This window comes from Cryptomeria japonica, chromosome 11, assembly GCF_030272615.1.
Source record: "Cryptomeria japonica chromosome 11, Sugi_1.0, whole genome shotgun sequence".
NCBI classification, from domain to species: Eukaryota; Viridiplantae; Streptophyta; class Pinopsida; order Cupressales; family Cupressaceae; genus Cryptomeria; species Cryptomeria japonica.
The window spans coordinates 728,868,267-728,940,355 of NC_081415.1; positions in this window are offsets into that span (position 1 = coordinate 728,868,267).

Here is a 72,089-nt window from a genome sequence, read left to right on the forward strand (position 1 = left end):
GAGATTTCAAAATAATACTGATAATGAATATTTTATTACTCAAATAGCTCTGTGCAACAATCTCATAAAACTCTCCACACCAAATGAGAGAATGAGAGGGGTTTATATAGAGTTTTGAAAGATAAATAAATGGTCGAGATCGATTTAAGATCAACGATCAAGATTTAAACAACACAACCCTAATTAGAGTTTCCCAAAATAATATCAAAGATCAATTACAAAGGAGACAAGTGGCATGAGATGCTATTTTTTAGGATTGCACCCCTTTCTTCTGATATTCGATGAATCTGGACACAATTTGGTCAATCTTATCCATGGAGACATGTGGCAATAGGTTGACTTTGAATTCTAATCCTTCCAAGTCATCGGTGCACAAAGCAAAGGTGATTTCCCAATCTACTTGTTGCTTCTGAAAGGAATCTTTGATGGAAAGAAGATTTGATATTTTGGCCAGGTGGTTTTTCAAGACCGGTCTTGAGATGGCAAAGCAGATGTCCTGTATTTTGATCTTCAAATTCTCTAACTGCATATCCCTCTCTTGGATTGTTTCTTTCTCAAGTACTTCTGCAACTATAAGACAAGTCTTATCCCGAATGGCTCTTATCTGCTTCTCTATTTTATCAGCATCAACTTTCACTTTTTCCAAGACCTCATTTTGTGCAATCAGTGTCCATAGCCAACTGTGGAAATCATAAGCAGCCCCTGCTTCAATTATCCTTTGATTGACCAACTCTTGAGATGAGATTCCTCTCAGCTCTCTAAGGGATGGAATGATTCTATCTTGGACATCTTGAAAATCAACCCATATTTCTGCCAAAGTCTCAATCCTGGAAAGCAAAGAAGAAGTTTGATCATATGCTGATGTGATCCCTTCTATGAATTTGGCTCTCTTCTTTTACGCTTTCCATCCAATCTTTAGTTTCTCTGACTGTTACTGCATCTTCCTCAGAACCTTTTATCACTTGTTGTGAATCTAGAAGTAGGAGTGTCTCTGGATTTGCTTGATTGAGTGGCTTGGTAGTCAAGTGTCGAATATAATCTCTTAGATGTTCCACCTCTTTCTTGTATTGTTGCTTATTTTTTGTTTCTTCATCCAGCTGTGCCTTCATGGATGCGACTGAATTGTCTAGATCTTCCTTTGCTTGGGCCTTTGTAGTTGGTTCCAAGTCAAAAGTGGTGATCTCAAACTCATGTGGACCAATGTCCCCTCTTGCCTTATCTACTTTAGGTACTGCTATTTGCACTGTGCGATTGCTTGCTTCATCTCTCTAGATGGTAGAATATCTCTTAGCCGGCTTCTTCACAACAGTTTGCTCTAACCTGGCTAAGAATTCAGCCATGTCATCCTCTTCTGGCTCTTCCACATCAACATGCCCTAGATCTGTGTCCGTGATATTCTTCCATTTTGACTTGATTTTAGATTCTTGCTACACTCCCTTGCTGGCGAACTTCATTGCTATCTGCAAAACACATGAAACTTAACATTATTTCCAGAACTTAATTCTGATTTTTTAATTTTCTTTCCTAAAATTTCACTTTCAGCCTTAAAAAAAGGGTTAAAATTTTGAAAAGCTGATTGAAAGTGAAGGGTTTGGCCAAGAAATTGATAAAATTAAGACAAAAGGGTGTGGAAATTCAGTCAAATTGAGGTTTTGAATCCTCTTTATGACTGAAATTTACCTTTGATTTTGAAAATCTGTCCTAAAATTTGAGAGAAAGTTCTTGATTTCTTGACCTCTAATACTTAGAAATTTCCACTTCTTCAGAATTCATGAAATTTGAGAGAAGAGCTCCCCAAAATTCTCAACTTGAATAATGAATTATGGAGTGAATAGGCTGAGAATTTATAGAATTTTGGATTCCTAAACTTAGAAGTTTTATTTTTATTTTTTTAATTTTTTTTCTATTGTTTTTTTTTTTTTAGCTTGAATCTTTCCAAAATGGGAAGTTTTATTTCCTCTCTCAAATCTTCTAGAATTTTCTAGAAATTTCGAATTTTGAAAAGTTTTTTAAGTGTTAAAAAAAAAAATAATTTTAAAAATTCTGGAAAATAAAATTATCTTCCAACTTGCTGGTCTGATTTCATGTGAATTGTGATCAGAATCTTATCCTCTTGGCATGGCAAGTTTGTCCTCCAATTTCAGGTCTCTGGCTAGGTATCTTCACATATTCTATTAATGCCTGGATAATTGGAATGGATTTGAACTTGTGTTTGACAATTTCTTTATGCCTTAGGGTTTGAAAAGTTCGGATAATTACATGTCTTCTTGTCTTTTGATCTTGTTTTCTTGGAAGAATTTTAAGCGTTCCTTTGATCATGGACAATGTTTCATGTTGGTGGAAAGTTTGGATAGTCACATGTCTTTTGTCTTGGATTATTTTCCTTATACTTAGTGAATTTTGGGAGTTGTTGTGTTTACTGTCCATGGTAAATTTCAGGATGAATCAGACAATTTGTCTTCCTGTCACATCCTTTTGGCAAAGTTTATTCCTTCTTTATGTGATGTTTTATTTGTCCAATCCTTGGCAAACTTGGATGGTGTCAAATTTTTATGGAAAAGCTCTCATGCTTGTATGTCTTCCTCTTCAATTTATTGGACAACCTTTGTGCTCGGTTTCTTTGGACAAAATCTTTGGACATGTTTTATTCCTTAGCATATTTTGGAAGGATTTCTTCCTTGGATAAAATCATTGGACATGTTTCAATTCACGCTTTATTTCAAACTTGGAAGATTATCATATGTATATCAGATTCGAACAATCTTTCTCTTCCAAGGAGGGTTTAGAGATGATTAAAACTTCTTGGCTGATCATTATAGTAGCAGCTGGACGATGTGAATTTAAATTACTTTCTTTTTGACATGGCAAGATTTTATTCTTCCCTGGGCAAGTCCACTTTCAATTTGCTGTCTTGGATGATCTTGAATGAATTTTTTTTTTTTTTTTTGGGCAGATTTGAAAGATTTCTGAGGAGTCTATGTGCAGATTTGAATTCTTTTCCCAAGGTAGATTCAAGGATGAACTCATAACTTAATCAGAAAACCCTCAGTCTGCTGTAAATGGCAAATTTGAAGAGGATATCAAAATTATTTCCTTCAAACCCTTGAATCTATACCTTCAAATTGTTATCCAAAGTTGAATCTTACTAACCCTGCTGCAAATTTGATAACTTAATCAATCTCTGGAGCTGCTCCCTTTGGAAAATTTTAGGAAGAATTCAATCTTTGTTTTGAAGAAAGAAGAATTAATGAGATGAAACTTCCTTTTATAGCTTCTTTGATGGCTTCTAGAAGCTTTATTTTATCCTCTAGAAGCTTGAATTTTTCTTTTGCTAGGCAAATAATGAAATCTTTAATGAAATAAAACCTTGTCTTATAGTTGTCTTGGAGACTTCTACAAGCTTTATCTAAACCTTTTGCTTGTCACACAAGGAAGTAAATTTAGAAAGTTTTAATGCTTTATTCTTCCTTCTAGAAGGGATTTGTGATTTTAGAAAGTTTTATTTGTTTTAAATCTCCTTCTAGAAATTCGAATTTGAGGAAGGCATGCCCAAAAAATAAATTTTTTTAATTTTTTTTAATTGCTTAAATGCCAAGTCATCATACTTGCCTTCTTTAATTCTCTTGGAATGCCATGTCATCTTTTATCACCAAGTCATCTTTTATCGCCAAGTCATCTTTTATTGCCAACTAGGAAATTTATATCATTTTTATTCTATGCCATCTTCAATTTTGCCTAAGTGGGCCCTACATTCTTTCTCAAGCTTTGGTGAATTTTGCACATCTTCCTTATGCCATGTTTTGAAACTGGACTTGGAAAGAATTTCTTGCTTGTACCATGTTTTTAAAGTTGACTTGGAAAGAATTTCTTCCTTGTACAAGAGGTCTACTTTGAAAATTGTTAGACATTTTTGGTGCATGAATAAGTTTAACCTTAGGTAGGGGTTAAGTAACCCTTGCCATGAGTTAGTTAACTCTTGGTAGGAGTTTAACACTTGTTGGACAATTTTTAAATTGATCCTGCTCAAACTTCTTCCACACTTTAACTGATCGTCTGCCATTATACCCTTGAACCTTGTTGAACTTGTCTGCCATTTTTATTTCTTCAACTTGGACAAAATTTTCGATGTGCCATTCCACTTGCCTTATTTTGACTTGGTCAACAATGTTCATGCCATGTTCATACCTTGCCGGTTCATCTAGACAAAAACCCTAATCTGGATTTCCATTTTGCTTTTTGCATTTGGAGACCTCATTTTTGAAATTTGAGAACATGGGTAGGAATAATTTGGCATGAGGATCAAAACCCTAATCTCAGAAAAAAGCAAAATTTTCAAACCCTTGCTTTTTACACTTAGAAGCAAAAATTTTCGAATTTGAAGACATGGGTAGGATCAGAATGACCTAAAGAACAAAACCCTAATCTCAAAAAAAAAGCAAAATTTTTGAAGCCCTGCTTTTTAAATCTAGAGGCGTGATTTTCAAATTCCGACAAAATGGGTAGAAATAAAATAGCTCAAAGAACAAAACCCAGATGCTAGTTTCAAAAAAGTAGAAAAAGCAAAAATTTCTAAAAATAGCAGGTTGTCAGAAATGACTCAAAGCAATTGTGATCTTCGTCCTTCAGACCTTCTAAACACTTTGATAGCGTTCAAATTCAATTCTGAGCATAAATTCTCAATCTAGCTCGGATGACCTCAAAACTCTAACTCTAAACTCTCTCAAAATGAAGATTTATGAAAATGCAAAGCTAAGACAAAACTTGAAAAAAACGAAAACAAGGGGGTCCCCATCTGTGATGGGGCGATGTGTGAATTAGGTCACAGCACGTCCCAACTCACAGCTTCACGCCCAACACTCACCAAGACAACGTTTTTGTAGTTAACTGGTAGAGGCTTCTTTTTCAACCTTTGTCTGCTTCCAACACACTCCCAACACACTTAAAGGTCAACCAAGGTGATTACAACCTTCCAGTATGTGTCTGCTCCTGCACTGTGAACTTTTACAACAACGGCTAAATACTCTTGTATGTTTGAAGGAATTCTAATGCAAGTAATGGGGGGTCAAACCCTTTATCAAATCGGCCAGCCTGTAACTATCCTTTCTTCACTGATTCGATACTTGCTTCTGCTGTAACTAACTAACCACGGTGTGTGTTATGCAACTAGTTCTCTAAATGTTGCGACTTGTTATCAGTTGACCCTATGGCTGCTATTTGCCCAGAAGCTGCCATTCATACACTTCACTCCACAAGGCCATTAGAGTTTGTTCAAGACTTGACCCACTTTACTTCATTCAAATTGCTAAATTATTTATAAAAAATGAAGTTACCTGCCTAGACACTGTGAATCCACCGAGCTGTGCTTACAACGAACTGCAACTACACTTCTCCTCAATGCCAAGTTTGTCTTAAGAGAGATCTCCCCAACTCGGTCTTTCACAGGCAAGAGAAATGTCACACTCGGGAGACTTCGTTCCCAAATGCTTGAAAATTTCCAGATTTCAATCCAGAAAGCCCAATTCCAAGATGTCCAAATCTTCATTAAATGCTCATATTTATTTCTTCATTTTGGCACACATCCCAGGGCACCATCAATGTGGGATAAATGGAAGATAGAATAAAATATTATTATCCCCTTATGTCTCCACAAAGAAGGGGTACTTTTAATTTTTCCCTTTTTAACATTAGGTTTAGCATTAAATAACCCCTTAAGTTAAATATATAAATTTAACTTCAGAAACTTTTGATTTTTGCCTAAATAATTAATGCCCCCATTTACTTGGCAATCTAGGAGAATAATTAAATGCACCAAAATGAAGCCAACCTAAATTGCTCCAAAATTTACAAACTAACTTACTATAAATAGTAAGTTTCTGGAAAACATGTCAAATCACCTCTGATTGGCCTGCAACTGAAACTACTTAGGCCAAAACCATCAACAATCCCTGTAAGGTCCTGGTTAGCCCTCGAGACCATGGCAAAAAGGGCTAACGACAAATCGCTAGATGATTGCTAAAAAGGGGACATTACAATAGTATAGATGAGCTAAGTGATCAAGAAGTCACAGTTGAAGGTAACCTTGTATGCAAGGAAATTGAAGAAATAGTGGAAGATGTTCAAGTCAGCAAGATGGTGGCATGAGAGGATTGTCAAGAGATTAATAAAGAGAATGTAGCAGAAGGCCTAGTTGACTGGAAAGATTATCACATGCTTGATGCTTCACCATTCCAAGAACAAGGAAGTGAACAATTGCCACCTATTCAAGAGGAGGACATCCTTAATGGACACTGATCCTTGCTGCAAGAAGAATTTCAAGTCGTCCTAAAGAAAGAACTTTCAAGCTTCCTTGAAGATGAACAATTAGAACCAGAGAACAAAGAGGTGGTGCTATCTTCAATGTCAACATTTAAGCAACCACTAGAAGAAATTTTCGAAGATCAATCACTCAAAGAGGCTCTCATTTTCAAAAATATGCTCAAGGAATTTCATAAGGATGCATGGTTTATGCAAGATGTCATTAAGAAAGAAAAAAAAGTTGAGCTATTTGAAGGGGCGCTAAGTTTATCTCAAGAAGAACTTGCAAGTGATAATCAACATGTCATGGATGCTCGTGGAATGGTACATCACCAATGGCGACCTTCGAAGGGGGTTGATGACCCTTCTTATGATGCAGAGGAGAGCATGCAAGAGTTTCTATTGGAACCCGAAACATGTCAGGTTGTCTCCTTCCGTACTCTTAATTTTGATTGCTATGAATTTGATTGTGGGGGTTATGGGAAAACAACTTGCATTTGGATAGATCATGGTCCTAATGAGTTGCCTCAATTGCTTATCTTGCATGAGGGGTTGATTGAATATGAGAGTTGCTTTGTGAGAGCTTTCTTTTCTGTGTTTAAGGATGAATTTGCCCGATTGCGAACTATCACTTTTGCCATGCTCATGTTGCATACCTTGAGAAATCATGTAAGGTCTTGTTCATACATTGCTTCTTTGAGTTGTGTCAAGTCTAGGGGTCTTGCATATAGCTTTAGAGTAGGTTTTCTTTTCGTGTGTTTTGGTTAGTTTGCTTTTGTTGAGCCTTGTTAATTTGCCTTGAGTCATTTGACTCATGATTTTGAGTGGCTCAAGTAGTTTAGTTGTTTGCTTTTTTAGTTTAGTTTGCTTTAAGTTTTAGTTTTCTTTAGAGTCGGTCATTTTGATTAGTTTAGGTGTCCTAAGTGGGAGCCTTCATTTGTGAGAAAGGCGTTTTGTGTTGTTTTCTCACATACTGGCACATTTTGGAATTTATGTTTGGTCCATTTCTTAGATATCTATTTATGAAGTTTTTTTGAATCCGAGGTTATTCCTCTCTAACTTCATTATTTGGTTAGGACTTGTACTTAACTCGGAAGGGAATCACTTTCCGTGTCTTGATACCGACATCTTTCGATTGCTATATTTTACACTTAATCAAATTGCTTTGAGTCATTGTGGTTTCTAGGTGAAGTCGTGGCTAGTTAAATGGAAGTCATCGTGCATGATTTATTGTGAAACTCTTATGTTCATACCATTTACAATTTGATGATTATAAGTTGTAGTGTATGGTTAGTCCGAACTCTCAAAATAAGCTAAACTTCATTTGCTTCTCCCTCATTGATATGCATACCTTTTATGGTATCAATGATTGTTAGTAGTAATTTGAATATTACTAGCTCCTCCTAGAAGATCGTACCAACTCTGCTTAGTTGTTCATGGCAAAACAAAGCATGGTTGGGCTTCAATATATTGTACATTGTCTCTTGCATTTTAGGATTAGATTAGGATTCCTCTCAAACCCTATCCTTTTTCACTTTTTTTCATAAAATCATTAGTAGTAAGCAAAGCACGTCATTAAAAATCATTCAAAATCAGACTCATAGGGCATTCCATTGCTTTTGAGTGATCATCTCCTAGAACCATTACGTAAGCCCCCTTGGTTTAACAACAATCACATCAACCATTGAGACTATCCACACATCAAGACCTGATAGTATAAACCTTGGAATCATCTCAAGTGATCATTCAACTCAGCATTTGGGAGGATTTTGTTCAAGAGAGGATAGAGTATTAAATACTTTATTCTATGTTTGAAGTGTCACAAAACACACATTAATAGTTCCTAGTATCCTCAAAACTATCATGGAGAAGATACATACTTGCAGCAAACAATAGTGTCATTGGATAGTTGATTTGTTGAGCAATGTCAAAGATAATGTGGTGTACAAGTGATTGTTGAGAATCCTATTGGATATTTGTCATGGCCTCTAGAAACTTGACGCAAGGGGCTTAGTTCATCTCCTTTGCTAATTCCTAGTTTTGAGACACCCAAGCTTGGAGGTCGGGTTTGCCTATCTCTTGCTCTATGTATGTAGTGAAGTTCTCCAACATTTTTTCTCCCCCAATCTATGCCCTACAAGAGATGTTATTTTTCCTTCCCAATTGTGTCTCCCAGCATCACCATCTTGCGTTTGCGTTGCTCAAACATAGACTCCATTTTCGCCACAAAAACTCATGACAAAACCATTGAAAAGAGATGCAAGGATGGAGAATAACTGTGAAAACTTTAATAGTTTCCACTGATGCATACAAAACCATGTCAAGCCAACTGTTATCAAGTAGCTGAATGATTATTCTTCATGCCTCTCAAAACTTACATTAACACTCATTTTGATATATGTTGTGAGGATCAATAAGGAGTGTCCTTGGCAAATAACGTCGAACTTGTTGACATTACTGTTGGAAAATTTTTTCATTGATGTCAAAGGACTGCTGAACAAAGGATTGCTGAAGCAACTCGGACTGCTGTAGAGAATCAGAGTTGAAATTGTTTTTTAAATAAATAAATTTCTGTTTATTAGTGCTGGCTGACCTCCATTTTTGGCGCCTTAGACAAGGTTTAATTTAATTTTTTCGTTCCTGGCAGACCTTAGGCTTTTGGCGCCTACTTTGGGCAATGTAATAAAAAACAATAAAAATATTTTACATACCATATCCCTTGGCCGACCTCCTGTTGTGACGTATTCACACATCGCCCCATTGCAAATGGGGACCCCTACTTTTTTGCTTTCTGGGGTTTACTTTCTAGGTGTTTAGGGTTTGTCTGTTAGCCTTTGCATTTTGAGTGTCGCCAGGGGATCAATTGGATGGTAGGCTTTGCTTGAGCCAAGGGAGTCAGCAGGTGCTCCAGGTTAGGGTTTCTTTGAGAGTCTTCCTTAGGGCCTGGTTTTGCTCTTGTTGCTAATTGTGTCTTGCTTTGTGAGTGGGTATCATTCTTGAAGGTCCGAGCTAGGTCAAGTTGGTAAGTGATGAAGTCTGGAATGTCCTGATCTTGAAATTTGGCTAAGTCTGGAATGTCCTGATCCTGAAATTTGGCTAAGTCTGTGTTGTGCGTTGCACACGCTCCCTGTCGCCGACAGGGTCCCCCTTTCCAGTTTTGAGTTTTTTGATCGTCATCCCGAGAATCGAAGCAGAGTTTCTCGTGTCTCCTCGAGCGAGTTCGTGATCAGTTCGTAAGCTGATCGACGTTGGAATAATGAACCAATGAGTCCTCTTGACTGATCTGGCTTTCGGGCGTAAATACCGAAAGTTTGTCCCAAATTTCAAAGCTTAACGTAATGCAAACATTTTTTCGGACTCTAGGTCCGAACTTGGCGAAAGTCAAGTTGAGGTAAAAAGGGAAACGTTATGCGCTCCCCCTTTTGGATTTAAGCGTCCGAAGGTGAAAATTCAAAATTTTGAAAGCATAAGGTGGCAATCGCATTTCGGACCCTAGGTCCGAAATTTCCAAAAGGTTAAAGTTTTAAAACATAACACTGCCCAGCCATTTCGGACCTTAGGTCCGAACTTCAGTGAAAGTTAAGTTTTAAAGCATATAGGCGAATAGCCATTTCGGACCTTAGGTCCGAATTTCAACCAAGGCTAAATAAAGTTAAAACACAACGCATACTTCGGACCCCCGCGTCCGAATAACACAAAGTGTTAAGCTTTTAAAACAAAACAACGTTTTCGGACCCCAGCGTCCGAATAACACAAAGTGTTAAGTTTTAAAAAGCAACATCGAAACACGCACTTCGGACCCCAAGCTCCGAATGAAAAGGGCGAAGTAAGGTTTTAAAAGCAACATCGAAATGCATACTTCGGACCCCCGCGTCCGAATGAAAAGGGCGTGTTAAGGTTTTAAAACATATCAAAACAACGTTTTCGGACCCCAGCGTCCGAATAACACAAAGTGTTAAGTTTTAAAAAGCAACATCGAAACACGCACTTCGGACCCCAAGCTCCGAATGAAAAGGGCGTGTTAAGGTTTTAAAACATATCAAAACGCACTTCGGACCCTAAGCTCCGAAAAAGACCAAGTATTAGGTTTTAAAAGCGACATTAAGATGCGTACTTCGGACCCTAAGCTCCGAACGACACGCAGTGTTGAGATTCAACGCAGTGCGAAGATTTAATGCAGTGCAAACACAACGCATTTCGGACCCCTGTGTTCGAACTTCAACAAGGTCGGGCAAACAACGTTTTCGGACCCTAAGCGTCCGAAATTCCAAGGCGAAAGTTTAAAAACGAAGTCCAAAAAGCAAGCAAAACATTAACGCAGAAGGCACGGTGTGTAACGCGGAGGTCAGGACGAGCAAACCCGCGAAGGTTAGATTCGAAAACCTCCAATTCAAAATTCGAAAGGAACTCTTAAATCCGAAAACAAGGAGGTAAGACACTGCATCATCCTCCCATCAACCATTTAAAATTCAGGTTGCTAGGCACAGAACCATGTGAAATTGATAAATCCTCTTTCATCCTCCAAACCGCGAAAATTTGAACAGGAAGGATAACCGTTGGGATTCAAATTTTGCAGGGTCATCCGCTCGCCCCGCGCAACAAGGTCGGGCAATCACCCATCATTCGCTCCAATCAGGTAAGTACGCCTTATCGCGTACGGTCATTTAAAATGTGTGAATCAAATAAGCAAATACGCAAAATTTGAAATGCTTAGAGTCTGCATCTCCGTTATTCGAACATCCAAAATTTAGGACTCATTCCCGAGGTTTGGCCGGAAACTGCATCTCTTTTCAAAATTCTCATGTTTTGCCTTTGTTAAAATTAATCCAAAAAATTCGAGAGTAAGAATGCTTAGTCATAAATCTTCAGGAATATGATGCTGTAGAAGTTAATCAGATTGTTAGCCCAGAGTGATATTTAAACTAATCTCGGTCTGTTGAAACACTTCTGTTATTATCTAACCCGCATCGTCATTCTCGTGTCACCTTGTAATCCGTGTCTGGCTGTGCAGGATAAATGCCTAAATCAGCGGCAGAATCATCAAAAACACCCGCTGCAGCAGAAACCTCACGAGCATCCAAATCAGACATCCCACGGAAAGTTGAAAGAATGAAGTATCAGTATCAGAGGGGAGGGTTAAGAGAGTCAAAGGTCCAGAGTATCTGGGACAACATTGGTGACACCGACCTTGGCCACATTGATATTCAGGATTTCAGGGATCGGGTCTTCTCACCCAATGCATATGGCAGGCCTAGGCAAATGCTGGAAAGTGGCATCGCCCAAGCAGCAGGTTTTCCTCCAGCAATCCAGAACTATGAATTAGTAGTGGAAGCTGCTCGGCATTACGAGCCAAAGTCCAGATTAGTGCTTCTGGAAGATATCACTATTGCCGACTTCTCCCCTGAGGCTATCGGCGATGCATTTGATATCCCCTTTCCAAATAATCCCATAGCTACAACAATGGACGAGGCACAGGGGGCGTATGATATGAACCCAGCTCGATGCAGGGCACTAATTAACGAAGAATGGTTCAAAGAAAAAAGGCCTTCAAGCACCAGGATTGTGAAAAAGACCCCCAGAAGTGACCTTCATAATGAACATGGCGATATGGTCACCTTACTTAGCCGAGTCATGGGACTCCCTAAGTCCAACTACTTTGAAGAATGGATGTTCTATTTTACAGAACAGGGCTTTGCCGGAAAGTCTAAGTTTGACTGGGCCCAGATCATAAGTGATAACATCCACGCTCAGCTGATTGAGCTTGAGACAAAGAAGTATTTCACCATGACCTCCTATTTGGTCTATATGTTCGCAAAGAACCAGCCACTGCCAGGATAAATAATGAAAGGTGAGATCGGGAATGGGCCTGGTCAGGTAAAGGTTTATGATTGCTACCCGCAGCTGCACTACCAGGATATAGCTCAAAGGGAAAAGAGCAGCCCGGCTTACGCGGTTGGACAGTACGAACGTGTCAACGACGCCTTCACAATGCGCCTAGTCAGGCTAATGCAGGGAGGGTTACACATAAGGCTCTCGGAGCAAGCTACCATTTTAGTGCAGAGGTATGGGGCCTGGTTTATTCAGTTCCCAAGATTCTCCTACATCCGAATTGCTGGCTTTGAAGGTGCCCCCCTTCGACTTCCGCGGTACCCAACCGATGAAGTAGTCCTCATGGAGGTGGCAAGACAATCACGCCCTGCCGGCATATTATTACGAGAAAGCAAGTAGGCTGGATTCGCATTTCCAATGATCATAGGCAACCATGATGTCCAATTGAGAACTCCCACCCTAGCAGAAGAGTCCCTTGCAGAGCTAGCCTCTTATGGCCTACAGGAACATTTCCCAAGAAAATGTTTTGATCATGACAATTTGGCAAAGAGAGCTTACGGTAGGCGCTACAGAGCAAAGGAGTCAATTGAAGATTACTGGAAAAATTGCTCCGATGACTACGAAGTCAGGCGACGGGAATATTCTAGATTGAGTGTGCAGCAAATGCGACTCTTTGAGTACCGTCGGGTCCCGGATCAGCTCACAGACTCGGGGAACTGTCTCCAAGTCCGGGAATTCGAAGCAGTAAGGCATCTCTTGCCAGGCGTTGATTGGTCTCAAGACCCAATCACGGATTTCGAAGCAGTCATGGCAGCCCCGGCAAGATACACAGATCAATGGTTACAACACCAGATCGAGAGGCTAGTCCATGAAGGGGTCCAGTTTACTTACCATCTGATGGGCAATTTCGACTCTCAGTCTTCCGAAGATGAAAGGACATCAGCTGAAAAACCAGAGAAAAGGAAGAAAACTAAGGCTTGCAGAGGGACTCGGACGTCCAAAAGAACAAGAAGGGAGAAGATTCCCATAAGAAGGCCAGAGACCACTTCATCTTCAAAGGACCCCAGTTCATCCGACGACGCCATAGATTTGGATTGCATACCTGCTCCGCCTTCCCAGAGCGACATAGAGGCATTCCAAGCCAATGATCCTCCTGCTCCAGATATGCCGGACACCGAGCAAAAGGGCCCCAATCCGACTAAGCCGGGTGACCAGATAGAGGAAGGAGAAATCCCATCCACCCAGGGGATCGAAGTGCATGAACCTACCCAGCAGAGCCGCCATGAATTACTACTCCTCCATGCAGCCAAGGACGACTCAACTGTCGAAGGGGAACAAAGAACAGACGAGATCCATGAGCTCGAGGGAACCAAGGAGCCACCATCACAGGAAGATGTCAGACAATTATTCAGTGAGATAGGGGAGAACTCAGATGCAAACAAAGAGCTTCCTCCTTCTTCCACCCCTCCGATGGCGGGACAGCTGTTAATTTGTGATCAGCCAGTTGGAAGTATGGGAGCACAAGGTGCTAACTTAACCCTATCCTCAACCCAGACGGTGCCTCAAGAGTGGCTGATCGCCAGAGCTCAGCGCAGGGCCGCCACCAAGGCGCCCATCGACCTTGAAGACATCTTCTCACGAATGGATCAAACAAAAGCAAAAGGGAAGAAGAAACCGAGAACATACTCTAAGATAACCAAGGATGGGCAAAGGAACCGCACTCTTCATATTGCTACCCCGCCCGTAAACAAGCTAGCAGATCAAATAACCCTGGCAGATTATAGCATTACGACTGTCCCCATCGGACGAGCTACAAAAGAGCAAGAAAAGGAGGAATTTAAGGACTCGGTGCAAAACATACTCAGACAGCTCGAGGAAATCACGGCTGAAAAGGACATGTATCGGGCCCGTGCTGAACAAGCCGAGGGATACATCGATAAGCTCCTACGGCCACTACACAACCCCTCTGAATCCCATATTCCCCCAATGGCATTGGCGCAGAGGACCACAACTGAATTTGAAGGAATCCGGGATACCGCAAAGGCCGTTAAGGAATGGGTGCAAGACATCAAGAAAAAGGGAGAACAGATCCTCAAAGAAGTAAAGGAAATGGCTCTCCATCGAGAGCTCACTCTCGTCAGGCTGTTGGAAGTAAAGAGAGAATCCCTTCACATGCATGAAGTAGCGGCCTCTACCCTTCCCCTCCTAAGAGCTCTTTTCTGGACACATACACAAATTCCCACACTGCCTGACATCTTGAATCCCCATAGCATCAGTGTTCTCAAGGAATGGTATTGGACCGTCACCATGAAGAACGACGCCCAGGAAATTATTGACAAAGAAAATGACGCGTGTGAGGCGATTCTGGGGAACATGCAAGAACTAGGCAAGACCATCCTCCGATCAATGGTTTCGGGGTGGATAAATGACCTGTCCGACAGTGTAATCCGGCCGGATTGGGAGGGAAGATTGGGAGCAGATAAGGCTTCTTATTCCATTGAAGACTTGAGTTTTGCTGGTCAGTTCCATTCAGACATATTATGCTTCGAGCGTAATCGCTCCAGCTGGAAGGACGGTTTAAGGCACGTGGACCAGTATCTCGAAGGCATGCAATACAAAATTCGCCACCCTCCCATGCCACCTTTTAATCCCCTCTTCCAATTATGCATCAAGTTTCAGGAATATGTCCGCGAGGAACGAGCAGCAGGTCGTGATTTATGGCGAGAATACCTGCATGACGAAGACCAGTTTCTGCAAAAGGAATGTGAAACCAGGATAGAGAAAGTAGTTTCTCAAAAATGCTTTTTTCCCTCCAAGTCTTAAAAAGTGCACTTTTGTCCCAAAAGGGTGACAGTTGACTTTTGGTCAACATATTGTAAAGTTTTTTGTGCACCTCCCCTTTTTGGATTATTTCAAAGTTGTGATTATCCTTTGGTAGTTATTGCTCCTTTTGGGGTAGTTGTAGATATTTATCTCCCTATTTATGAGTGTGGGTCCCTCTTTTTGTAAGGATGAATCTGGGCCACTTGTTTAGATTAGATCTTGGCCATTCATCCATTTTTGGAAACCTATTTAAGGGGACTGGTTTTCCCTCATTTGGAAGGAAGTTCTTGAATTGTTGCGAAAGCTCTGAAGAAATTTTGCAGGAATTAATACAATGGCTTAAAATTACCTTCAAATTTCCTTGTGAGTGCATGGTCTCCTTCTTCATTTAAATTAGAAAGCTTTTAAATTATGTCTGTTCATTTTACACAGCAGTTCTTACCAAGCATCTGATAGAATCTTCACAGTCCATACCATTAGAGGGTAGCTGATTGCTTTTTTCCTTTCTGCATGGTTAATCTGGGCTATTTTATGATTCAGTTCGATTATCAAAAGTACACATATCATGAATGTAGAAGTTCTAATATTGTATTTGGTAATATGAAAATCTGGTTTCTCCTTTGAAGATTGCACTAAGTTTATGCAAACATTGTGTCTGAATGACTGATGATGCTTAACCTGGTTTCCTGGAGGTGTCTGTCTGCTTGGGTAAATCTGTTGTCCTAGTTAACATTTACTGTTCTCTCTCTCCCTACCCTTCCTTTCTTTCCTCCCAATTTTATCCCCCTTTTTTAGAAATCCACAGTCTTGCTAAATCAGCTTCAAATTAATCAACATCACCTGAAAGAAAACCAAAAGAGGTCCCTGGGAATTCGTATATGAAATTACTAATCAAACGTAAGCCCCCTTGTGTTTCCAGCATAAACACATAAAGCCACTGAGAGATCCCGCAGTCAAGACCTGACAAAAGAAACCTTGAGGTAGTCTCCTTTGATCAAACTTAGAAAACAGCATTAGAGACTTCCTTATCTCAAGAGAGTAGGATAATCAGTCGGCTATTCTATTCTGCGTTGGCCGTATGAAGTTTGCAGCGATGCGATTTCAGACACGTCAACAGTCTGGAATGTCCTGATCTTGAAATTTGACTAAGTTTGGAAAACTGAAGAATCCTCCAAAAACTAGATTTTGCAATATAACTCCTGGAGGTCCGAAACCACTCTCAAACATCCTGGAAGTATATATGGAATATAACTTAAAGTATAACTTTCTTCTTTCTTATACTTAAATGTTATATTCCATAAAATGATCCTGACGGAGAGACCAAAATGTCAAATTTCGCTCCTGACCCTTCCAAAGGGTCCAGAGCGAAATTCTCCATAAGACATTCTACTTTGACCAAAACCTAGAACTAACGCATTCCTAGGCTTGAATGAAGGTAAAAACGCTTGTTTGAATGAAGAAATGTGAAAATGAAGTCAGGATCTTGGCCGAGAAAAGGGATTTGCTCCTGACCCTTCCAAAGGGTCCAGAGCGAAAATCCTTGAAGACCTCAAATTCTCACTTATCAAGGCCAAATTTCTAGTTCCTAAGGCATGTTTCAAGGTATTTTTGAATGTTCTAGCCTTGTCAAGATTGAAAGATGAAGGATTTTAGTCAAGAAGATGAATTTCGCTCCTGACCCTTCTAGAGGGTCCAGAGCGACATTCTTGAAAACAGTCATTTTTCCTTTAGCAAGAGTCAAGACCAAGGTGGAGATGCATGAGGAAGGATCTATGTTTGCCTCCCAAAGAGGATGAAAATAGGAAAAGTCAAGGATCCAACCCAAAACATGATTTTCGCTCCTGACCCTTCCAAAGGGTCCAGAGTGAAAATCTTTGTAGCTCTCATTTCCTTTCAAATTTTGACTAAGTGTTGGTTTCTAGGGCATGTTGGGGGATGAATTGGTATGTTCTTGCCTTGAGATGGAGTTGATTGATTTTGAAGAACAAGATTTTGGCCAAATGGTGAATTTCGCTCTTGACCCTTCCAAAGGGTCCAGAGCGAAATTCATCATAAACTTCATTTGCTACCTTGGTTGACCTTGAAACCTTCTTCCTCAGGTGGAAAATGATCTAAGTTTTCTTATTGAAGTGGTTTGAAGTTTGAAAAGTGAGTAATCTAGCCTAGAATGAGATTTTCGCTCCTGACCCTTCCAAAGGGTCCAGAGCGAAAATCTTCCTAAAGCTCATTTCCTCCCTAGTTTGACCAAATTTTGATTTGCAGAGCATCTTGAAAGGAAGGATGGACATGTTTGGACTTTGGAAATATGTGAGAGCTTTGAAAAAATGAAGGATTCTAGCCAAGAAGGTGAATTTCGCTCCTGACCCTTCCAAAGGGTCCAGAGCGAAATTCCTTGCAAGCCTATTCTTTTGACCTTGTTTTGGCTTAAGACCTTATCCCTTGGGTGAAGAATGATGTCTAGTTGTCTTCTAGAGTGGATTGGAGTTGAAGAAATGGAGAATCAAGCCAAGAATGAGATTTTCGCTCCTGACCCTTCCAAAGGGTCCAGAGCGAAAATCCTCCAAGACCTCATTTCCTTCCCTATTTGACCAAATTGTGATGTCCAAAGCATGTTGAAAGGGAAAATGGACATGATCTTGCCTTTGAGAGTGTTGGATAGCATTGAGGAATGAGGGTTTTAGCCAAGAAAGGAATTTTCGCTCTTGACCCTTCCAAAGGGTCCAGGGTGAAATTCCTTACAAGCCTACTTTTTGACCTTTCTTAGGCTTAAAACCTTGTTCCTAAGGCGAAGAGAGATGAGATTTTACCTTGCAATGAAGTTTCAAGTTGAAAGAATGATGATTTTTGGTCAAGAATGAGATTTTCGCTCCTGACCCTTCCAAAGGGTCCAGAGCGAATTTTCTCAAAACCTATCTTTTCCCTCAATTTTGTGACAAGCCAAGTGCTGACTAGGGCGAGTTTTGATGGGAGAGGTCCTCAGGAATGACTTTGACTTAGCAATGATTATCAAACTTGAAGGAATTGAGCCAAAAAGTGATTTTCGCTCTTGACCCTTCCAAAGGGTCCAGAGCGAAAATCTTAAAACCACCTATTTTCCTTGCAAGTCTAGTCAAACGTTAGGTTTTCATGGCTTGGATGGCTGCGAGGAGACATGTTCTTGCCTTTTGAAGTTAATTGGTGTTGAAAAATGATGGAAATTAGCCCAAACCAAGGATTTCGCTCCTGACCCTTCCAAAGGGTCTAGAGCGAAAATCTTAGGATCACCTACTTTCTTTGCAAGACAAGTCAAAATTTTGATTTTTATGGCCTAGTTAGGAGTGAGGCAATGTGTCCTTAGCCTTGGAGGTGAATTCAAGTTGAAATGATGGAGGAATGAGCCTAAAACAAGATTTTCGCTCCTAACCCTTCCAAAGGGTCCAGAGCGAAAATCCTAAAACCCATCATTTTCTCCAAAATTTGTGCCAAGCCAAGCCTAGACCTAGGTAAGATAAGCCCTTAATATTGCCCTCGAATGGATTTTGGCCACCAAAAATGTAGATTTTGAGCTAAGACAAGGATTTCGCTCCTGACCCTTCCAAAGGGTCCAGAGCGAAATCCTAGAGAGGTCCTGTCCCTGGCCATGATTTTGGGCGAATTTTCCCTTTTAGGCCTTTCGGGTATCAAGCAAATGTTGTCAAGTTGAGAGATAGATCCAATTGAGGGATTCAAGGGGAGACAAAGTGAGAAGAAAGGAATTGAGTGAGGGAAGACAAGCTAAGAATGAATTTCGCTCCTGACCCTTCCAAAGGGTCCATAGAGAAATTCTTCAAATCAACTATTTTTTCCCTTGTATGAGGCCAAGACTTTGATTCTTAGGGCGTGGTTGAGGATGGAAGGATGTTATTTAGCCTTGCAAGATAGATTGGAGTGAAGAAGATGAAGGATCAAGCTTAAAACTTGAATTTCGCTCCTAACCCTTCCAAAGGGTCCAGGGCGAAATTGATAAAATGTCCTTTTCCTTCAAGATTGAGCTAAGCCAAGACGGTGATCAAGGCAAATTGGACCTAAAGATGGCCATAGGCATGTGTTTCAATAGGTTTTGAGTCCAAGAGGTAAGGCTTTTGAGCTAAAGAGTGGATTTCGCTCTTGACCCTTCCAAAGGGTCCAGAGCGAAATTCCCAAAATCACCTAGTTTTCCCATGAGGAAGGTCAAGGCGTGGATCCCTGGGCTCTGGAGGAAGGAAAACTAGTGTATGCTTGCCTTGGAAGGCATTTTGGAGTAGAGACATGGTGGAATTTGTCCAAATTGCAAAATTCGCTCCTGACCCTTCCAGAGGGTCCAGGGCGAAATTCTTATAGGGCCTGTCCTTGGAAAGAGTCTTGAACTAACTTCATTTTAATATCTTTTGTTGATGATTTAAGGTATAGAATGCTATGTTAGAATAAATATATTATGTGTCCTTAATCATTTTATGGTTTGTCTTGTAGGTGAAAGAAGACCAGGCCAGGGCAAGGACGGCCTCCTCCAATCCAACATCATCAAGGACGACCTCCTCCAGTCCAGCATCATCAAGGACGACCTCTTCCAGTCCAGAATTTGAAGGAAAGGTACACCATCCATCCTGCACATCAAAGACAAAGGAGGTTAAAGCAAGGGTCCATTGGAGAAGCAGATAGTCTCGGGAGAGTTAATTAAAGTTAGCTTCTCAGCATCATCAAATTGAACATCAACCAAGTTGCAAGTGTCAAACAAGGTGGCGTCGCAGTCAGCACTCCTCCAGTCGGATTGGTCCACCTCAGCGTGTCCAGATTCAATTTCCCCGACTCATCAAAGATGGTACTAACTTTGATGTACCTACCCCGGTTATCCATTGGTCGAATATTCCAGAGAAGACATGTGTCCAAATAATGCAATTATTTCATTGGCCAGAATTGAGTTGGTTGTAACAAACCCTAATTAGGGTTTTCATTGTAAAATCTCGGCCATTGATCTCAAGTTGATCTGAGCCATTGAATTGTATTGAGGGCACTATATAAGCCCTGGCTCCTCATTTGTAAAGAATAATAGTTAGTCAATAGTCAGTAGTTAGAAGGTGAATAGTTAGAAATAGTGAATAGTCAGTTGATAGAATAGCAATTAAAGTAGAATAGAAAGAGAAGGCAAAGATTGTTGCCAAGATGTTGTTGTAAAAGACTTTGTAAAACTTCATTGAAGAAATGGTGAAATCTATGGGTCGATTCAACAATTTGCATGGTCTCTATACTTCTTAGATTTGATTTCATGTTATTAGATGAGTGGAAGAAATGTGTTTGATTGATGGTGAAATTTGTATATCCATACTACTAGCAGTTTGTTGATTGCAGACTTGCCTTGTGTAGTCAACTGGAATCATTCAGCTTAAGCTTAACTTCAATTGTCGCTTCTTCACTGATATGCATCAACCTGATGGTGTCTATGCTTATAGCGATGATCTGAACATCATAAAGCTTTCCTCTGAAGATCGCACTAACCTTGTGGAGATGGTCCTGGGATGTCAAAACAAGACTTAGTTAGAATTTCACCAAAGGTTATTCATTGCTCCTACATTCTTAGTGTCAGAATTAGATCCTTTTCTCACCCTCATCCTTTTTCTTTTTTTTTCAAAATCTAGGCCAGTGAAATCTTGTGATTCCAGCAAATCAGTCGTTCAGGTCATTGAGTGTAAGTCCCCTTGTGATTCCAGCAAAATCACATCATACCACAAAGAGCTTATCCACGAGTAGAGATCCTACATAATAGGAACCTTGAAGCTTCTCCGATTGATCCTTCTGCGATATCTTCAGCATTCGGGAGCTTTATTCAAGAGAGGATAAGGTACCTTTAGGTATTTTATTCTGTGTTTGGTCGTGTACAAAATACACATCAATACCTCCCTAGGTTTGGGTGCCCTTTTTCTTGGGTATGCAAAGTCTGAATTAAAATTCATTTCAAATGCTGTCGGCTGACTTGTTGTGAAGCAATGCAACCGTTTGTGAAGGGACATTTTGATGGATATAAATGAGAATTCATTTGGAGGTTTTTACTCAAGCAATTCATTGAATATCATTCCATCAATAGCAGATTTGGAGCAGACCTTAGAAGCAGATCTAAGGTGATTTTAAGAACAGTCTTGAGGGCAAATTTGTGCAGACCTAAAGTGCGAATTGTAGTAGACCTAAGAGAAGACTTTGAAGTGAATTTGTGCAGTCCCAAGGGGCGACTTATTGCATATCTAAGTGCAGATGTTCAAGGGTGATTTTATTGGAGTCTTCAAGGGCGAGTTGTTGCAGATTTAAAGGCTATTTATTGCAGATTTGAAGGACATTTTATGCAGATCTTAAGGGCGAATACTTGCATACCTATAAGCAAAGATTCTTGAGCAAAATTGTGAAGGATTTCAGATCTGATTGGAGAAGAAGATCAAATATTCATCATTTCATTCTGTTGGAGGTTGTTGTCTCTTGCTGAGTTGGTGCTGAGTTGTGAGGATTGGTGTCTGTAGTGGGTTGGAGCCCACAAAATTTGTAAGAAGTTTTCAATACAAAAACAATATTTGCCATGGTTTTCTCCCACAGGATTTCCATGTAAATCACGTGTTCTTATTTGCTAGTTGTAACAAACATTTTACTTAAGCGAGAAAACAGAAAACTAATATAACTTTTTAATGAAAGATTTGCAACTAACATTCAATTTCAGCTGAAGAGAAACAGTTAATTAACTAACTTAACTACCAACTAACTAACTAATCTCATTAGAAAAGAAACCAACTGTCAAAGAAATATTATTTTATTTCAATTGAAAGGAAGAGAAGAGTTAAGAGATTACATTATAACGAACTTCCTACTGATAACGAATGCATATCTCGACATAACATGGGAGAGGGACAGCATCATCAAAGGATTTTCCACCCAACCATAGACTTAAAGTCTCCTATGCCTCTTCTTACTGGAAGGGCTTGACCCTTCACGAGTCTAGTTGACTAAGGATAGGACAATACCATCAAGCTATCTAAGTCTGGTGTTTAGAGGCCACATAGTCTGGCCAATCATACAGTATAGGCACCCCCTAACTAGTATGACTCGCTGGCTAGAAGTGTATCTAAAAGCTTCACCATGCGTATCAAACAAAGACTCATTGATGTATTAAGACATACAAACAAAAACATAAAGGTAAGGCTTGTGCTTGCTAATCTTCTGTTCACGTCTTTTGTGCAAGAAATGACAATCTCAACCCTATCGGATCTCCAATGATAGTCTCAGGTGAATTCCGTTGGAAAATCAAAAGTGTTCGCCCTCCCTCTACTGCAATCAATATTCAATGATTAAGGCAAATTTGCTCCCCGAAAGCGTAAGCTTTTGCCCTCCCTTTCTTTCTTTCTTCCCCAAAAATTGTTGTTCTTCCTCCATCTCGTTAACCCCTTAATTAGCCAAGGCATAAGCTATATGTGATAATCGCATCATGAAAGACACCGCTCCAAGAAAACCAAATTTCGTGATAGCTTTGCAAGAGTGGGGTGGTGGAGGACGTTACAAGCACAAAGCCACGTACATCGTGGCTTACTTCGAAAACATTCTCTCCGACATTCTAGTCGGTATTTCATTGAGTAAGATAGATATGCAAGAAAATCATCCTCCAAAATAATTACATCACTATAATGCCCCCTTCTCAGTAGGAAGTAACCAGTGGTCCATTGGCCTATTCCGGAAACTTGTAGGCTGACTGGAATGAGGAATTAGGGTTTCCTATTTTTGTGGAGTTCTGCGAGAGAAATTGATGATGATCTGGCAGGGATTCTTGAATTCTAATTGTGGATTCCTTTTGGGTTTTTTGAGAACTTCACAGAGGTATAACATGCATCTTGTTCTGAAGTGGTTTTTGAACTTACTATTTTTAGTAAGTTGGTGGCAGCTGACTGGATTTTGAGGTTTTTCTGGGTTTTTCGAGCTCATTCTCAGGGTTTGACGAGCATGTTTTTCGGAGTTGTTTTCATGACTTACTATTTTTAGTAAGTTTCAGTTTAGGCAGTGCTATTTTTGGTAGTCTTGAGTAGAGCTCCAATCCAGTTCAAATTAGTGTTCTCAGCACTTCAGTTCACATGGTTGATTTGGCAGCGATCAGTGGTTGATTTATAATTGCTTAATTAAATATTATTACTTTATCCTAAAGTTTGATATTTAATTATTTTACTGATCAATTTTTGGAGGAACGACTTAGGAAGGAAAAATAATATCATTTATCCTAAGTCAGGTGGGCGCCCCCCCAAAAATGAAGTCATTTCATATTTTATAATGTTTTCCATGATTCGAACTTGTGTACCTTGGCTAAGTTCGACTAGGAGCCCTGGAGGATGGACGCCAAGTATGGAAGGGGTCATCAAATGAAATGAAATGAATTGCAAGGGAATTTGGCACCATTTGCATTTGAATTTCAGATTCAAAAGTCTATAAATACAAGGTTAGGCGCCTCATTTTGGTTATCTTGAAGAAACTATGACGTTATGTTGTCGAAATGGTGATTGAGTTTTGAGCTTCGGAGTTTTGGCTTCCTAGCTTGCACAGTTGCGTACTTGAAATACAGTACCTAGCTGATCAATGTGTTTATTGGAGAAGTTTTGTGAGTGTGTTTCCAGTTTTTCAGTGTGTGTGTTTTAGAATTTTAGAGTGTGGAGTGTTTTCCTGTGTTGCTGGTTTGGTGTGGCTGAAGTGAAGAATTGTTCATATGTCCCTGTGTGCTTGGCGTGTGGTTTTGGGTATCGGCTCCATCTCTTCCTATACCTTGGACGATAAAGTTCACCATTTTGCGGATCTTGAAAAGCTGATTTGGATTTTTTGTAGCAAGTCGAACTTCCTAGCAAGGCCATCCCCTTTCCTTGGCTGCCTCGGGTTGCGTGCGGATTGTTTGTGGTGTTCGCGGTGCAGGTTTGAGGTTCAATTTGTGTTGTCAATGCTATATCTCTCATTTGCTTCTGTTTTTGTGCGATTCGGAGTTGATTTGGAGAAGTTATGAGCATTTTGGGGTGACCATAGCTTGCTGGTCTGTGTGTTTTCTGTGTGTGTTCTGTGTGTGTTATTGATTTTCAGAATTTCATAGTTGTGTGTTAGAGGAGCATTTTGGTGTGAGTAGTCTAAGTTGGTTAGGGAGTGATTATCTATCATTGTAACAACTGTTGGACTTGTTATCAACACTTGGTTCTTCATTCTATATGATTTGTAATGCTGGTTAGTAGTACTAACAACAAAGTTTTGATATTTCTTAGTCCCACTGCATAAGTGGAAGAGGCTAGCTATGCCGCCTATCTTTGGGGTAGTAATATTTCATGTATTGATAATCCATAATGTGCATTGTAAAGCTAGTTAGTAGTACTAACAACTATCTTCTGGATTATTGCTTGTAGCCCCACTGCAGAAGTGGAAGAGGCTAGCTTAGCCGCCTATTTTGAATATTGTAATATTGTCCTCCCGCTGCACAAGCGGTTGAGTTGATTGTAATGTTGTCCTCTCGCTGAATAAGCGTTGATTGTTCTTCATTTTCTTGTATCATCCTTGGCTGGTTTACCGTCAAGTGATCTTCAATATTCTTCATATCCCGTTGAAAAGTGGAAGGGGCTGGCTTGCCACCCAAATATTGTAAGCAATTTTCAGTTTGCATCTAACGATCCCCTATGTACTGTATGCTCTCACCTTCCCAGATTGGGCTCTCGGTGATCAAAAGGTGTTGGGGTTACTTTCCGCAAGATTTGAGATTTTAGTTCCAACCCTAACGAGTGTTTGTATTGTTTGCAAATCTGAAAAAATAATTGAAAAAATTAAGGGGAATATTACAATCACACAAGATATAAACATTCAAATCATAACATTACCCGCCAATGCTCGGTGAAAGAAATGTAAGAAGGCTTCCGCCTACTGACCATGTTCTCAGAATTATTAACAAGCAACATATATATGAATACGTATATAGATTAGGAAGCATTAAAAATAGTTAAACAATCATTGAAAGGGAGTTCATTAATATATATATATATATATATATATATATATATATCACAATTAATTAATTCATGAATAGAGATTCAGAACCAAGATACGCTAACCACTCAAAACAACAAGATAACACCAACCAATAATAGACAAAATGATGTGATGAACATCCGTCAAACAAGGTGATGACACAATAAGAACACAACCTATTTCCTTGAATTAGGGTTCAATGGCAATTGTTCTTTTCCAAAGTCTACAATCCTCTCCTTGATGATAATCTCCCTCCCTCCTGAGGGTGCTGTGCTTTGGCATCCACTTGGTTACATGAAAAACTAGTTAGTCACATCTTAACCATATTAATGGTTTTCATAAAATATCAATAACAAAATAACTTCATCGTTCAATTTCCAACCATTAAGAATTTCCATTCATAGCGAAAGCAAAACAATATCATTGATTAACTAATCACAAAAAACATTACAAGTATTTTTCCAAAGTCAAGAAAGAGGGATGTAACACTAGATCTTGCATGTGTGGTTGATTAAGCTTTTTGAAGTATTGCTATTGCATCTAATCAAGTTGGAAAAGTAAAAGACTGTTGATATTCTGATTCACTGTCCACCCCCCCCCCCCACCCCCCCCTCCATGTGCTCTTCAATTGGTTTTGGAGTGGGCTCCTTCAAAGCTTGCCTAACTACTTGAAGGAAGATCCATAAAGAGTACTTATGGGCAGGCAAGGAGGACACAAATTCTCATCAAATAAGACACCATTTTTTGATGGGACAAATTATGCATTTTGGAGCATAAGGATGGAGATCTACTTGAATGTTGTAGGATATGATGTTTGGCAATTGGTGGTAAATGGCTACACCCTTGTCAACTCTCCCAACATATTAGGCTGGAAAGAAGGAAAGTGAGAACAATGCAAAAGCCAAGAATGCGATATTGTTGGTCTCTGCTAATCTGGGTTCATGAAAGTTATGCATTGCAAATCTACTAAGGACATGTGGGATAGCTGAAGAACATCTATGGAGGATATGCTAAGGTGAAGAAGGCAAAGCTTTAAACTCATCGAAAACAATTCGAAAGCTTGAAGATGAAAGAAGAAGAGAACATAGCTTCCTATTTGCTATGTGTTGATGAGATCATGAATACAATCAAAGGGCTCAATGAAGATGTTGATGAGATTTGTTCAAAAGGTACTAAGATCTTTGCCCTTAAGATTTGATTCCAAAGTTTCAGCAATTGAAGAAATGAAAGATCTCGATACATTGACAAAGGACAAGTTGCATGGGATCCTTGCTGCCTATGAAATGAGGATTGAAGGCAAACCATCACAAAAGGTGTAATGTCCCCATTTTAGCAGACATGGTTTTTTGGTGATTAGCCTATCATTCTGACCCTCTTAGGCTAATGAGTATGGATAGAGGGTCTCCCGAGGCTTGTATCAGCTCCAGAGTTCAGTGTGTTTCGATCTGGCTTTCATTTGGTATCATTTGGACTTCATTTGCTATACTTACTATTTATAGTAAGTTTGAGATGTTAGAGATGGACCCCTTCTATATTTAGTAAAGGGGTATGGTCATATGCAGCTTCATCATGTCAGCTCCCAGCTCAGACGGCGTTTAAAAATGTTGAGTATTAATGGACATATTAATGTTTATTTAGTTTAAATAAACATTAATGTTTTGAGCTTATATTATTAAGTTATAATATAATTTTATATTATAACTTAAGTAAGGGTCCAAGTATCATTAAGGGGGACCATTTAATTAATTAATTGTGGCTCTTTTACCAAGGTGAAATATTAAATGACAAAGTGAAAATATTATATCATTAAATGTCATTTAATATCATTAATTGATTTAATGCCTTATTGGAGAAAATCGAACCTTCATGGGAAATATATATAAGGCTTTTGAAAAGAAGAGAAGGGGGATTGATTATGTGATTGGAGTTTTTGATTGAAGTTTTTCTGGAGCATTGAAGTGTAGAATACCAAGGGTTTCTGCAGGATTCAAGGCTTGTCGGCATTGGAGAGCGTGGCTTCTTCATTGTAACAGCATATAGAGGGTGTGCAATATCATTTGATTATGCTTGTGAGAGTTGGCTTCATTCAGAAGTCAATATTGAGCTGATTGGAGGGTTTACTTCAGAGTTTGTTTGCAGATTGAAAGAGACTACAGTGTGCTACAGTGCCATGAACAGTGCGCATGAACAGTGCGCTATAGTGCCGTGAACAGTGTGCATGAACAGTGTCGTGAACAGTGCGCTACAGTGTCGTGAACAGTGCGCTACAGGAGTTTGAGTTCTATAGAAGGGGATTTAGAAAGGTTGAACAGCTATATATATTTGACAAGGGATTTGCATATAAGGAGAATCAAACCAATATATCAAGGCAGCCATTGAAATACCAGGTTTTCTATCTATGGTCATTGTATTAGAAAATCATTACTTCATTGCATCATTTTCTATTATGATTATATCATGAAATACTTGGAGGTTGCATATGTTTAATGGAGATATAATTTGCATATTCCACATTCATGGTAACATTCAACATTGATCAGCCACTTAGCTTTCATGCCAATTGTTTGCTTAAATGCCTAATGGCTGTAGGTATACATTGGGATGCATGACAAGTGTTTGTCTTAATGTCAACTAGCTGTACTAGTTAATTTCAGTCATTACATATGTGTGGAAAGGTCTAAAACAGCTAGTATATCATTTCTATAACAACTTTGCATTGTTAGAAGCTTTCCATAACTTCATTTGCAGCCTACAAACTCAGAGAAGATAATAAAAATTCATAATAGCGGCTTCAAACATTGTATGCCAAGTGTTTGACAATATTCCTTGGGGTTCAAATAAGCGAAACAGGGTTAGATTAGCCAAGGGATATTACAAAAGGAGGCAGCTTCAAGAAAGGGAAAGAACAAAGTATGTGAACCAAGCGAGAATTCATGCAATGACACGAATGAAGAAGCTCTTTTCTTGAGAAAGCTAAAAAAAGAATCCGAGAAATATCAAGGTAAGTTACCATTTAAATGCTTTAATTGTGGTAAAATTGGACACTTTTCTTCTAAATGTCCATAGGATAAAGATGAAAGTAGCGAGGATGAAGATGATCACTACATGAAGAAAGGAAGAAAGCATCATCAAAAGAAGAGCCACAAGCATCGTCAATATCAAAAGGACTCTAAAAAATACAAGAGTTTTTATTCAAAGAAGAATGCTAGATCATTGGAAGAAAGTGCTGAAGAAAGTTCAAGCAGTGATGGAGAAGAAACACTCTTCATGGAAATGGAAGTAGAAAATGATAAAAATGAAGAGGAAGGAGAAAATGAGGCATGCGATGAAGAAGAGGAAGTAGATCTCAAGGAAGAACTCCACTATGCTTACAAAGAAAACAAGAAGCTCAAGAAAAGAATTTCAAAACAAAAGGTATGAATTCAAGAAGTTTGTTAAGCTCAAGAAAAATCGGAAAAAATGGTTGAAGGTTTGAAAGTTCAATTAGAAGAGGCAAAATGAATTGAGGAGCCAAAGGAATCTGATTGTGAAAAATTGGAGCTTGAAATTGTTTCAAGAAAGGAATTGGAAAAAATTGTTGATCAGTAGAATTGAAGCTTGAAGTTTGACAAAAGCAATGAAATATTGGATGATATTTTCAATTCACAAAGGTCATCATTTGTTAAAACTACTCGTGGTTTTGTTGAAGATCATAAGAAGTAAAAGGAGGCTACAAGCTCTAAGGTTGGAGATCCACCATTGGAGTAAAATGAAGAAAAGCCGAAAAGCTACATCAAGGCTATCAAGAATTTCACCAAAGATGGCAACAAGAAAGAGGAGATCAAGAAGTAGGAGAATAAAATCCCACAAAAGAACAATCCACCTCCAAAGGAAAACAAGGACAACTTTAGAAGGCCCTTTCGTCAAAAACTACATATAACCAAGTTCCATCATTTCTTTAATGGCTATTGTTTTTCTTGCAATCATTTTGGTCACAAAGTAGTAGATTGTAGAGTTCGTGTAGGGCATAATCCTAGTTTTACCAAAATAAATTATAATTCATTTACTTCGTTAATGGATTATAACATTATATGCTACGAGTGCAACAAATTTGGACACGCAACTCGTTTTGCAAAACTTTTTTTGTTGAGCATCCAAAACAAAACAAGAAGGAAGATGTGTCATATAGCCCTCTTCCTTAAGGTCCCCATTGAGTAGTGCACTATTTACATCCATTTGATACAATTTCCATCCAAATTGTGTAGCTAAAGCAAAAATCAATCTAATTGCTTTAATTTTTGTTGTGGGAGCAAATGTTTCTTCATAGTCCATCCCTTCTTTCTGGGCATAACCCTTGGCTACAAGTCTAGCCTTATGTTTATCTATACTACCATCTGTTTTATACTTAATTTTGAATATCCATTTACATCCAATTGCTTTCTTACCAGGCGGTAGATCAACAAGCTCCCAAGTGTTGTTTTTCATCAACAATTGATACTCTGCTTCCATAGCCTCTTTCCAAGGCTTTGATTCAAGTGCCTTCTGAATTGTAGATGGCTCAAAATTATCAACAACATAAGTCATTAGTGCAAATTTTACCTCATTGCAAGCCATGCTGTGAGTTCTCGAACCTAAAGTTGAAGTGTTTGGAACTCCATCTAGCTTTGCATCTCGAATGGTACTAGTATACCACTTTCATAAGGTTTTGTGACATTGGTAGGTGTTGATTGACTATCAACATTCCCATCAGTTTTACCATCCATGTTGAATATAGGAGCACTATTTGAAGTAGACGATAATGTGGGAGAACTTACGTCATTTTTCTCATAAAAAATTGCATCCCTACTAATGAAATCTTCTTTGTGTTGTGTAAAATTCCCTTACTAGATCTGAATGTAGATACATTTGTGTGTCCCAAAAATATAGTGTTGTATCATTTTACTAAACTGGCTGATTTCGTTTTGTCTATGTCTTCCTTTCAATAGTATATTCCATGCATCTAAGAATTTGACTCAATAGTATGATCCATGCATATAATTTATCTTTCATGCCCTAATTAACCAGCATAAACTTGATGGATTATTCAATGTGTAATGACATATAAGTGAATACAACAAATGCACCTGTTGGTTCGCAACTGTATTGCTAGACTGTTACGGTGGTCTTCCCCGGTAGCATCACTTCCCGCTCGAAGGTTGGTAGTGGACGAAACTCAATGCCATTTGCTTTTACTTCCCTCCAATCCTTAATTGCATAGCCAATAACTACAACTTTAAAGACTGGATGCAAACACCGCTCTATACGATGACTTCCGTTGTTGTCTCAGGCCACGGGTTCTGTAGGTGGAGATGTCTTCACGCTGCGCTCTGGAACATCCCATCTCTATATTCGACAACCATAGAATCGGTTACCATTATCTGGATTACATTCTGGACGCCTTCAAAACGTATGCATAGAAATCATAGATCATGTGTAACGTTATACTGTCTTCCGATACCATGGCAGTCGTTCGTGCACGTGCGTAGTTCTTTCCCGACGCCGTGTTTTGGAAAGGTTCTTTATCTTGAACCAGAGGTTGGTACAAATCTTCGGAGTCTTACGCTATTACAGTGTATCTCCGTATTCACTAAATGAACTGCATTCCACTGCTCTCGACTCTCGACACCACCAATAGGCCAGGCTTTTCCTGACGAAAGGGGTTCAATCTTCCAGGATTGATATTGTGTAGATAATCAATGCCTATCTCCGGTATGATAATGTTTATAAACTTCTTCTCCCCCCTTCATGGCTATCGTCTATCCTTTTATTCGCAACAGGTAGTTGAACTTCCCGTAATAATTCCCGTAATAGTTAGACACTATTTACGGTGATAATCAAAAGATATAAGTTAAAGTCTTTTACTCATCGAGCAATAGTATATTAATTATTTATATAAACGAATGGAAGGATTTATATAAGATAATTAATATATTTTGTATGCAATTTCAATCATGTTTTAGGGGACATGACAGTCTCCCCTGCCTCTTGTTGCTTGCCCTCAAGCAACTCCAAAACTCGTTCATTTTCCCATGCAGCATCATCATGGGGCAGATTTTTCCATTTGATTAGATATTCCCGGATAATTCTGTTTCACAGTTGTCTGTCCCGTGTTTCCAAGATTACTTCTGGTATCATTTCGAGCTTCCCTTCATCATTTAAAGGCGGTAAAACCTCAGACACTGACACTCGCTGTCCCAGAGCTTTCTTGAGATAAGATATGTGAAATACATTATGTATTTTACTATCTACCGGTAAATCAAGTTCATACGCAACTGAGCCAACCTTCCGAACTACTGAATAAGGACCATAAAACCGAGGTTTAAGTTTTCCGGATCCACTACGTTTGAGAGACGATTGCCGATAAGGTTGCAACCTGAGAAATACCAAATCGCCCACTTCGAAATGACGTTCAATTCACTTTTTATTTGCATAGATTTTCTGTTGATTCTGAGCACCCTGCAAATTCTCCTTAAGAGTTGACAGAATGTCTTGACTTTCTTGAAGCCAATCACGAGTTCTAGGTACATTGCTCTGCTCAAAAGCAAGATCAAGAAAAGAAAGGACATCATAGCCATATAATGCTTTGAAAGGAGACATACCAATGGACATATGAAAGGTAGTATTATAACAATATTCACCCAAATATAACCAACGAACCCATGCCTTTTGATGACCGGCGACATAGTTACGAAGATAACCTTCAATCCACTTATTTACTATTTCCGTCTGCCCATCGGTTTGCGGATGATAACTGGTGCTATGATTCAGTTCGGTACCTGTCAATCTGAAAAGCTCTCCCCAAAATATGCTCAAAAATCGGCTATCTCTATCACTGATTATAGTCTTTGGTAACCCATGTAATCTAAAAACTTCTCTGAAGAATAATTCTACAATCTGAAACGCTGTAAATTCTGTAGTGATAGAAAAGAAATGTGCGAATTTAGTTAATCTATCAACCACAACAAATATACAATCTTTACCTTGGGATCTCGGTAAACCTGTGATGAAATCCATGGATATACTTTCCCATTTCTGATCTGGTATAGGTAGTGGCTGTAGTAAACTAGCAGGATACGTTTGTTCTGCTTTATTTTGTTGGCAGGTGGTGCATTCCTTGAAATAGCGTAGGACATCGTTTTTTAAGCTTTTCCAAGTGAATCTTTCTCTTACCTGACGGTACGTTTTGAAGTACCCAGGATGCCCTGCTAGAGGAATATCATGCATAGACTGAAGGATTTTTTCTTTTGACTTCAAACCTAGAGTTAAATAAATTCTGTCCTTGTAATAGATAACATCATTAACAATTTTATATTTATCATCCTGTATATGAACATCTATCAAATCACAAGTAAAAGAATCCTTTGAATATTCGACCAGCAATAAAGCTTTCCAATCAGCAGTTACAACAGATAAAGCATGGATTTCAAGCTTCTTAGATAAAGCATCAGCAACCACGTTATTTTTACCTTTTACATACTCAAACTCAAAGTCATAGGCTTGAATTTTACTGATCCACTTTTGTTGCCTGTCATTTAAATCTCTTTGACCCAAGAAATATCTGAGACTATTATGGTCGGTTTTCACCACAAATTTGCTACCAACCAAATACTGTCTAAATTTTGTCAACGCATGCATGATTGCCAACATTTCTTTATCATAGATGGAATATAATTTCTCAAGTTTACTAAGTTTCCTGCTTTCATAAACTATAGGGTGTTTGTTTTGCATTAAAATTGCCCCTATTCCATCACGAGAAGCATCACATTCCAACACAAAAGGCTGATTAAAATTTGGAAGGGCAAGTACCAGACAAGAGCTCATTACCTCTTTGAGTTTCTCAAATACCCGTTGAGCTTCCTCAGTCCATTTGAATGCTCCCTGTTTGGTAAGATCTGTCAAGGGTGCCCCAAGCTGCGAAAACCCTTTGACAAACCTCCTGTAATAACTGCACAAACCAAAGAATCCCCTTAACTCTGTAAGGTTCCGTGGTGGTGGCCATTCTAAAATAGCTCTTATCTTCTCTTGATGCACCTGTACCCCTGTTGCACTGATCATATGCCCTAAATACAAAATTTTAGTCATTCCAAATTCACATTTAGATGCCTTTGCATACAATGATTGTGATTCCATAATATCAAGAATTATGTCAATATGTTTCAAATGCTCTTCCCAAGTATTGCTATAAATCAATATATCATCAAAGAATACTAGCAAAAATTTCCTTAACTGTTTGTTAAAAATATGATTCATACAGGACTGAAATGTTGCCGGAGCATTTGTGAGACCAAACGGCATAACCAAGAATTCGTAATGACCATAATGACAACGGAAAGCAGTTTTATGAATGTCTTGTCCTCTTAACTTAATCTGATGATACCCTGATCTCAAATCAATTTTAGAAAAATAGATAGCACCATGCAATTCATCTAGCAATTCATCAATTCGAGGAATTGGATATCTGTTCTTGATTGTTTTCTTATTAAGAGCTCTGTAATCAATACACATTCGAAGAGTTCCATCCTTCTTTTTGACCAACACCACAGAGGATGCAAAAGGACTAGAGCTAGGTCTGATATGCCCCATATCTAATAATTCCTTAATTGCTTTTTCTATTTCATCCCTGAATGTTTTAGGGTGTCTATATGGAGTAGTAATTACTGGTTTAGCACCTTCTTCTAATTCAATAGTGTGTTCAAAACCTCTATCAGGTGGGACTCCTGGAGGAATATCACTAAAAACTACATGATGTGAATCTAATACTATTAACAATTCATTTCCATAAGATTTGGATTCAAAAGCGGATACCTTATTGGAAATTAAACATTGTGCTGACCATGCCACATCTCCATGTTTGAAAATAGCTTCCATTCTTCTTGCACTGACGATCCTGGGGCCACTGTTAGACATACCACGAAGGACGACCTTCTTATCATCAATTTTAAAAGAGAATTCCATTCTTTTAAAGCTCTGTGTATATTCATCTAAGGTTTCCATCCACTGTATACCCAAGACAACATTAGTATCGGCCAAATCAATCACATAAAAATCATCAGTAACCATGTAATTCCCAAGAGTAATATTCAATTTTGGAACTTTATGAGTGCTAGACAAATTAGTTCCACCTGCTACTCTGACATCAAATCCTTCATGTTTTTCAGTCCGTAAACCACGTTTTTCCACAAGTGCTGCATCTATAAAATTATGTGTAGAACCACTATCAAGCATAACAAGTACACGGTGTCTATTCAAAACTCCTTTAACTCTGAAAATATTATAATGTGGGGTTCCTGTCATGGATGCTATTACACCTTCTCTTTGTTTGGTACCAGTGTCAGACTCAGTGTTCTGGGATGCTCGTTCTATGTTAGGATCAACATTCTCTTCATCGTCACTGTCAGACATAACCTCAATATAATGAATTTTCCCCTTCCCTAAACATCTGTGTCTAGGCTGCCATGCTTCCCTACAACTGAAGCACAATTTTTTCCTTCCGAGTTCTTCTCTTTCTTCTTTATCCAACCTGTTTTTAGGGAAATCATCTTTGTTGAAAGGTTGTTTGTCTTTTTCTGGTTTAGGAGGTGGTCCTTTATTAAAAGTTTTCATTTTGAAGATGGTTCCAATTCTCTTGCCCTTTTGACAGCTGTTTGTAAAGTAGGGGGATTTAAAGATTTAACCCACCCTTTGAGGGAATCAGACAATCCATCTATAAATATCACAATCTTATGTCTTTCTGAGATTTCAGTCACTAAGACAGCCAATTTTTCAAATTCAGAAATATATTGTTCAACAGTTCCAGTTTGCTTAAGTTGAGTCAATTCCTTAAGATGCAATCGGGATCTTTAGAATCAAACCTATCAATAAGTTTCTCAGTAAACTCAACATAAGTACCTATCAAATTATAACCCAGAGTTATTTGTCCATGATGCCACCATTCATGTGCTACATCGTCAAGATGTAATGTAGCATATTTAATTGCTTCTTCTTCCATCATAGGGTTTAGTTGGAAATATGTATCTAGTTTTTGCACCCAAGCCCAAGCAGTTGTCTTACCAGAGCCATCAAAATAAGGGATGGACATCTTTCCAATTTTTCTTTGTAATTCACTGTTGTTTCCTCACTGTCCTCTTGGCCTATGTTTCATTCTGACGTCTAAATATTCTCTAAATGTCATTGATGATCTGAATTCTTCACCAGATCCTAACCAGTCTTGATGTATTTCTTCCTGAATTTCTCTTATGGTGGGTTCATTTTCAGGTAGCTGGTTTCTAGCAGTAAATGTAGGCATAAATGGTCTTGCTGTTCCTGTTCTTTCCGGCTGATTATTAACCGACTGTTCATCTCTACCCCCATTGTTTCCCCCATTATGCTGATTATTTTGTCTTCCATTATTTTGGTGATGATTATTAGCCATAAACTGGGTCATCAAGTTAGTCATTCTATTGACATTATCCTGCATATCTTGCTGACTTCTGATTAAAGCAGCCAATAAATCCCTATTGTTATCCGGGTCTCCCATGTTGGTTTCAAAAATTAATTCCTCGTCTGTTTCTATGTGGCTATCTTCAATTTCAAATGGAATTGATGAACTATTTTGTGCTACAGGAAAGTTTGAAAATCTGTTTTGACGGGCCCTAGTACTTCGGAAATTATAATTTCCTTGGTGCATACTCAGCTGTGCATTAAATTTTCTGAAACATACCCTATAGGCTGGCAGGATTTAGAGCTCTGATACCACTGTAAAATTCCCTTACTAGATCTGAATGCAAATACATTTGTGTGTCCCAAAAATATAGTGTTTTATCATTTTACTAAACTGGCTGATTTCGTTTTGTCTATGTCTTCCTTTCAATAGTATATTCCATGCATCTAAGAATTTGACTCAATAGTATGATCCATGCATATAATTTATCTTTCATGCCCTAATTAACCAACATAAACTTGATGGATTATTCAATGTGTAATGACATATAAGTGAATACAACAAATGCACCTGTTGGTTCGCAACTGTATTGCTAGACTGTTACGGTGGTCTTCCCCGGTAGCATCACTTCCCGCTCGAAGGTTGGTAGTGGACGAAACTCAATGCCATTTACTTTTACTTCCCTCCAATCCTTAATTGCATAGCCAATAACTACAACGTGGAAGACTGGATGCAAACACCGCTCTATACGATGACTTCCGTTGTTGTCTCAGGCCACGGGTTCTGTAGGTGGAGATGTCTTCACGCTGCGCTCTGGAACATCCCATCTCTATATTCGACAACCATAGACTCGGTTACCATTATCTGGATTACATTCTGGACGCCTTCAAAACGTATGCACAGAAATCATAGATCATGTGTAACGTTATACTGTCTTCCGATACCATGGCAGTCGTTCGTGCAAGTGCGTAGTTCTTTCCCGACGCCGTGTTTTGGAAAGGTTCTTTATCTCGAACTAGAGGTTGGTACAAATCTTCGGAGTCTTACGCTATTACAGTGTATCTCCATATTCACCAGATGAACTGCATTCCACTGCTCTCGACTCTCGACGCCACCAATAGGCCAGACTTTTCCTGACGAAAGGGGTTCAATCTTCCAGGATTGATATCGTGTAGATAATCAATGCCTATCTCCGGTATGATAATGTTTATAAACTTCTTCTCCCCCCTTCATGGCTATCATCCATCCTTTTATTCGCAACAAGTAGTTGAACTTCCCGTAATAATTCCCGTAATAGTTAGACATTATTTACGGTGATAATCAAAAGATATAAGTTAAAGTCTTTTACTCATCGAGCAATAGTATATTAATTATTTATATGAACGAATGGAAGGATTTATATAAGATAATTAATATATTTTGTATGCAATTTCAATCATGTTTTAGGGGACATGACATGTTGGGATCTATAAGGTGATATGCCTTAGATTCAGTACTATATCCAAGAAGAATACATTGCAGTGATTTTTCATCTAGTTTCTTCCTTTTTTGTTTAGGAATATGCATATAGGCAGTGCATCCAAACACACAAAGATGTGAGATAGAAGGCTTTACCCCTGTCCACGCCTCTTCTGGAGTGATGCCATCAAGGGCTTTGGTTGTTGCACGATTCAAAAGATAAACTACCGTGTGAACAACTTCAGCCCAATATGCATGCTCTAGTTGAGAATCCTTCAACATACTTCAGACCATCTCCATGATGATGCGATTTCTCCGTTCTGCAACACCATTTTGCTGAAATGTGTATGCTGCTGTCAGTTGACGCCGAATGCCATTATCCTTCAAATATGTGGAGAATTCGGTGCTAGTGTATTCCCCCCCTCGATTTGAGCGGAGTACTTGAATACGATGATTCGTATCTTTCTCCACAAAAGTGCAAAACTCTTTGAAGTAGGAAAAAGTTTCATCTTTATGTTGCAAACAATATACCCACATTTTCCTTGTGTGATCATCAACAAAAAGCTGAAAGTACTTGTATCCTTTATGAGTAGGTGGCATAGGGCTGCACATATTAGTATGCACTAGCTGTAAGGGTTGGCTTGCACGATGCTCACTGGGATAAAAGGGTGCTCTGTGTTGTTTTCCAGCAATACAACTAGAACAAACAACACTCGACTTCTCAAGTGATGGAAGCCCATTGACCATGCTTTTCTGACTAAGTTTCAACAAGTAACTTGTGCTTAAATGACCAAATCTACGATGCCAAAGCATAGCAAGATCATTGGCCTTAGTCACTAAGGCTTGATTATTAGCAACTCTATCAAGTCTAAACATTTTACCAATCTCAATAGCACTAGCAACAATCTTTTTCATTTTAGACTTATATTTGATAAGACATATCTTTCTATCTTGATTGATATCATACTCAATCCTAAGGCTGTGGTCAAGAAATTGATTAACAACAAGGACATTTTTGGTAAGTTCTAGCACGTACAAGACATTAGTAAGCCTACAATGATTGATGCCAAACTTCAAAGAGATGTCACCAATACTTTTTATTTCATGGGTGGTATCATCTCTAAGAGTGACTGTACCATGATGAGGTTTCAATATGAGAAACCACTCCTTCTGTCTAGTCATGTGCTTTGTAGCACCAGAGTCCACATATCATATTGAGGTTGATTGCAAACCATCTTCTGAAGCGTGAGCTGAAAGCACATATTCCTCATCTGGAGAATCTTCTGCCTCAACAACATTGCTTTGTTGTTTCTCTTTGTTCTTCTGCTCCCATCATGGTTTGCCACTTTCAAATGGTTTCTATGGATGTGGTTTGTTGGATGATCCTTTGTTGGAGTTGTACCAACAAATTTTCACATCATGTCCAACTCTTTCACATATTGGACACTTGTTTTGAGGTCTAGATGAATTACCAGATTTGGGAGGTCCACTAAACTGCTTCATAGGCTTCTTGCCTTTATGACTTGTAGTCATTGCATGATCATCCTGATCATGTTCTTGGCTTATAGACTCTTCTTTCTGGAGAAGATTCACCAACTTCTCAAAAGTGGGTGTCATCTCAGTGACATTTAAAGTTGTCACAAACACCTTGTATCTGGATGGTAGTGCTCATAAATCAATAGGCACCAAAAATGCATCATCGATTGTTTTTCCTAATGCTTGTAGGGAATCTCTCAACTCTGCAATCCTTTTGAGGAAGGATTCTAACTGTTCTCCATTCTTCATCTTTAGGCTGTGTAACTGACTCTGCAAATTTAGGATCTAATTTTGATTCTTCACCTCATACATTGGGTTGAGCTTGTCCCATGCATCTTTGGTTGTGGACGAGTCTAGGATGAAAGGTTGAACTTCATCAGACACACTAAACATAATGATCAATTTTGCCTTTTTGTTGGCTTGATCAAATTTCTTCTGCTCGTTAGCATCTGTCTTATGTCTTGTTGTGGTTCCACTAACCACATCCCAAACCTCTTCAAACTCAAGTTGAGTTTTGAGTTTGGTTTTCCAGGCAGAATAGTTGTTCCCGCGCAATAGCTTAGAATCGGGGAGAAGGAATTTTGGAGAACTCCCTGCCATTGTGTTATAGAAGGAATAAAGATAACACCCCCTTTAAGGAGTTGAGTTACATAATTTGTTTCAAAACATAGGCTTCCAAGTTTTAAGTTTTTTTTTTTAAACTCTGCTTGATGTGAATTATAAATTCACACTAATGTTAGTGTAATAAACTCTACCTAGAGATCTTCTTGGCTTGGTATATCTCATTAAGAGAGCTATACAATTACAAAAATAAAGAAAAGAAAAATATCACCAGCCTGTGAAACTCTTCTTGCATGGCACCTTGATATCGCTCTACCTCTTTCCATGGTCCTTGACTTTTGTATGTGCTTGCCAAATTGGTTTAGGAAAGCCGATGACATCAATCTCTGATCTGATTGGGGCATAGAAAATGAAAAAGCCAACAGTTGCAATACACCCAAAGCTAGATGTTTCCGCATGAGTTGCAGGCAAAGTGGCGACAAGAGCATAGGTTGTCTTATCAATAATCATGGCGCCAGGAGGCTGTAAAGCTCACCACCGATGCACTAGTGAGAGCCGTACTCCAATAAAAACCGTGCTTCCAAAAAGGATTAAACACAAAAAAAATTAACGTTGCCAAGTTAGCTGTATCGTGCACCAAAGATACCATTTCTTTCTTTCACACTCATCCAAATGCCATATTCAATTTGCAGAAGCTACATCATGCTGATCACTACTCAAAATGTGGAACTCCACTCAAGAGGTGACACCAACAACAAAAATGAAGATTGCCGAGTTAGAATAGCTGAGCACAAAAAAAATGCAAGCCGCCTCATCAAATAGAGAACTTGATCACAAGCAATGAGACATGCCGATCAATCCAAACGATGCTTCCATAGATCCACCTGACAATTGTGGAAGTAGACTCAGAGATGGGCGTTGGCGTGATCAACCCAAGCTCTCTCCATGACCATCGCCGTTCAAGAGAGAACGCCAAATGTGGTCAAATGCATCCAAACAAGGATTCAATTTCCAAACCAAAGGGCAACTCCAATATACAGTTGGAGAGAATCAATTTCCATAGAGAACAGAGAAGAACACGAGAAAATACAATTGATCGCTGAGATCATTAAAGGATTATAGGCATAGTACCCTTTAATTGTGCTAAGGCTCTGATACCATATGACAATTTGTAGGGCAATCGAATACATTAGTTTGCATTATGTGAAATATTTACACATGGAAGAATAGTAAACCCGTGCAACAAACACAACTCACGGGAAACAAATATAAAACCAACTAGAAACAAATATCCTAAAAACACTACTAAACAATAACAAACTATAACAAGCAAACCTATATGTGGTAGACAATGATGGAAAATGCCATCAGTAACTCATGGATCAAATAAAACAAGAGCACTTCACTTTCCATGATTCAGAAATTTCAGTTGGTGTTGACAACTCCAATGATGAAACTCATGATTTTCTGGAGTATAGACTTAGTGGACTAGCCACTAATGACATGTCTTTATGTGTAGATGAAGATGCACATAATGCAGATTTGATTGAGACACCTACTTCTTTTGGGTATGTAGCTGACCTAATGTTAGGACTTTTGTTACATAGCATGGATATTTTAATGATGAGTGGCTGTCCAACTTGGCTGGTTATAGTGTCTTCAGAATTGTCATGGATTACATCAGCTAGTTGGTTGTGTTGGAGTGTGTGGGATCATTATTACATTGTTGATAATCGGCATGAGATGGATACTATATCATTACATGGTCTTGGAGACACCATTGACACCATCTTAGGTCTAATTTTCGGTGTGTATGATGCTGACCTGATATATAACAGTAGCTTGGTATGGGATGGTGCATTTTCCTATGCACCTATGATGGGTTTAATTCGCATCCCTATGAGATCATTTAGAGTTAGATGGATAGTTTGCATTGAGGACATGATGATAGACATCAATCTCTTCATTTTTTGTTGGGGTGATGGTATAATGATTTGGGATCCTGACATTGGTTTGATTGGTATACTTCATTATAGGGATCATGGTGAGTTGTTTTGCACCTTTTTTTTGGTGATGATTACATCAGAGTGGAGCAGCGGAAGTTTGGGTATAAGTGGTCATGCTTTGGAGACTTGGATTTGTATGTCATTCTTCATATTCATGTTGGAGAATACTTGCCACTGGATGATACTTTACATTATGCAGGTTTGCAATTACTTGTGGGCAAGCAATCTTCGGGAAGGGAGGACTGTAATGTCCCCTTTCTCTGAGTGATCACCTAGAGGAGATTATTAGCCTATTTTATTCCCGTGGGCTAATTAGATTGATGCAAGGGAATAAATTAATTAATTAAATGTTAAATAGTCCTAAGTCCTTGGGATTATTTATATTTAATTAATTAGAATTTGGTCATACTTTATTTTATAAATTGTCTTTATGATAATGTCGATGTCAAATTATAAAGTAAAGTCACTTCTGGAGGGAAAAGTTAAAAAAATAAAGAATAAAATAAAGTATTACTTTCGAAAAGGCAAAGCATTATAAAAGGAGGAAAAAGTGAAATGAGGATTCATTCTTGAGTTGTTATTTTCAACGAAAATTTTCCTTGAGATTTGATGATCTATCTCGTAGATTTTCAGAGGGCTTGCTATTTTATGTAGGGAGGAATTCTGGTATGTGTTACCTAATGGCATTGAGCATTTTCTGATTTGTAACAGCAACATGTGTTTGTAAACATCAATACATTTCTATAACAAAAGAATACCATTGGCTTATTTAGATTTTTTGTATTTCATTCATTGATTTTCTTGAAAATCTATATTGTTCATCTTGCATGTTCAATCTGCATGTTTGTATTTCACAATATTACATTATGATGAAACAAAACATGAGTAAAAATGAAAACCCAAATCAGATTTGAAGCATTATCCAAGTCCAGGATATTTTAAGATTTCACCCTTATAGCATATACAGGTGCAGATTGGGCCGACAATATTGATGAAAGAAAGAGCACAAATGAAGGAGCATTTTTCCTTGGTAACAATCTTGTATCTTGGCTGAGTAAGAAACAAGCTTCAGTTTCTCTAATGCAAAATATATTGCAGTTGTAGCTTGTTGCATATAGGTTCTATGGATGAAACAAACTTTGAAAGATATTAAGGTTGAGTACAAGCATCCTATCTCCATATTCTGTGACAGTATGAGTGTCATCAACATCTCAAAGAACCCAGTTATGCACTCTAGGATGAAGCATATTCCGATTAAATATCACTTTTTGAGGGAACAAGTACTTGATCAACAAGTAAAGTTGGAGTATATTGTTACAAGTGAACATATCGTTAACATTTTCACAAAGCCTCTTCGAAAAGAGACTTTTGAGTATCTAAGGGAGATATTGCAAGTGGTATCACTCATCTATTCTCTATGTTCTTCAAGGGAAGCATGTGCTCAAGGGGAGCTATTCATGTCTTATCTTTTGACCACAAAAAGCCTTTTCCATTGATGTCAAAGGGAGAGAAATAGAGTAAGGGGGAGCATTCAGTTACGGGGAGGTGTATGGAGACATTTATTCTTGTTGCATTTCAAGATTATTTGGTATAGGGTTGCCATCAATGACAAAGGGGGAGATTGTTGGAAATTGTTGTCATTGATGTCAATGGATTGCTAAAGCAACTCAGACTACTGTAGAAAATTAGAGTTGAAACTGGTTTTTTAAATTTCTGTTTATTAATGTTGTTCGATCTCCTCCATTTTTGTGGTGCCTTAGACAAGCTTTAATTTAATTTTATCATTGTTGGCTGATCTTAGGATTTTGGCACACACACACACGAGTTTCGATACCCGTACCTGCACCCAAATGGGTAACTTAGGCGCACAATATTACAACTCCATCAGCAACTAACAATCTTAGAAAATTGCTCAATACATAGGAATTTTAGTAGATAACCAAAGTTTGAACTTGCTCATATAATTATGAATTTTGAAAAACCAAGACATCTTATAGTTTTTTTAGACACCTAAAATTGTCCTAGCCTAATTATTTTATCCTAAGCCGTCTATTAATTAAATAGATTATTTATTTATTTAATTAATTCATTAATCCTCTTCTAGCCTCTCTTCATTTAAATAAATATTTTATTTATTTTATTACCCTTTCCCCTAAATTAAATAAATATTTCATTTATTTAATTGGTCCGACTTCTTCTATTAATTAAATAGATCTTTATTTATTTAATAAATTCATTAGCTTTTTCTTTCCATGACACTTGTCATTCATCTCTTAATTTACTTTTAACGACCTCTAATATTTTCCCATTTCCTATACCTAGCCGACCATTTATCCTTTCACCTCTTAATCCTAGCCCTCCAATTTTAGGGTACTCTTTATATAAGAGGATCCTTTCATCCTTCTCAACCCTAATCTAACTAATGCGTCTATCTAATGAATGCGATCAATCAATCACTCAAGCGACTACACAACCACAATCCGTTCTTTGTTGAGCTCTTGTGCACAATACAAAATTTGAGAGCAATCATATCAAACAAGATCAATGGAGATAGGAAACAATGGATATCAAACCCTACTAAGCATGTGAATGGTACAATCTTTCATATTTTGTTGATTTGCATGTTTTAGGTTCTTCGTGTATGGTGGATTTTTAGTTGTAGAACTAGGGTTTTATGTGGTTGGATCTTTGTTGGTTTTACAATAGTTTGTCATCCCATTTTCACCGCACACAATTTTTGCTATTGCAATGCCCAGATCTGGGAAAGTCAATAGTGATGACCCAGTTGTTAGCATATGGTAGCACAGTTTGTCAATTCTTTACATTTTTATTGTTTGAAACCCTTACTCTCATAGTGATTTGATGCCCAAACATCTTAGCAATGGTGATTTGGAGGCTAGCATATTTAATGCCTGCCAGAGTATGCAATCCGCCTCAACTATTGCTATGCATGGGCTTGATTTATCCTAGATTTGGGTGTGTAAGTGCAAGTTCCTAGCCCCACTTGTAACTGGAAACTTCAATTTGACCCTTACCTAGGACCAAGGTGTAAACTAGATTTACCCTTGGGGTGTTTTTTATCTAATTAGGTCAGTTTTATATTCTTTCTAGTCACATCTTCTAGATTCATTCAGTTGCTCCTAGAATTGAAGATGGTTCCAAATTGACAATCTTAGTAATAGGGCACTTGTACTAGCCGTCAGAATGTCCTAGCCATCAAAATGCCCCAACTTGAGTCAAATTTCTATAACAGGGTGCCTAGATTTGCAATATTTGCAAGCCAATGGTTTAGCCTTGGAGCATCTCTCTGTCATAACCCCACATTTTTGTAATTATTTAATAAAAAATACCATTTATACCTACCATTATTTAAAAGAAGAAATGACTCCTTGTTTATATTAATATAATGATTATGTTTTAATTATTAATTCTTAAATTAACTTTACCATAAAATATTGTTAAATAAATATATAAACTATAAATATACAATTTAGAACTTAATACATTATAATTATTGTTATTATGAAACAAGATATTACCCTCATGCGAAATTATTTAAACTATATTAATACACAAAAACAAAACACTTGTAATATATATATCGATGTCTTATGAAATAAATGTTAAACATCATTTTAGGCGTATTCTACCCAGCAAATCGCGTTATATGTAATACGATGCGTTTGGGGGTAAAGCTTGATACGACGCGTAAGGTTAAAGCACCGAAAGGAGTCACGAGGGACCAGGGAGCGGTGACTCCAATAGTCACCACCGCTCACCCCTTCTTCAGCAGTCACGACCCGTGGTCAAAGCCGCGCAACCCTCGCGATTAGTATTTAGAGCATGGCGTGAGGGGAAGAAGGGGGGGAGAAAGGGACGCCAGGGATTGGATCGGGCAAAAGACAGAGTTAAAGCGGGAAGTGCACAGGTAAGTCACTCATCCGCCCATAATACTTCTGCAGTAAGTTTATTTGAAATCAGTAGGGTTACGTATTTAAGAATTGTTGTTCATTAAAACATTAATGCATAAATATATGTAGTTTATTTAATGCAGTTCATAGCATATGCATAGATATGGCTAGAATATAATGAAGTAGAGATTAATATAATAAATCAATATAATATATCAATAATATATATATATATATATATATATATATATATATATATATATATATATACATGTAGGGGTATACAATGTGAATAAATTCTCATGAACTAAACTAACTAATAAATAGATTACAACTACTATTTGAGGAATAAACAACATTATTCAATTAAGGTCTAGTAGGAATGATATAAGATATTACTAAAATGATGAATAAGGCAATTGCATATCCAAACCCAGTGAGATAGATGAGGAACTTAGCAACAGGGATAGCAGGAACTAGGCCTTTGTTAGGTAGGCCACCCACTGCAGTTGACTAAAGGTCTACTGGCAGTTGGGCCAAGGGGGAGTGTACCGCCCTTGGGCCTGATAAGCGCTACGGGCATCCTATGGTAGCTAGTCCTCTCGATCTCATTAGGAACTAAATATGGGAATCGACTTATTGATAACAAATGATCTTAAGTGAATTTGGCTAATTATGCTCTAGATAAATTATACATACCTAAAAATCAATCGTTGAAATTCATTGTTTATATGTTTTCTTTAGATTGCGAAGTTGGGGACATTACACTCTCTAATAGAGTGCCTTGATTTAGAAGTGTTGTCCATAGTTTGCTTTAGTCTATGTAGGGATAAAGAGGATTAAACAAGAAACTGTAAAACGGGAAATAGTGAATGAAGGCAGGTTAGGGTTTAGTCCAACTTCCTCAAACTAAACAGGGTTTGCATCTTGTAAGTGCAATTAGAGTGATGCAATTATCCAAACATCTAGCACACCCCAAAAGAGCCTAGAGCGCACCTATTTATATCTATTTGAAACCAACAAAAGATAGGCCAACCTTGTGTGAAGTTTCGATTTTCCCTTTGGAGCTGACTTGAATATCATATGTTATTTATTTTTTATTTTTTATTTAAATAAATAAAATTATTTCATTATTAATAATAATATTATTATTATATTACATTTTATTAATTATAAAATAAAAATAATAGTAATGTTATATCCCTTGGACAGATGAGACATGATACCAACTTTGTAAGATGCTAGGTTGTTTTTGTTTCAAGAAAGCGTGTAAAACGTAGCATAAAGAATTCTATGTGGAATACAAGATGAAAACCCAATTATGGTGTCTAATCAAGTAGGTATTGTTTCCAATGTTAGTTTTACAAATGAAAGAGACAGACAAAGGATGAAGTGGCAAAACCAAGCATTATTAATATCATTAATGTGAAAGAAATATATAATACAAAACTATACAACTCCCTTAAAATTTCAAAAATTTCAAATAATGTGAAGGCTTTGTAAAACTTGATTAAATCTCAAATCTTGCATTGTAATCAAACTAAAATAAAATGTGAAACATTGCAATTGCTAGGAGAATAATATTAGCAACAAAGAGTGTTAAAATTGAATAATTTTGGGGGTTTTTTATACTGACATAGTCTATTTATAAAATGCCAAATTAATGTCTAGTCTTGGGGAGTTTATACTCGGGCATTTTCTAATCATGATCTGAAACAAAGTTGAACTTTTTGAGGGTTTCATCTTGGATTTAGTGTTAAATTCCATCCTTTTGTTTTTAGGCTAACTTGAAAGAATTGTCTTAGAAAAAAGGATTTAAGAATCATTACCTTGAGTAAAATATATTATCCTATCTCTTTGGACTCGTTCTTGAGCCAAGTGACTATGAAAAAAAGAATGCATGGTTTAACAATGACATGATTTACAGACTAATATGTCTTACTATTTCTAAGGATATCTTACATCACATAGAGCACATTGAGTGCCCTTTCATGCTTTGGTCATCATCCTTTAGTTGTATGGAGATTTTGGATCTTCATCTAATAGTGATGTTTACTTGGATGACCGAGCACATGTGGATGATATTGAGACTTTTGTTGGTCCACATTGTGTTGACACATCCTCATGGGATGATCAATTGATTTGGTTGACATACATTGATGCCCCATCTTTAGTGGAGGACATTCCGAATCATCCTACTTCTTTTGCTACAACAGAATTTAGAGTTGCTTCTTTGAAAGCTTCTAGTGATTCTTTATAGTAGGATCATATTTGTATTTTAGATTCACCTCATTGGGACAGATATTTACTAACATCTCTTGCTTGTTTGTAGAGTCCCACATTTTGAATCTGGATGACACTCTTAAGGATCTTCTTTACTCTTGATGCCAATGCTTTCAATGTTGTCTATTCATCTTCTTTGGCACTTGCTCTTCATTTGTTTCCACACGATTTTGAGAGGCCACTCATTTTAGTTAGGCCCAAGATTCTTGATTTGATTGTGACTCCTTTTGATATTCACATGGGGACATGTTGACGTGTATTTTATACACAATCATACACAGAATAAAATACCAACAGGTATCTTATCCTCTCTTGAGAAAATAGTCTCTAACTGCTGAAGATCTGCAAAAAGGATCAGTTAGATGGACTCCAAGGTTCTTTTAGTGGGGTCTCCACGTGTGGACAAGCTTTTTAGTGGTATGATGTGATTTGCTGTTTCCTCCAAGGGGTCTTACGTATTCAAAGCTCGAAGATTTTACTAAACTAAAAAGGAACTTTCAAAAAAAAGCAAAAGATAGGGTTTGAGAGGTCTAATCTAGCCTAACCCTATGAACGACTTAGCATGAATGAGATTTGGCAAGACTCAACCAACTTCAATTTTGCCATAAGATAACAACTCAATTGAAATTAGTGTGATCTTCTAAGGTAATAATGATGTTCAATGCATCAAAGACCAAGGACACTACTATGAAGGTACATATCCTAGATACAAAAATGCTTGAAGGTTAAGGACTCAAAATGTTTTCCAGTCGACCACGCAAGGCGTTCCTACAATCAGCAAGAAGCTAGTGGTTTGGATTGCGAATCCTACCAAATATCAAATCTCACACTTAGTCTTTCAAATTAACAAACTACTTTGATTGAGCGTGATTCAAGTACATCCAACAACCATGAAGATAACTCAAGAAATTTGCAACAAAACACCATAACTTCAATATTTTATTGATTTCCAAGTCATCATATACAACAATTGCTTGAATTTCTCTCTTCAAGACTCAATCTTGCTACAAAATTGCTTCTAACTCCAATCTCTCTTACATCAACTATTGACTATTACTCTATTCTTCTATTATACTATTCACTATTACCAAATGAAATGAAAAATGGGGGTATAAATAGCATCCCCAGTTACAATGAAAGGTCCAGATTGAAAGTAAATCAACGGACAAGATCATGACACCTAAACCCTAATTAGGGTTTGTTACAAATGACCTCCTTTTTACTGAACAATATTAAATACATAGCCAAATATTAAATTTGGCACAAAAATCTAGGAGGTATCAACCAATGAGAAATAAGATGTCATGTCATCTGTAACAACCTTTCATCTAGAATCTTATTCCCTTTCCAATTCTCTTTCTTAGCATATGCAATGAATTTTGTCACGATTCCTTCGATTTCTGTGATTGGAATCTCGGGAAGATTCTTGATACTCTCTTCTAAGTGGATGACCTGATCAAATGCATCTAGAAGAGCTGCGTCCCAAGTAGGTTCAAGTTCCTTTGTTCTATCAATCAGGAGCATGGTAGCATACATCTGATCATACTGCTCATCTGTAACATCTGCGTCCTTGCGAAAGATGATCTTGATTCTATCCTCAAATTCCTGGATATCCACATCTGTCTCGACCTCGATCCTTCTGCCAAGAATGGTACGAAGTACCTCAAATACTCTGTCCTGGATCGGATTGATCACCTCCTCAACTTGACCACATCTAACACTGATGTCCTCGAAGAGAACACTCTTTATATGGAGTAAGGTTGACCACTGAAACAAACTGTGAGAATCACCTTCTAAGATCCTCTCCTGCGTTAAAATTCTTCTGGATGTGTGTCTTATTACTTTCAAGACAGGGATGACAACGTCCTTAGTATGGGCAAATGCAGCTACTGTTGCCATCAATCTGTGGATAATTTCAAGAACTTGGATAGCTTGATGAATGATCTTCGACATCCTTGTAACAAACTCTATGGCCATTGTATGAGATCTATCCATCCAACTACATGTATGCTGGACCAGGTTCCTGAATCTTTCTGCTTCATTGATCGATTGAAGGGGCAATGCCTGCACCGGTGATCTAACTGGATCCTGACGTCCCAAAGGTTCATTGATGTGACTGAAATAAGCCCTCCATGCACCGACCTCTCTCTCAAGCTTTCTATTCTTTTCTACTTCTTCTCTAAGCTTGTCCTTCAATGCCTCAAATGTGTCGGTGGCATCATCTAAAGTCTGCTCTGCTGTGGATGGTCCTAACTCAATAGTCTGTATATGATAGTCTTCTGCTAGGATCTCACCCTCATATTTGTCCGCTGCCGGTGTAGCTATCTGCAGTCTTCTAGATCCAGTCTCATCTCGAATCATCTTGGACATCTTTGTGGCCTTCTTCTTCTCTGTTGTCATATGTGAACGTCCAACAAGGCTCTCTAAATCAATTGCACTGTCCTCGTCCTCTATTACGATCACCTTAGTCAATCTTTCCTTCAACCAATCTGGGATATTCGATCTTGTCTCTTGAACTTGAATTTCTTTATGTACTATTTCTTCTTGTCTGGGAGGAGATGTTACTTCATTATCATTATCTAAATCATAGTCTTGGAGAGATCCATCTGACGAAACATGTTGTGCCTGTCCTTCCTCTAGTCTGTCATTCTGTACCATCGACTCCATGGACTCTTCTACTCGAACTGTTCTATCTTCTGGTCTGGAAGAAGTACCTGGTGCTTGATCTTTGTTGGCACCTAACTTTTTCTTGGAAGGCTCTTTCTTTTCTGATCTTTCCTTTCTCTTCGAACCTCTCGAATGGAGATTGCCCTCACTGGCACATCGAAGGTTACCTTCACCTGAATTCCTAGGGTTAGGATTGCCTTCACTAACACTGGCTCCACCTTCGGCTGGCTTTTCTTCCAAAGTAAAAGACATGGCTATGCCTTGTTCTCTCAACTTCTGATGTTGAACGTCTACCCATCTGCGAGTACAAGACAAGACTGGTGCCATCAAATCATCTAAATCCACAGCCTCGGGCTCATTCCAATTCAAACTTATTGTTTTGCTTTCTCTATCATATGAAGATTGGATGTGCCTGCCGTCGTCCTGAGCTTGGTCGGCCACCCTGTAAATCTTACATTTCCTGATGAAATCCAAAGGCAATCTAGAATGCATCTTTCGTTTCACTTCGAGATCGTCTAGGAGATTCATCATAAAATCTTCAATTTGGTGCTCATGTCTAAATCTTCTACCGACCGTCTCTTCTAAATGTCCATGTGGATCAAAACTATTCCTCCAAGCAAAAGATGAAAAAGGATACAAGGCTAACTCCTTCTCTGCATCATCCATGGCTAAGACATTAGGACATACCTCAACTGAATTACCCAAAATAATAGGTACCTGAACTCCATTTTGATGTCTGTGTCTGAATGCCTTCACATATGCTGCCAACTGCCTTGTTACTTCAAGTAACACAATTCTGTCTGTCGGGTACCTCGGCAACATGTATGGAGGTAAAGGACATCCATGCACTCTAATGTAAGTGAACTTGGGAAACTGAATGAACCAAGCACCGTACCTCTTGATGAACTCCTGGGCATCCTGAGATAATCTGTTGTGAATCCCTCCTTGCAACGTCCTTGTGATGTTCATCGTGAAAGTATCATTGATTAACTTGTAGTTCTTCCCTGGTGGATGATGCAAGTAGGTATAGGATTCACAAGCTCTGACCTCGCCGGGTCCTCTTCCAATCACTCCTCTGTGAGGTAGTCCTGCGTACTCAACGCTCCTGATTAAGGCATAGATGACGTATGAACTCATGTGGAAGGACTTAGTAGCCCTGAGTCTTCTCAACTGTACGTCTAAGCAATGGCTAATTATCCTAGCCCAATGTATTGTACCCTTTCCTTGAACAATCACCTGGATGAAGTAAAACATCCATTTCTCAAAATAGAAGGCATGAGGTGCTCCTGTAACTCTGTTGAGCATGGTAATCAAATCTCTGTACTCCTCCTGGAAATCAATCCTGTGTGGTGTGTTCGGTACTTTGCTCAGACGGGGACGACTCTTGAGTAGCCAGTTCTTGTTGATTATGCTTAGGCAAGCATCTGGATCATCATCGTACACTGATCTGGCTCCTTCAATGCTCTTGTATATCATGTCCCTGTGCTCTGGAAGATGGAAGGCCTCACTTATGGCTTCCTCTGAAAGGTACGCCAAAGTGCTTCCCTCATTGGACACAATTGTCCTGGACTGTGGATTGTAGTGACGGGCACACTCGATCATCAACTCGTGGCACTGAATGGCTGGAGGAAAACCGGCCGCCTTGATGATGCCACTCTCTATTATTCTCCGGGCGACAGGTGATGGCTTGCCGATGTAAGGGACCTCTCGAAACTTCTTCGTGCTAAAGTTCCCCAAGTTTGTATCTCCAATGTTGCTCCATTTAGACACGATCTTGGTCTCCACTTCTTCGGTCTTCTGATCTTCTTTCATGAGAGCCGAGCGACTGGTGGATGCTCCCGCCTTTGGGGTCGCCATACCTACACAACATTTCATTATAAGAAATAGATTTTGCAATAAATAACGTAAATAAGAGAGATAAATTTTAGGAAACCTCATGATAAGTCTCTAGAGTTATCATTTCCTAAAATACAACGATTGAGCCAAGAGATTCAAAATTCAAAATTTCAAAATTTGAAATACGACGATGAATGAATAAAGCAATAACAATTAAATCGCCATACCTCGATAGAGAGCTAACTCTAGAATGCAAAAAACAAAATTCGCCTAGGCAAAATTTGAGGTATAAGATAATCTTCAATATGATTTCCTCAAAATCGACTTCGCCACCTCTGGAGAGAACGTGATCTTCAAGTATTGTCTTAGACGTGGTCTTAAATGATCTTCAAATTCGCCTTTGGCGTGGTCTTAGATGGATCTCCAAGTTCGCCCTTGGTGTGGTCTTCAAATTCGCACCACCTTTTGATAACTAAGCGCCACCCTTGGATGAATGAAATTCGCACCACCTTTGGTCTTCAACGCAATTCGCACTCCACACAAGATGATACTAGCGCCACCTTTGGTTTGAAATCGCACCACCTTTGAACACACTTCGCACTATATTCGCCTCTTCTTGATTCGCATGAAGAAAGGTAAAAATGATTATGTGAAAACGAACATTTCATTCCCCCTTATAAATAGCGCTCATATCCTTTCACCCCTTAGGCCGACTTGACAAATAAAACCATTTTTTAAATGATTTGCAATAAAATAACAAGGCCGACTTGCTTAATTGGGCGCTTCAAATCGATTTTTATATTAATTAAATAATTAATTATCAATGCCTTGCGTTTTTTAAATGAGAATTTCGATTTTTAATAAAGGCAAAAAAAAATAATTAATAAAAGATAACGCCATATTAAATGCTAAATAAAAATGGATTTTCAATTTTTAAATCGATTTAGCATTTAAGGAAAATTTGAATTGTTTAATTTGGCGCCAAAACTGGAAAACAAAGGGACGTACCTCATCGCTCTGGTCCCTTGGAGAGGGACAGGAGCGATCCATGATTTTGGTCTTGATTTTGCATTTCTTACGTCTAATCCCTTCATCTCCACGTTGAAAATCAATCATCTTGATGGGTCCTTCGAATTTGATCATCTTGCATGCGTACTTAAAGGCCTCTTGAATGCTCATCGCCCTTGTCCCTTGGAGAGGGACAGGAGCGATCTCCAAATTTCTACGTCCATCTTGCATCTTTTAACTTCGATCTTTATTGTTGGCGAATAACACCCTTTGTTCGTGTCCTTTGCGCTTATTCCATTTGTCTTCATTATGTGTTTGGACGCATTTAAGGGGACCATCGCCCTTGTCCCTTGGAGAGGGACAGGAGCGATCCACGTTTTCTCCTTAACCTTGGCAAGTTTGCACTTCGATCTTCATTGTAATACCTTCTAAACGTTGTCCCTTACCTCGCTTAACCTCGCTTCGCTTTGATCTTGAAGGAACGTGAGTGCTTTTAATAGCATCGCCTTGGTCCTTGTCCAAAGGACAGGAGCGATGTGAGGCTTTTACATTATTTGACGATGTTTGGACGTCCAAAACCCTTGCGAATTATCTTCAAACGATGCCTTGGACCATATGCTATCTCAGGACGTCTTGACTTAGCTTGATTTTGAAGCAAAACAAGGAATCCAAAGCAAATCGCCCTGGTCCCTTGGAGAGGGACAGGAGCGATCTAGTCTCCATGCTCAAAATGATGATCATCTCACGTTCAAAACTCTTGTTTATCATCTTTTTACCATACCATGGACCCTCTAAAACATTGCAACGTCTTGTCCTTACATAAATTTTGCATGAAATGGCCAATGCATCTAACATCGCCCTGGTCCCTTCCTGGGGGACAGGAGCGAACTAGGCTATAGGGTGTCAATTTCTTCATTTTAACGTCCTTTGAGTGTTTGCGTATGATGAAGACGCCTTGAAATGTCCCTCGCCACCTTTTCTTGACTTGTGTCGACCTTGAACTTTGGAGGAACGACCTTGAAATTGCGTAGGGAGTATTATCATCATTGTATCGCCCTGGTCCCTTGGAGAGGGACAGGAGCGATCCTTCCCTTGTGGCCACTATCTCACTTTGCCAGGTTCCAAGTTTATATTCAACGGATTCGTCCCTCTTCACTCCATTCGTCCATGCCTTGACATCATCCGTAACCTTGCAAGAAAAGCAATTATATCAAAAATCGCTTTGGTCCCTTCCTGAGGGACAGGAGCGAACTAGGCATTTAACACTGTTATGGACGTCCCAAAAATCTTCAATTTATATTCAATGCGTTCATCTCATGTTTTCCCTTGTTTTTGAACGTAAACTTGCCTTGACCCCTGTCTGGATTTTGCATAATGAAGGAAATCGCTTTGGTCCCTGGGAGAGGGACGAGAGCTACAAGGTACCTCGCCTTGGTCCCTTGGAGAGGGACAGGAGCGATTTAGTCAATATAGGTCATTCTCCTTCGTTTTTGCATCTCAAATTATATTCATTTGGCAAAGCATCTTCCTTTGGACGTCCTCAAATCATTAAGTTTTCAAAATCTTGCAAGGACAAGGCGAAATTTGAATTGTAGCTCCGGTCCTTCACTGAGGGACAGGAGCGATTTTCCTCCTGGAGGCATTTCTGTGCTCTTGAAAATCTTCAATTTATATTCAATGGAAAGATCTCGCTGTTCTCCATCACTTCCAACTTGAAATTTGTCTGGGCTCTGCAAGGACGATGAGATATTTGAAAATGAGCTCCCGTCCTTCACTGAGGGACAGGAGCGATTTTGCTTCTACAGGCCAAAATAACATGATTTTTCACATTTTAACACTTCACGAGGCGAAAACAAATCAATTCGAATGCCCAGGATCAAAATTCAAAAAAGTCAAAATTTGGTCAAAATATTCAATCGGATAAAAATTCACATTGACGGTCAACACTTAGACAAATTCAAGCTCTGCATTAACATTCCAATTGAAAATTAGACCATTTTGGCGAATTCATTGCATTCAAAATTTGCATCCTAGAAAAGGAAGCTCAAAGGCTCTCAAAAACGGCTGGATTTTGGCTTGAAAGGACAAAAATTAAAACCCTAAGGCTTGACCCTAAATCCAGACAACTAACTGACTAACAAAACCCTAAAAACGAAAGCAAAAACGAGCGAAAGACAAGCAAAAAGAGGGGGTCCCCATTTGCGATGGGGCGATGTGTGAAATGGTCACAACAGGACACTTGAGCAAAGTTTTGAGACATGATACATCTTGAGACTTCTTACCTCACTCTGCTTCTTTGAGGGTGAGGTACTTCAACATTCACCATTGGAGTTGGTTCTTCCTAAGGAGAGAAATGTCATTTTCCACAAATGAATCCCCTTCAACATTCAACTACTGTTATCTGCATTAGCTTGGTCAGCATGACATGGTTTGAGACTTAGACTCAGTGCATAGTTACTTTTGCTGGGGCTTCTTAGTCCTTAGTTGGGATAGAGTTTTGTATTATGAGTTTTCTCTTATTCTACTTTGGAGGGGGTTACTTTGCTTGTATTTTGGGGTTATTTCAAATTTAATATGGGTACCTAACATGGCCTTGTTGCTAGGACCCATTTCTTCTTACCTTAGTTGCACTTAAGGGGGTTGTTAGTGTAATATTGTTATTAATTTGGATATGTTTATCTTAAGCATGATATTGCACATGTTTATTTAAGTTTGCTTAGGTAGGATAGGATAATGAGTTGTACATTCATGGGATTCTGTTTTTCTTTTATCCTCATAAATTTAGAAACTCGGATAAGCAATCCCTTGATTTTTGGTTTTATGCCCTATCTTCATCCTCATTGGATTTGGAAACTATAAGCTCTCTTTCCTACCTCTTGATAATCAAAGTTCTTTATTGTAGCTTTCACCCACATTGGATTTCTCTAGGTAAATCTCGTATTTTTTCCATGTTTTCTTTTCATTTACATGCTTGATGCTATGCTTTTTAAGTATTAGCCCCTATGATACAAAGGGGTTAAATAATGTAAATATTTCCTCTCTTTTGACAAAAGCTGTCTATGTTGTTCAGTTTTAAACATAGAACTTGTAAGCAACTAGTTTTTGGATAAAGGATTCATGTTGCTTAAACTACCTATTGAATATTCATGTACTATATGGATCAAATTGGTGTCAAAGAAGGTTTTCCTTGTGCTTGTGGGGTCAGCTAACACATTTCATAGTTGTGTTGTTGCGTTTTTATTCCCTCACCACTTGTGTTTAGCAAGGTAGAAGAGTAGTGCTCTGAAAAGTAAAAGAAGGCAGAAGCAAGATGAAGGCTACAGAAGGTTGCAGAGGGAAGCATCAGATAAAGGAGTCACCAGTGACAGGTTTGACCACAGTTGTGCGTTTTTGACAGGTCCAGTCATAGTTGAACTTGTCCACATGAAGCAGCAGAATGCAAATTGCAGTTTGTTAGTGCATAGTTACAATTTCTGCACCAGAGAGGTTTGACAGTGTACCACTGAGTTGGTAATTCTCTGTTGATCATTTTTGAATACATATTGGAAGTTGTTGGGGACTAACAACTAGAGTAGATGCATTTCGGGCACTACAATATGGCATGAATATTTTGATTTTGGCATCATGGATTTCTCAAGTGCAGGTGTAACAGTACTTGTTGGTATTCCAAATGGCGCTTGTGTAGGGCATAATCTTGTATTTACAAAATGGACATAGCCTTTTGCATTTTGAATCTGTATGCACTAGTCCATAATTTGTAGCTGATAGAATTTTATAATTTGAAGACTCCAGAGAGAACAGAGATTTTGGCAACCCACTTTTCCGAAGCTGAGTGTTTGGTATTTGGTGTTTTTGTAAGCATTTGTGGGACCAAAAACCTTTAATTGGAATGGTATTATCCAAAAATTATTGGATAAGCATTCATACACAATTGGCCTGCTGATAGCTAGAAAATGCAGTTTTTCTGCAGAAGAAAAATGGCATAAGCGAGTTATCTAACTTCTGATATTATGATATAAAAGCTTCTTTCGTGTTTGTTTGTAAAAATTATTGCCTCTGCAAGTCACAGGTCTTTGTATTAGTGAAATTTTGATTGGGTTTGAATTTGTCTTGTACGTTCAAATGGAGTTGAACTTGTCTTTAATAGGACAAGGTATAGTTGATGGGTTTGTTTGCAATTAAGCTTGTCTTATGTGCTGAAATTAGCAGAGCTGAAACCCATTTTTCGAAGTTGAACTACTTATTTTGTCTTTTCGCTTGTCTTTAATAGGACAAGGTATAGTTGATGGGTTTGTTTGCAATTAAGCTTGTCTTATGTGCTGAAATTAGCAGAGCTGAAACCCATTTTTCGAAGTTGAACTACTTATTTTGTCTTTTTGCATTGAAGACATTTTATATCTCTTCTCGACTCTTGTGCTTGGCCTTGTTCATAAATACACCCATTGAGGGATGTGGGAAGGGAGAGTCTTCCTTCTTGGGAAGGCAAGGAAGAACTAGAGGGATAAGATTTATTGAGAGAGTTGCATCCTAGTATAATTCGTCTTAGGGTTTTTGTCAATTTAAGGTAGCAGTCTATTCCCATGTTTTGTGGGGTATGTGTGATTGTATGTAAACTGCATTGGAGTTCACCAAATTACATGCAAGTAAGAGCATGTTACAGAGGCGTGTTCTTAGAGGCCCTTGAAGGGAGTGAACTTATACAAACTCCTCCTAATAGTTGGATTCTTTGCTGGAGTTTTCACCCACATTGGGCTTCTTTGGTGTAAATCTTGGGTTATCTTTTGTGTGTGTTGTTTTCATTTGCAAGTTTCATGCTGCGTGTTTGCAAGTATTAACAGCTAAGATACAAAGGGGTTAGATAATTTGAATTTTTTGTACTTCTTTTAATAAAATCCATCTATGTTGCTCACGTTATGCTATGTCTTAGCAAGTATTAACAACTAAGATACAAAGGGGTTAGATAATATATTTCCTACCTCTTTTTGTATGTGCCTTAAATGTTGCTCAAATTCAAGCATTGAGTTTGCGAGCAACTAGTTAATGAATAAAGGATCATGTTGGTGAAACTATATATGGAATATCCATGGAGTTTGTGTATCATTATATGCATGATTGAGAATTTGTTAGATGGGAGTGTACTTTGGAGTTGTGTGCAATTGACAGTGCATTTACAGCAAAATGTAGGATTCGTAGAAGTGTTGAAGGTGTCCTTGAAGGACTTGTGAAGTGTAGTGTGAACTTGTAAGATTGAAAAGAGAGTGGCAAGAGAAGGAAAACAACCTTACTCCTTTTGTAGATTCCTTGGGTATGGTAAAATATTTATGCACTATGGAATGCCATTTTCTTCCTTCTATTTCTTCATGTTCCTTCATTTATTGGTGTCGAAGTGGCACGTTTAGGATGTGATCCAAGACATGTGAAGGTGACTTGTAAAGACCAATCATTTGTCCTATCTGGCTACCCAAAGTGTATTCTTAGTAAGACAACCTGAACCCTTGTCTTTTTTGTAGAAATTTTAAGAAATGATACAAGTACCATGGAATTAACTAAGGACCTAAAAGAGAGATTTCTTGAAGAGATTGCGACTTATTAGCTCTCTGTTACCGTATTTTGCATAGATTAGTTAGGTAAAAATGGTCTTGGATGGAGGTCTATAAGTTTTTGTATAACCATTAGCATAGGAAGTCCATTGAGTTCTTAAGAAACATAATTGTAGATTTAAGAATATCCTAGATTAATTTGGAAAGGGTTGGATTTTCCTATTATCTAACCAACAAAGGGACACATTTTTGTAAGGGTATGGATGAAGTTCTGCGGGAAGCCAAAGCATCCATTTAAGTCGTGGAAATCCAAAATGTTTTGTTGCTTTTATAGTTTATACCCTTGAACAAGCAGTCTTTAATTGAAAATTTATATAAACAAGGTCTCCTTATTCATGGAGCATTTGTTCAGTCTTAAGGTATCAAATGTAACTATTGTCATTTTATGACACCATTGGTCCATCAGTGAGAACCGATCAGAGATATGTTCTATGGACCAGCATTGCCTCAGTTGATCAAAGAGAAAACAATGGAATCATGAAGTCTGAAGTGTTGTCTTGATGGAACTCTAGAACCCCTAGGTTCCCAAGTTCCTAATTCTTCAACCCCAAAACTCCAGAACCCCCAGGTTCCCAAGTTCCTAATTCCTCAACCCCGGAACTCTGGAACCCCCAGGTTCCCAAGTTCCTAAGTCCTCAACCTCAGAACCCCCAAGTTCCCAAGTTCCTAAGTCCTCAACTCCGGAACCCCCAGGTTCCCAAGTTCCTAATTCCTCAACCCTAGAACTTTGGAACCCCTAGGTTCGCAAGTTCCTAAGTCTTCAACCTCGGAACTCCTGAACCCCCAAGTTCCCAAGTTCCTAAGTCTTCAACCCCGAAACTCCGGAACCCTGAGGTTCCAAAGTTCCTTTGCTAGGTCTCCCCTTTTCCTTTTGCTTAGTTATCCTTCCCTTTCCCGGAACTTCGGAACCTCTCTTTCTCCTTCCCCGGGATTCCGGAACCCCGAGTGTCCGAAGTTCCTTTCCCTTGCCTTCTCTGGAACTCTAGAACCCCGAGGTTCTGAAGTTCCCTCCTTGCCTTTCTTCCTTTCTTTCTCCGGAATTGTGTAACCCTGAGGTTCCGAAGTTCTCTTCCTTTGCTTCCCCTCTTCTTTCCCGGAACTCCGGAACCCTGGAACCTCGAGGTTCTGAAGTTCCTTCCTTAGCCCTTTTTTCAGTTCCATGGAACTTTGGAACCCCGAGGTTTCGAATTTCCCTGCTGCTTTCCTTTCTTCTTCCCGGAACCTCGAGGTTTCGAAGTTCTTTCCTTGTCTTCCCCACTTCGGGAACCCGAGTTTCCGAAGTCCCTGGACTTCTTTCCGACTGGTGACACTTTCGGATGGCGTGATCAAGAGTCAAAGCTTTAAATGCTCCGACAACTTTTGTGACTTATGCACCTTCTTTTGTGGAGCCATAGGGGTGCATTTAATGTTTTTGGCAGGATTTCCATCAAGAGAGGTAAGGGGCCATGCTTGTTGTAGTGACTTATGTCATGTCTGCATACTCTGACTTTGGAAGGTCAGTCAATCCACCCTTCTCAGGGTTGCCTTTTGTGGGTATGGCTAGGTTGCTTGCATGTACAAAAGTCAAGTGCATGCACTTCCCTGTACTCCCAGACTGACATACAGAGGTCATGATCACTCTTGTAACCATTTTTCTATATAAGGGCTATTAAGCCTCATTGTAAAGGGTTCTCTCCCTGTTGCCTTGAGCTTTCCTATCCTCTTTCTTTTCTCTTGAAGACTTGTAATTATTTTTGCATTTCTGCAACTGTAAGTTAGGCCTTTGGCCTTTGAATGAATTGAAATTACATTCTTGCCTTCCTTCAACTTATGCATGCTGTGTATGTTTCCTTACCTTCATCATAGGTGTATGTTTTGTGGCTCTTCTCTCCATATATGTTGTGTTAACTTGTTTTTCTGAGTGTGACTTGTGGGAATCCTTCTCCCCTCTTGACACTTAGCAAATTCTAACCTCCATGCATGCGTTTGGGTCACTCATGCAACTGAAGTTTGTGCATCTCCTAGGTGTTTCAATTGATTCTTTGTGTCATTTCGGGTAGGGAGAGAAACAATCTCTTCTTGGTGCATCACCTCCTTTTATTTCAAGCATTTCTCTCTTCCCTTTACCTTTGCAATTTGTTAGGATAGGCCTAGGAGTTAGTTTTGAAGTGTTGAGTTGGTTCAACACCTGCACCTGGATTGAGAAAGAAGCCGACCTTCTTCGGAGATTCAACCCCCTTGTGCAAGGTCCCACACTTCGGGGTTGTTTCCATTTTTCACAAGGTTGCTAGGTTGATAGCTCAGCAAGGATGCAAGCTTTTGTGATAACAATGACTTTGAGTGTTGATGTTATTGGGTAGTGTTAATTAATCCTCATTTCTTTGCATTCGTCAATTAATTACAAGAGTGTAAGTTATATGCTATTTGTTTTAAGCATTCTTCATCATAATGGGTATGGCATTTCTCATAGTTTTAGTATTTTTGAGGAGCCATGCACCATGCATTGCAATTATAATTCAACTTAAATAAAAAATTAGTGACTTTTTTGGTATAGAGAAAATGATAGCAGTACAAATCTGGTCTACTTGAGAGTTTTCTGCTGATGTTATTTATTGAAAACATTTGTGATGCAATTTACTATCAATCTTCAAAGCCAATTGGAAGGCTTGATTGAGAGGATTTACAAAACCTCTATTTCTTGTACATATGTGAGAGTGTCCTTGATGAGCTCCAAGCTCATGTATTTCATTAGAGTTAGTAACTCTGACTTTGATGGAATTTATATTTACTAGTTAGTTTATTGGATTATTGTTGCATTTTTTGAGATCTTGTAGCAATATGCAGAGAGGATCTCTAGTATCTGAGTTATATTGTCTGCAAGGGAGTTTGTAGTATATTCCACTTGGAAGTTAATGACCAAAATATAGCAATAACTACCACAAAATAGGAAAGGGTAATATGCAAGAACTTTCTATGTAGAAAACTGAGTTTACGTGCATCAACATATTGCATCACACTTTATTGATCCCTCATCAGGAGATTCGGGATGATGAACAAATGATGGGTTGATTGTGGATATGGATAGATCAATAAAAGGTGCTTGTGAGGCGAAGGTGTAAAGGATGCACATGGAATGAGAAAAAAAGAAACAGTAAATAAGTAATAAGAAGTCGAGATCTTAAAAAAGAAATATTATAAAGATTTCTAGAAGATGAGCTTAGGGAAAAAACTCCTCTAAGAAATTTTAGGTGTCTTATTGTTGAATTGATCAACCCTGAGATTCATTAACTGCCTATTCAAGTGTAATTTTTACAGGAAAATGTCACTCACTTAAAAAATAGATGTATAAACAAAATTTTCTCCCAATTTAGCTTCTAAGAAAAATAAATAAAGGCTTGACTGACAATGTGCCATAAGGCAGAGTGTCCTTGAAGCCAACCAACAAAAATATTAGGTGGCATCTTTGCTTGAAATGGCGATGTTGGATTTTGAACATGATTTACTTTAGAAGATTCTTTTGACTTGTGATTCAATGACCAAAATATGAGAATGATTACCACAATATAGAAGACTAATTGTTTAATGGGTAAGAAGTTTATGGGTAGAAAACTCTGTAAATTATCATACTTTGTGATCCATCAACAGGATGAGGAACAGATGTTCATTGGTTTGCAGATTTAGATCAATAAAAAGTGCTTGTGGAACCAAAGGGGAGTCAACGATGTATGTGAAATGAGAACGAAGAAGCAAAATAATAAAATACCAACAAGAAATTACAAGCTCTTTTAAAATTATCGTGATAAAGATTTCTAGAAGATATTAATATCTTTTTGATTTCAAGATGTGAAAACCCATCTCTCTTTAGCTTTCAAGGAAAATAAATGAAGGCTGATTAACAATGGGCCATAAGGCAGAGTGCCCCTGAATTGAACAACTTAAGACTGCAAAATTACTGGGTGACATCTTGGCTTCAAATGGCTATGGTTTCTTTTGATTATAATTTGTGATTTCTTTTATGCACGACAATGAATTGGATAACTGCAGTTTTATGGAGGTAATATGCAAGATTCTTTTTCTATTTGTGATTTTAAGAATGATTAGAAAAGAGTTGTCTTGTTCTTGCCCTCCAGACCTTGGTTATCAAGTGATTCTTACATGTTGGCTAGTTCTATACATTTCAGGTTTTGATCTCTTAATGTCCGCACTCGGATTTAACTTCTTTTAATTTCTTAACTTTTTACGTTGGAAGAATTTGCTTGCAAGAATTAACATTGTTTTCAAATTGCAAATCACCCCCAACACTTCAGGTCGGCCCCTTTCATTTTATACCTTTTTTCATTCCATTTCACACGTTTTGGAGGAATTTTTTTGTTTCCTTGCTAGGTCGACCATCCATCCTAATTTCACCTTTTACTTGAGGAACTGGCTATGGGGCCCTTTAAATAGCACCCCATAGCCCCTACTACCTTCCCTTATTTCTATGCACCTGGCTGCCCCTTCGTATACGGTGATGGACAACTGCACGGGGTCTTCCTCATTTTATAGCATGCGGGGTCCCCTTTCAAAGGCGGAAAGGCTTGCACGCGCCCATTTGCATGGCAGCCGGCGGCGTGAAAAACGAGGAAGACCCCGTGCAGTCGTCCATCACCGTATACGAAGGGGCAGCCAGGTGCATAGAAATAAGGGAAGGTAGTAGGGGCCATGGGGTGCTGTTTAAAGGGCCCCATAGCCAGTGCCCGTTGAAGGGTATACACATTAGGTTGAGTGCTCACACTTTGCCACAGTGCTGGGCGTGATTGCAAGATAGTCTTGCAATGTTTGGAGGAATCGCAAGATGAACACACAATTTTAAGAGGGATTGCAAGGTTGCAATGCAATGTTAATCTAAATTGCAAGGTTGACATACAATTTCAAGCAAAACTGCAAGGCTAATGTGAAATTGCAGAGTTGTGCAATGTTGAGCGAAATTGCAAAGTTGATGTGCAATGTTGAGCGAAATTGCAAAGTTGATGTGCAATGTTGAGTGAAATTGCAAAGTTGTTGTGCAATGTTTCTTTTGTAATTTTGGGCAGAACTTACATCTAGATCAACAATTTATAATTCGTGCAATTCATATTGGAATTCCAATCTTGTCTTTTGCACAATTTTATTTCATCATTGCAAATTTCAAACAACTTCCCCTTCATTCTACATCACTTTCACACTTTTATTTTTCATTCTTCACTTTCAAACTTCAGACTTTGCATTGTCAAAATTTCATAACTTTCACCATTGCAATGATTTCACTTTTACACAAGACTTATTTTCACAATTTCAACCCTTGACTCATTCCTAGATCTTAACAAAACAAAACCCTTCGTTCTAAGGCCAGAAACTAAAATTATTGCCAAGCTTAACAAAATTAAGCTAGTTAAACAACTAAACTAACAAGCGAAAAGAGGGGTCCCCATTTGCAATGGGACAAACACAACAAAACTTCCAAGTGAATTTCTGTTATTTCTGTTAATTGAAGATTGACTTTTGCGTTCAGGGATATGTTAGGCAAGATGTCAATACTAATCTTTCTTAATGTCTGAAATTCTGAACCCATTGTTAGACTTAGAACTGAACAATTTCCTAAGACTAAAGCGATGGATGAACCGGTGGTTGCAAGGAAGTATAACTGGACTGGGCTTTGTGCTTGTACTGTAAAACTTGGATTAACAGTAATTTCTTATCAAGATCTGGAACTTCTAAAGATGAAACAAAATGTAAGAGAAAAGGTTGAACTTACCTTTTTCAATTATGCTGAAGTGCGAGGGAAGCTATATCAACACTGTGTTTACTCAGCTTAGGCGTTTAGCTGCTTAGGCATATGGGATGAGGAAAACAACTTAGGATATTGAATAGAGCTTGACTGTAATGCCAAAAAAAATGATTTATGGATGAAGATGAGAAAGGACTGCCTTTTTAACTGCAAAGAACTAGAATTTGTCCAGTGATTGATAAATCTCATGGCAAACTCAATGTTCCTAGGATGAACCCAAAACTGTATTTATCTTTCGGAGACATTAAGTTTCCATAGTCCATGATAATATGCTTGAAGGCTTTTGGATTCAACTGTGTTTATCTTTTTGAATCAATGTTTCAGATCGCACTCCATGATCCATTATCAGGGTAGTGAGCTAGAGAGCAGAAAGTGATGATGGATCATGGAGTATGATCCAAAATGTTGATTCGAAGAGATAAACACAATTGAATCCAGAAGCCTTTAAGCATATATATTTATCTTTTCAATATACAATTAGCCTAATTTTTAAGATTTGAGAGAGGACCTGATCTGCTTGTTTGAGATGGTCATCATGCTGAATTTCCTCAAAAGAACCAACACACCTTTTCTTTGTATCTTTCTTTCTTTTCTGCTAACATGCATATAATCTATGCTTCACAGTCCACGGTATTCACATAATTACAGCCCTGAGATAATCTAGGTTTTTCCGAGTTTCCAGTATGGGATAAATTTCTCAGATTTTGAGGAAGGCAGGGAATGACAAATGAAAAATATATACCAGAGTACATATTTAATAAAATTTGCTATACATCCATGATTCTACGATATGATAGACAATAAAATATTGGTATTCAATACCATGCATGACATTGAACATTGAAAATTTAAAAATTTGAAAAGCCAAAACAAATCTGATAATCGTCATTGGCCCCAAGCAAAAGAGATCAATTATCTGTCCACTTGATAACCAGAGGGTGTTAAAAGTCCTTAAATAAAATGTAAAAATTCTCAAATCAGAAAAACAAAATTTTGAGATGCTGTTAATTTTTATTTCTTCTTACAATCATAATTTACAGTGTCACGAAATATTGAAATTGAATTTGCTATAAACAAAGTCCTTAAATGAATATCATTTGACTAAGTTGTGGCTCATCACACACCCATTTTGGGAATCTAATAACATGATACCAAATTCACCAAGATTGCTATCGTGCAAAACAAAAATAATCCTTATCCAAAAAAGGTACATGATGGCATTATTGAACTGTCATGCTTTCACTATTCAAAATCATATTATGACATAACATTGTCCACATAGATGCGAATTTAGAATTTTCATTTCAAATTTGCCATTGGTAGTTCAATATGGTATGTTTGTTTTCATCTGTAATAATTATCAATTGGAAATTATCACTTTGAGCTGTATTACAAGAATGTTTACATCATGTTTGATTACAACTACAATTACATTAGGTGTTGTTCTTGGAGATTTTTTTTGGTTGTCAACATCCTTAACACATTTTGGATATGTGTGGATTGCTGGTAAATTTTTTAGACCATTCCCAATTTTTTTAATGGGGAAATGTTATGAAATGTTCAAAAAAATTTGGTGAGAAGGTTAGGGATGTCTAACAAATTTCTTGAATATAATGAAGATGGTCATAAAAAATTTGGTGAGATGGTTAGGGATGTCTAACAAATTTCTTGAATATAATGAAGATGGTCATAATTGAAAAATTAAAGTTTACATATTTCAATAAAGACACTTAGTAAAAATAAATTGTAAGTTAGTATTTTTAAGGTAGGGGAGTTCTTGGAGAAGTTGGGTGGAAGGCTTTATAACTATTTGTACAATTGATTGTAAAATTTGAATGAAGTCAATAATACAATCATAAGATTTTTTATTTACTTTGCTAATGTAGATTTTCTTTGATTTTCTAAAGATAGTATCAAAGCTCCCAAAAACTTCTAGGAAAAGAGAAATAACTAGCATAGTAGAAAAAACATATTGCTAGTTTGAATGTGAACATTGAATCTCCCCATGTAAGGAAGAAATCATTGTGTCATGACTCATGTCAAATTAAAGTTTTGCTATTAAAAAGGGTAGATAATGTTTTGTAATTAGGGATTTCGAAAGGGTCCAAACCCTTGTACAAAGAGAAATATAAAGCAACAAGCTTGGCAAGACACCAAACGACACCCAAATAGTAACTATGACACTAAAGAAGACAAGGCATTATAAAATTTTACTAAAAACTTACCTAGAGTTAAGATGGTTTGAAAAATTGTTCCAAGGATGTTTGCTTTACCATTCCTCCTTAAGACATATTTTCTTATCAGCATTCATAAAAATATAAAGAAAATCCTCATCCAATACCAAAACATTAAAATAAGTATGAACTATAGAATAGACAATAAGAGATTTCCCCCTACCATCAACCTTCTACACCTCCTTAACAGTGGTGCTAGAATCTTCGATAATATTTTGCATCTGTTCTTCTTTTTTTTTTTAAAAAACTGTTGATTACATATTAATTAGTTTTTATTGCTTTCAAAGTTTAGTGCGTAAGGAATTTTTTGCTACTATGTAAAGATATATCTAATTGTGTGAAAGGAAAGAAATTGGTGTATAGGCACCTTATCTATGCATTGAAATCCTTCCATCATCGACAAGCTTACAAGAAGACCTTTGTTGATGTGGTATCAAATACAGTGGGTGAAGCTAATAGAATAAGGTCCTAAATCTTCTTGCTACCAATTTATTTATTATCATTTTTCAACCTTCAACAATTAAGTTGTGGTGCATTTTGTTCTTTTAAAAGTGCATTGTGTATTGCAGAAAATAATTAATAACAAGAATATTTCCAATATTTAAGTTTCTTCTAAAAAATTGCAGAGTTTGCAAGGAATAAGGGAGAAAAAAAAAGTGAAATAGGGTTCCTCTACAAGTGTAGAATTTTGAAACTTTAGTTGTTCATAGTGTGGTTGTAGGTTAGAGTCTTTGTTTAAGTAGTTGCTTTGAAAGAAAATGGGTATATGTTATGTCCTAAATGGATTATCTTCTCAAGTTAATTATAAAAAGTAAATTATAACAAATGTAAAGCAAAATATGATGTTCAAACCTAATTATAAAAAGTAAATTATAACAAATATAAAGCAAAATATGATGTTCAAACCTTCGTGAGGTTATTTTTCAACAAAAATTGAAATACCTACAAAAATTTAACAATTTCTTTAAAAATTCATGTCTCCGAATTGAATTTTCTTAAAACAGAATTGAATTCTTTTATAAATGAAATTTGATTTTAATACATGAAATATGCTACTACAACAACAAAACTTCAAGCATAAACAATAATTGGAAACAATTCAATTAAAATAACCACTAGTAATTGCAACTCACACAACACTGTTAATCATTGATTTGCTCCAAACTGAAAGATGAATTCCTCAACACTTGGGTTTGAACTAAATGATCCAAAAAAAACCCATAAAACCCATCTACAACAACAAACAACTCAAAGCGCCACATGAAATTAGAAAACAAACTTCACACAACTTCTCACTTGTGACTTGTAACAACACAACACAAGACTAAAGAAATATGTTTGCAAATCCTTGAGATCCAAATACAATTCCTAAGTGAAATCGCCTCTTGGAAGTCAATAGGTTTTTGTCCACCATCTATAGACTCTAATGAGTTTTTGTCCAAAGGAGGTAATATAAGAGCTTTAACCCATATAGAAAGTTGAAGTTATAAAAATGAATAGATAAAATCTCAAAATTCTTGCAATCTGTATATTTTTCTTATCCTTGGCCAAATCTAATGTCCTTTTTGGAGGGAAACATTAATTGAAATATATATATTTTGAGATCAACATTCCACCTTGCATGCCAAAAATGACTTGCCACTTACAATTGTAGATTGCATGCAAAACCTACTATAGATAGTTGCCATAGCTATTATAAATTGGTCATTACAAAACCCTTCTCTCCAAAACCATGCCCCCCTTGTAGAATAAATATTTTTTTCCAATATTTAATTATTTGATTATAATTCCTTTAATTTATGAGAAATTAATTAAATATTGAAGCAATTTTTTCCCTTAGTTTATATGATTGGTCCATGAGAAAATAAGAATGGACTAATAATCTTACCAAATTAATTCTCTAGATAGGGGTCATGACAAGTCTCACCTCACCAAACCAAAATTGCTAATTTGAATTGGATGCTCTAAAACTTGAACATCTTCCCATGAAGCATACTCAATAGAAAGATTTCTTTAGTGGATTATGTATCATGATATGCTTCTATTCCTCAAATTTTCACCTTGGTATCAAGCACAACTTCAAGAATTAAGATTAGTTTCCTTTATCATCCAAAGGAAGCAAATTAATGAAAGGAACAACGTGCATAATAATTTAATTGCTTTCTTCATACCTCTTGAAAAACATTATAAATTTAACAACCTTTAGGGAGTTCTAACTCATATGTTGCTTCACCTACTTTTCAAATGATTTTGTAGGGTCCATTGAATTTTGGCTTAAGCTTATGTTTTCCACTTCTCTTGATGGAAGATTCCAGTTACATTACTAAAATCTTAAATGCACCATTTCTTCCACTTCAAATATTTCTTCTGTGTGTTTGTTGTTTGCATAAATCAACAAGAAAATATCAATGTCTTGGCTTTGTTTAACCAAGTCATTTATTGTAGGGACTCTACTATCTAAAAGTATCAAATCATCAAATGTTAATGCATCATAAATACATAATGTCTTAATTGGAGACATATTAACAGGCTTATGATGAATTGTGTTGTAGCAGTATTCTACCAAATGAAGCCATTTGATCCAAGCTATTTGCTTACCATACACTTCATTTTTCAAGTATCCCTCCATTCACTTGTTCACAATTTTTGTTTGTCCATCTATTTGTGGATGGTAGCTAGTGCTTTGAGAAGGCTTGATACCTGTCAAATGAAATACCCAAAGTACCTAGTTCATGCATGACTAAAAGGTGGCTAGGGCATTAGTAAATCCAAATGGCATATCAAGAGTTCAAAGTGTTCATTATGACACTTGAAGGTTTTCTTCTTAATATCTCTTTTTCTCATGTGGATCTCATGGTATCCTAGTCTCAAATAAATTTTGAAAAATTTCATCTATCTTAGGAATAGAATATCTATTCTTGATGATCTTCATATTAAGAGCTTTGTAATCAATACGTATTCACATAGTGTCATCCTTCTTTTTAACAATAACAACTAAAGATGTGAGTAGATTAGAATTGAGTTTTATATAACCCATCTCAAGGAGTTCTTTATGGTCTTTTGAATATCTTATTTATACTCTTAGGGGTAATGGTCGGGAGTGGTTATGCCAAGTTTTGAACCTAGCTCCAACTAAATAATATGCTCAAAATCCCTATTTTATAGTAATCTCGAAGGCACGTCACTAAATAATATACTATGCTTATCTAAAATTCTTTAAATTTCAACATGATGAATTTTTTTCTTACCCATGGGTAAATATGTGGGCATCACCACACAACTTGTTGCCCATGCAACTTGATCTCTTCTAAAATTCCTCTCCATCCTTTTTGTTGTCACTACTTTTAGAGTTCCATTTGAAATCCCTTTGAGAATAATATTCTTCCCATATTTTATAAAGTTGAGTTTCATACTTTGGTAATTTTGTGAATACTACTATAGAGAGTGTAGCTATTGTACACTCAAAACACCAATTTCTCCAATACCAATAACATAAAAATCATCACATATGGTACAAGAAAAAGTGAATCCATCAACTATCGTGAGACTAAAGCCTTCAAAGTTTTCCATCTTCAAGCCTCTCTTCGCTCAAAAACCTTCATCAATGAAATTGTTGTGGGGGGGGGGGGGGGGGGGCGCGGGGGCGCATCATCTATCAACAAAATTACTCTATATTTGGATAACACTCAAACTATAAAGAAAATCACAAACATTGATCAAACAATTTCTTACATAATCCTATGAGAGAAAATCATGCATATAAGATCACAAAATAACTATATACACAGATCAAAGACATGAAAAGATAGCACAATATATACCCTAGAAAAACCTTCAAGAGGGAAAAACTTAACTTCTAAAAGTATGCACACTGAATGTATCATTTAACAATGAAAATATTATAATATATTTACAGAGTTGCCATGAATATTTCTGAAATAGCAAGATCTTTTAATGCATCCTCCATGTGTCCAAGCATGTATCCATACACCCCCATGCCATGCTTTACATATGCACTCCTAAAAAGGCTCAATACAATGAAATTCAAACTAAAACATCTAACAACCAACCTCACCCATTGAACATATGATTGCATATATAGAATCAAGCTCACACATACAACCAAGTGTTGAGGAAAAATCTTGTGTCTGAAAACCACAAGTCCATAAAACCATTGACCTCACATTTACTTTTGGTATTGGATTTTCCAAATAGTGAATATTTTTCCACGTGTAATCTACAAATAAAATATCTAACCCAATGTTACGACTTTACAAGTGACCCCAACTAAATATTTAATGTGACTAAACACATCTCGTAAGGATGCACCACAAATGAATATGCATTTTACATAGTTAAAATAATTCATGTTTGCAAGGTGTACAACAATTGCTAACACAAATTTTGAAAAGATGGTATCTAGGCATTCTTACAAGACTTGCAAGTGTACCACCAACATTTTTCTCCATTTCTTCCTCTTCTTGTACATGCTCTTGTGAATCTAATTGATTTTCAGGTTCATCTGGATCTAAATATTTGTTAGATACAACCTCAATATAATGTACTTGCCCTTTGTTGAGGCATTTGTGTTCTTAAGTCCATGGCTCCTACAATTAAAACATAAATTCTTCATTCTAAGTTCGTTCTTTATCTCTGCATCAATCTTTCAATCTTTTTTGTTGGAAAAGTGGTTGTGTTCTTTTTCATTAGTGTAGGAAGAACTTTTTTTGGTACATTCCCCTTAGGTTTGTTCCAAAATGGTGGTTGTGAATAAGTTTTCCATTGAGGGACCATCACCTCTAAATCAAAAGCCTCCTTGATAGCTTATTGCAGAGAAGTCAGATTGTACACTCTCACTAATCTCTTAAGATGTTCAAATAATCCTTTTATAAAAAGTACAATATGTCTTTTTTTTTACGTATCAATTACCACAATAAAGAGCCTTTGAAAATCAACAACATAATCCTCCATGTTACCTCTTTGTTTGAGTTGAGATGGCTCTTTGAAATGTACTTTAAGATGCTTCTTTTCAAATATTTCAATCAACCTCTCCCTGAATTCATTATATGTTTGAATGAGATTATGACATTCCTCTCAAATATTGGTATTTATTTTCTCAACATGAATTGCCTAGCATAAAGAGGTGGCTTGGCTACATGATCTAAGAAGGGCCAAAATGACAAGGGAAGACTAGGGAATTCAATCTGGATTGTGATATGTTTTATTATTGTATGTCCATGTTTGTTTGTATGTATTTTGTAATGGTCACTTGTGATATACCAAGCCTCTAATCCTCTTGTTGAATATGAAAAGATCAACACAAAAATTTTACACCAATAATTCATTGAAAAAACAACTTAAACAAGAACATGTTGCACAACATGATATTTTGTATAAAAGAAAATATATTTATAGGGTTTGGATGTATTATTGTAATTTTGAAGCAAGATATGAGCTCACCAACTATTTCTAACATTAATTATTGTTAAAAAATATTAGACCGTCAATTTTTTTATTGAAACATAATTTTTTTTTTTATCATTACCTGCTATTATAAAACCTATAGAATCGTCCACTTATTAAATACTTCTAAACAATTTCTACAATTCTAATTTAATATCTACTATTTTTAATAGTAGTAGTTGTGACTTTAAAGTGATTGTTGACAACAAGTAGTCGTAATTAAATGAAAAGTATTCTTTACATCTAAAAATCAACAAATCATGTGAATCGCATCAATGAACCAATAAAATATGATTTAACGTACAACTATCGGTTGAACTTTTTTCGTTCTTTTTGATATTTTAGATACTTC